Here is a 72089-nt window from a genome sequence, read left to right on the forward strand (position 1 = left end):
GCCCAACAAGATTGGGTTCAGCTTCGCGAGTGCCATCGGCACGAGGAGCAGAGGGACCTGGATTGAAGTCTAATCCCCGCGACTTCTTGTTTTCTTTGGCCGAGTTCTTGGCAAACTGGAAGTTGCACTTGAACAGATTATTGTCACGGCACCATAGTAATGAAGATGGGTCTGCATCTGCAGGCTGTGGTCCATGGACCATGCAAGGATAGAAGCCTTGTTCAATGGCTTCAGATCTGGACCTCGATTGAAGATTTCTGTACAAGATGTCTCCCCACGGTCGCTTGATGGCATTCTTCTCAGCATATTCTTGGGTCACGAACCTGTACTTGTACCATTGTTCTGCCCAATATCTTCGAATCCATTGGATTCGGGTTTTCCGCTGATTGTAGTCCTCCTCTGGATCTGTCTTGTACAGCTCATAGAGGTCAGGAGGAAAATCTCTTGAGGTGTTTCCACGGCGTTGTCTGCCACCTTCCTTGCAGATTTCTCTGGTGCCATGAAGTTTAGACTGAAAGGCTTCAAAACTGTCAAAGTCTTCCGTCTACTGGTCAGACAAGAACTGGCTTCAGGAGAATTTATATGATGCTGTAAGAACTCTACAAATGAATGCAGACTATGAGAACCAAGGGATTCTCCCATGGACATGTACCTGTGACAGCATTAAAGGTGCGAGGGAAGGGGAAGAGGTCATATGCATTCTCAGAAGATTTTGAAGATAAATCAGTTTAGAAGACATTGACCTCATAGTGCGAAGACATTCACTCATAGGTAGAGAGTTGGTTCCAGATTTGTACGAATCCATGAATAAGTACAAGTGAGGAATCTAACTACTTTGTGAAGCATAAGTGAACATACTATGCATGTTATGAGATGCAGTATGAGATAGATCCAACTTGTGTGAACAGAAACTACTTGTGGTGGAAAAGGATGAATCTATCGGATCAAAAAGACTGTAAAAAGGAGGTTTTATTTACCACACGAGGAACTTCTAGACGGAGTGGGAGAGGAGGCCGAGCAGTTCGATCTTCTGTGCCCTAACTTGGCGATGGAGGACACCTACAGTGACGACGGAGAAGACGATGTCCGCGGCCGGCGTGAGGACGGCGTCAGTGAGGTCGCGGCAGCTAAGGGCTTCGTCGCCAGCGTCGTCAAGGGCTAGCGGTGGCGCTAGGGTTTGTGCGGGAGTGGAAGAAGAGATAATGACTGGGGTGAGGCTTGTATTTATAGGGACAGGGACGACACAGTGTTATTACACAGGTACCCCTGGCAATTCGCATCTGAAGGACACGTGGCGATCATGCAACACGTGAGAGGTTGTTCCACATTCCCACGCACGCCTGGATTGTCGGGTGGTCGTTCCCACTTCTCCGGGATTCAGGCAGAAGGGATTTAGCATTGAAAACAGATTAATGTTTGTCTCCATGTCTTCTACTGACAAGGATGCAGAGAAGACGTTTTGACAGTTTCAATAGAATGCATATGATTTGGATAGATAGACTTAAGACAGGAGCATAGAAAGGTTAGGGTCCGATCACATTCACTTAGTTCAAAATATTCAACAAGAAGACATAGCTATAAGTGAATGCTGTAGAGGACAGAAACAAAATCAGTACACTGAAGATAAACAAGAAGCCATGTTGACATTGAAGAAAAACGAAATGCGAAGACTTTGCAATGTAATACCAACAGAGAGTATTCCAAACAGGAGTTTGGTGGTGGCGTTACCCACCGTATAGGAAATATTAGACCCAGACACGGCGCACAATTATCGTGGCGCTCCGAAGTCAAATTCCATGTTAATGTATTCACACTCAGAATGTAAGTCTTCATTGATTGAAGACATACTTTACTTCGTGCGTTGCTCATCTAAGTCATCATCATGCATAAGTGTTAGGATGTGTGCCTGATCACATGACATTTGAGGATTCCAAGATATTTAGGTCACACCGTAACTTGCAAAACCTCTTCTCATCCAAGGGCTTTGTGAAGATATCTGCCAGTTGCTCTTCAGTGTTGACGTGTATGATATCAATATCTTCCTTCATGACATGATCTCTGAGAAAGTGATGACGAATTTCAATGTGCTTTGTCTTTGAGTGCTGAACTGGGTTATTAGCAATCTTGATGGCGCTTTCGTTGTCGCAGTAGAGTGGCACTTGCTTCAAATGAATGCCATAGTCTTGAGTGTTTGCTTCATCCATAGAAGCTGAGCGCAGTAAGATCCAGCAGCAATGTATTCAGATTCAGCAGTGGAGAGAGATACACAGTTCTGCTTCTTTGAAGACCAACATACAAGTGATCGTCCCAGAAAGTGACATGTGCCTGATGTAGACTTGCGATCCACCTTTTCACCAGCATAATCAGCATCCGAGAATCCAACTAGATCAAACTCTGAGCCCTTTGGATACCATAATCTTAGTGTTCGGGTGTGAGCCAAATATCGAAGAATTCGCTTCACAGCTAAGTGATGCGATTCCTTTGGTGCCGCTTGGAATCGGGCACACATGCAAACACTAAGCATGATATCTGGCCTAGATGCACATAAATAAAGCAAATAACCAATCATGGAGCGGTATACCTTTTGATCGAACTCTTTACCATTGTTGCCAGGACCCAAATGGTGTTTAGCTGGCATTGGTGTAGTGTAACCTTTGCAGTCTTGCATTCCAAACTTCTTCAGGCAATCTTTGAGGTATTTCTCTTGAGATATGAAGATGTCGTTGCATTGCTGTCGTATTTGAAGACCAAGGAAGAACTTCAGTTCACCCATCATGGACATCTGATATTGCTCTTGCATCATATATCCAAACTCATCACTGTATTTCTGGTTGGTGCAGCCGAAAATAATGTCATCCACATATATTTAGCACACAAACAGTTCACCATCTTATGTCTTCGTGAAGAGTGTGGGATCCAAAGAACCAGGTTTGAAGCCTTTGCTCTCCAGGAAGTCCTTGAGTGTGTCATACCAAGCACGAGGGGCTTGTTTGAGTCCATATAGTGCCTTGTTGAGCTTATAAACCATGTCAGGATGTTTTGGATCTTCAAAGCCAGGCGGTTGTGCAACATACACTTCTTCTTCAATCTTTCCATTGAGAAAAGCGCTCTTCACATCCATTTGATACAGAAGAATGTTATGATGATTTGCATAGGCCAATAGTATGCGTATAGCTTCAAGCCTAGCCACAGGAGCAAATGTTTCATCGAAGTCAATTCCTTCAACTTGAGTGTATCCTTGAGCAACGAGACGAGCTTTGTTTCTGACAACTTAACCATGCTCATCTTGCTTGTTGCGATATATCCATTTAGTGCCTATGATATTGTGCTTACAAAGATCGGGACACTTGACCAGTTCCCATACATTATTTAGTTCAAATTGTTGAAGCTCTTCTTGAATAGCTTGAATCCATTCAGGTTCCATGAAGGCTTCATCAACTTTCTTGGGTTCAGATATTGAGAGGAATGCGAAGTGCCCATAGAAATTTGCTAGTTGTGTTGCCCTTGAACGAGTGAGTGGGCCAGGTGCATTAATGTTGTCAATTATTCTCTCAATCTGTACTTCATTTGCAACACGAGGATGAACTGGACGAAGATTTTGCTCTTGCTGATCATTGTCATAGTTGGAATGATTGTCTTCAGGCTGAGCATTGTCTTCAGGATGATTAGGTGCAGAGATGATGAGTTCCTCTTCAGGCTGAGCTTCAGATGGTATGATTTCTCCGGTTCCCATAAGCTTGATGGTTTCACTGGATGGAACTTCATCTAGCACATTTGGCAGGTGCTCTCTTTGCGAGCCGTTAGTCTCATCGAACCGTGCATCCACAGTTTCAACCACTTTATAGTGAAAGAGGTTGAAGACTCTGTAGGAGTGCGAATCCTTTCCGTATCCAAGCATAAAACCTTCATGTGCTTTCGGTGCAAATTTTGAAGTGTGATGTGGATCCTTGATCCAGCACCTGGCACCAAATACTCTGAAGTAGATGACATTTGGCTTCTTACCAGTGAGGAGCTCATAGGATGTTTTGTTCAGAAGCTTGTGAAGATAAACACGGTTGATAATATGGCATGCAGTATCAATGGCTTCAGGCCAGAACTTTCTTGGAGTCTTGTATTCATCGAGCATCGTCCGAGCCATCTCAATAAGTGTTCTGTTCTTGCGTTCCACGACGCCATTCTGCTACGGCGTGTACGGAGCTGAGAACTCATGAGTGATGCCCAAAGTATCAAGATAAGTGTCGAGGCCAGTGTTCTTGAATTCAGTGCCATTGTCACTTCTGATGTGCTTGATCTTGACGCCATAGTTGTTCATGGCTCGATTGTCGAAGCGTCTGAAGACATCCTGCACTTCAGTCTTCACAGGCACCGCATAGGTGATCCTTCTTGAACTTGATGCCCTCGATGCCTATAACATGCTTCTTCTTTGCAAGAGTGTGCAAATTCCTCATGCCAGCATGCCCTAGCCTCCGATGCCAGAGCCAGCATTCTGAAGCTTTTGCTAGAAGGCATACGGCAAGTTGTGGTCCTGCTGAGAAATCTACCACGTACAAATCATCTTTCCGATACCCTTCAAAGACTAGAGACTTGTCAGATTCCATTAGAACAAGGCAACGATATTTTCCAAATATCACAATCATGTTCAAATCACAAAGCATTGAGACAGACATTAAGTTGAAACCAAGGGATTCAACAAGCATCACTTTATTCATGTGTTGATCCCTTGAGATTGCAACTCTGCCTAGACCCAATACCTTGCTTTTACCCGTATCAGCAAATGTGATGTGACTCTTGTCATATGGATGTAAAGTTGAGTCCATGAGAAGACTTCGCTTGCCAGTCATGTGATTAGTACACCCACTATCAATAATCCATTCTAAAGCAGCTGGCGTCATACCCTACAGTGCAGTTAGGGGGATAGGCTTCACGAAGAGAATTGTGAAGCATAAACATTTGACGAGCAAGTGGATTCTGAAAGCTTAGATCGAGGTTAGGACTGATAGGGCAGGTAGCAAGCGACTCAGGAACAATATACATAATAAGACCATTTGGGCATTTGATCTTGCACCCTACAAGATGTTTAAGGTCCCCAGCAATAGCTTCAGACGAATTTGATTTTCGGCAGGAGACCCTTCCCTGCAAAAGAGAGTTAAGATTTCTTAGCCACCCACATCTTCAAGGGTGGCTTCGAAGCAATGAGTCTAAGTGTAGCATCTGAGAACTTTGGCTTTGAAGCCCTAGCAAATAGTCTTGCATGAGGGCAATAGTACTCATAAGAATAAGCAGAGTAGTTCTTGGTCTTATGAACATGGAGATTTGATGAAACGTGCTCATATTCATAGGCCTGAGTATGGTTTCCCTGCAAAACATTTGCGTTAGTGCGACTCAGGTGAGCCCTCTGTCTGTATGAAGCCTTTGGACCATATGAAGCATGTGGTCTCGGGTTTGTCTTCTTCACTTGTGGTGTCATGATTACATTCACAGGAAGTTTCTCCAGACACCTTTTCGGCACCCAGACTTTCTTCAAGGTGGCCCATTCCTGCAGTTAGTACCAATATACCTGGCAAACACTTCACCATTCTGATTCTTAAATAGTTTATAGTTTGCACCAAAGGATTCATCAATAACAATGGGATTAGCACAAGTGAAGCCAGATAGGGTGGATGGATCCACTGAAGATTCCTTTGCACCAACCCATGTGGTTTTGGGGTACTGCTCAGGTTTCCAGTAAGAGCCATCAGCATTCATTTTCCTTTCGAACCCAACACCCTCTTTCCTAGGGTTTCGGTTCAGGGTCTGCCTTTTGAGGACATCACATAGTGTCTGATGTCCTTTGAGACTTTTGTACATCCCTGTTTCAAGCAATGTCTTCAACCTAGCATTTTCATCAGCAATAGCAGTGGCATCCTCAGCAGAGGGGTTAGTTACCACATCAACAGTTGAAGATATTGCAACAGTAGCAGCAGTAGAACATCCAGCAACAGAAGTAGCGTTATCACGCTTAATGCATTTAAGACATGGTGGTTCAAATCCTTCCTGAGCGGGACTGATCTGTTTGGCGTGAAGTGACTCGTTTTCCTTTTGAAGATCTTCATGAGCCGCTCTCAATTTCTCAAGATCTTGCTTCCTTTGAAGATAATCATAGGAGAGCTTTTCATGAGTTGTTGAGAGCGTTTCATGACGACTTTCAAGTTCCTCATACTTAACATGAAGATTTTTTATGTCTTCAATTAAGGACTGAGATCGAGTCATTTCAGCATCTAACAGGCCATCGCTTTTGTCTAACAGTTTTTGAATATGTTCCATAGCTTTCTGTTGTTCAGTTGCAATTTTAGCAAGTGTTTTGTAGCTGGGTTTGGAACCACAATCAGACTCATCTTCACTAGATGTTTGATAGTGAGTAGTGCGTGAGTTTACCTTGGCACCGCGTGCCATGAAGCAGTAGGTGGGAGCGGAGTCATCCTGGTCATCAGCATCGGCGTCGGTGATGTGGTCATTGTCTTCAATGTTGAAGATGGACTTGGCAACGTAGGTTGTAGCCAGACTCGCAATGCCAGAATCGGACTCCTCCTCAGACTCCACTTCCGCCTCCTCAGAAGCAGACTCCTCCTCTGAATCCATTTCCTTGCCAACAAATGCACGAGCCTTGCCAGATGAGCTCTTCTTGTGTGATGAAGACTTGGAAGATGACTTTGAGTATTTCTTCTTCTTCTTGTCGTCAGAATCATATTCCTTGCTTTTCTTCTTCTTGTTGTTCTCATTGTCCCACTAAGGACACTCAGAGATGTAGTGGCCAGATTTCTTGCACTTGTGGCATGTTCTCTTCTTGTAGTCATGAGCAGAAGCTTCATCATTCCTTGAGCTAGATCGCGAGGACTTTCTGAAGCCTTTCTTATTGGTGAATTTTTGGAAGTTCTTCACAAGCATAGCAAGCTCCTTTCCAATGTCTTCAGGATCATCAGAACTGCAATCAGATTCTTCTTCAGATGAGGAAATAGCTTTTCCCTTCAAAGCATGAGTTCGCCCATAGTTGGGACCATAGATGTCTCTTTTCTCAGAAAGCTGAAACTCATGTGTGTTAAGCCTTTCCAGTATGTCAGACGGATCGAGTGTCTTGAAGTCAGGGCGTTCTTGAATCATCAGGGCTAGGGTGTCAAACGAGCTGTCAAGTGATCTCAGGAGTGTCTTGACGACTTCATGCTTGGTGATCTCAGTAGCGCTGAGGGCTTGAAGCTCATTTGTGATGTCAGTGAGTCGATCAAACATAAGCTGAACATTCTCATTGTCGTTTCTCTTGAAGCGGTTGCGAAGGACACTAATTCTTTGACCTCTCTGGGTTGATACGCCTTCGTTGACCTTGGAGAGCCAGTCCCAGACTAGCTTGGATGTTTCCACAGCACTCACACGGCCATATTGTCCTTTGGTCAGATGACCACAGATGATGTTCTTGGCAGTGGAATCCAGTTGAACGAACTTCTTGACATCAGCAGTGATGACACCTTCACCAGCCTTGGGGACGCCATTCTTGATGACATACCAGAGGTCGACATCGATGGCTTCAAGATGCATGCGCATCTTATTCTTCCAGTAGGGATATTTAGTTCCATCAAAGACTGGGCATGCAGCAGAGACTTTGATTATCCCTGCAATCGACATAGCTAAAACTCCAGGTGGTTAAACCGAATCACACAGAACAAGGGAGTACCTTGCTCTGATACCAATTGAAAGTGCTAGTTATCGACTAGAGGGGGGTGAATAGGCGATTTTTATGAAAGTCTTCAAAACATGGAAGTTTCGAAGACAACCGATAGAAACAAACCTATTACCATGCAGCGGAAGGTAGACTACACTAAGAAAACCATAGTCAAGTATTCAATGAGGAGACAACACAAAGACTAATAGCAGCTAGGCAGTATAGATCAGGATGGAAGATAGTATGAAGCCAATCAAAACAGCAGTCACATAGTGAAGATAAATAGATAATGCAGACAGGCAATGACTTCACAAGGACCAATCTGAAAGTAAAGAGATAGGAAGGATGGAACCGTAGCTCGTTGAAGACAATGATTTGTTGGACCAGTTCCAGTTGCTGTGACAACTGTACATCTGGTTAGGGAGGCTGAGATTCAACTCAGAAGACCACGTCTTCACCTTATTCTCCTTGAGCTAAGGACACACAGTCCTCGCCCAATCACTCTGGTAAGTCTTCAAGGTAGACTTCCAAACCTTCACAGACTTCGTTCACCGGTGATCCACAATGACTCTTGGATGCTCAGAACGCGATGCCTAACCGGCTGGAGGATTCACAGTCCTCAAGTGTAATAAGTCTTCAGATCACACAGACAAGAAGACTTAAGTGATGCCTAACACTCTTTGGCTCTGGGTGTTTAGGGCTTTATCCTCGCAAGGAATTCTCTCTCAAAGGCTTCGAGGTGGGTTGCTCTCAAACGACAAAAGCCATACACTAACTCTGAGCAGCCAACCGTTTATGGTTGTAGGGGGTGCGCTATTTATAGCCACCAGGCAACCCGACCTGATTTGTCCGAAATGACCCTGGGTCACTAAGGAACTGACACGTGTTCCAACGGTCAGATTTCAAACACACACGGCAACTTTACTTGGGCTACAACCAAAGCTGACTTATCCAGCTCTGGATAAGATTTGCTCTCATTGTCTTCGCTCGAAGACATAGGATTTTGGTTAAGCATCACTTCAGTCATTCTGACCGGTTCACTTGGACCCCACTTAACAGTACGGTGGTTCCTATGACTCAAGAAAGAAGAAAAAGAACGACGAAACAACTAAGTCTTCGTGCTCCATAGTCTTCACGCAATGTCTTCTCTTGTCATAGTCTTCAATGTGAATGTCTTCACATACCACCTTTGACTTCAATGTCTTCATACATTTTTAGGGGTCATCTCTGGTAGGAAAACCGATTCAATGAGGGACTTCTACCTGTGTTATCCTGCAATTCTCACAAACACATTAGTCCCTCAACCAGGTTTGTCGTCAATACTCCAAAACCAACTAGGGGTGGCACTAGATGCACTTACATTGGTGATGATGGCGGTGAAGTTGTTGGTGTAGATTGCGGTGATGATGACGGCCCCAACGGCGTTCCGGCGCCACCGAGAGAGAGGGGGAGAGAGCCCCCCTTCTTATTCTTCTTCCTTGACCTTCACCCTAGATGGGAGAAGGGTTTCCCCTCTGGTCCATGATCTCCATGACGTGGGAGGGGCGAGAGCCCCTCCGAGATTGAATCAGTCTCTCTGTCTCTCTCTGTTTCTGCGTTCCATATTCTGCCCCTTCACCGTTTCTTAAATTCCCGGAGATCCGTAACTCCGACTGGGCTGAAATTTGGACACTGTTTTGATCTAGATATTAGCTTTCTTGGGGCGAAAGAAGGGCACCAACCGCCTTACAGGCTGGCCACAAGGGCCCGGGGCGCGCCTGACCCCCTGGGGCACACCCCCTGCCTCGTGGCCCCTCGGGCATCGTCTCGCGTTGATTCTACTTCCCAAAAATCACATATATTCCAAAAAAAATCTCCATCAGTTTTTATCCTGTTTGGACTCCGTTTGATATGGATTTTCTGTGAAAAAAACATGCAACAAACAGAAACTGGCACTAGGCACTGGATCTATATGTTAGTCCAAAAAATAGTATAAAAAGTTTCCAAAAGTATATGAAAGTTGTATAATATTGGCATGGAACAATAAAAAATTATAGATATGACGGAGATGTATCAGCATCCCCAAGCTTAATTCCTGCTCGTCCTCGAGTAGGTAAATGATAAAAAGATAATTTTTGATGTGGAATGCTACCTAGAATAATCTTGACCATATGTCTAATCATGGCATGAATATTAAGACACGAGTGATTCAAAGCAATAGTCTATCATTTGACATTAAGACAATAATACTTCAAGCATACTAATAAAGCAATCATGTTTTTTCAAAATAACATGGCCAAAGAAAGTTATCCCTACAAAATTATATGGTCTGGCTATGCTCCATCTTCACCACACAAAATATTCAAATCATGCACAACCCCGATGATAAGCCAAGCAATTGTTTCATACTTTTGACGTTCTCAAACCTTTTCAACTTTCACGCAATACATGAGCGTGAGCCATGGATATAGCACTATGGGTGGAATAGAATATTATGGTGGAGGTTGTGTGGAGAAGACAAAAAGGAGAAAGTCTCAAATCGACGCGGCTAATCAACGGGCTATGGAGATGCCCATCAATTGATGTCCATGTGAGGAGTAGGGATTGCCATGCAACGGACGCACTAAGAGCTATAAGTGTATGAAAGCTCAAACTGAAACTAAGTGGGTGTGCATCCAACTTGCTTGCTCATGAAGACCTAGGGCATTTGAGGAAGCCCGTCGTTGGAATATACAAGCCAAGTTCTATAATGAAAATTCCCACTAGTATATGAAAGTGATAACTCAAGAGACTCTCTATATGAAGAACATGGCGCTACTCTAAAGCACAAGTGTGGTAAAAGGATAGTAACATTGTCCCTTCTCTCTTTTCTCTCATTTTTTTATTTTTTTCTCTTTTTTTCTTTTTTTTCTTTTTTTGTAGGCTTCTTTGGCCTCTCTCTTTTTTTTGGGGGGGGGGCTTCTTTGGCCACTTTTATATTGATAACCTCACATGGGACAATGTTCTAATAATGATGATCATCACACTTTTATTTACTTACAACTCAATATTACAACTCGATACTAGAACAAAGATATGACTCAATATGAATGCCTCCAGCGGTGTACCGGGATGTGCAATGATCTAGCGTAGCAATGACATCAAAAAACGGACAAGCCATGAAAACATCATGCTAGCTATCTTACGATCATGCAAAGCAATATGACAATAAATGCTCAAGTCATGTATATGATGATGATGGAATTTGCATGGCAATATATCTCGTAATGGCTATGGAAATGCCATGATAGGTAGGTACGGTGGCTGTTTTGAGGAAGATATAAGGAGGCTTATGTGTGATAGAGCGTATCGTATCACGGGGTTTGGATGCACTGGTGAAGTTTGCACCAACTCTCGAGGTGATAAAGGGCAATGCACGGTACCGAAGAGGCTAGCAATGATGGAAGGGTGAGAGTACGTATAATCCATGGACTCAACATTAGTCATAAAGAACTCACATAATTATTACAAAAATCTATTAGTCATCGAAACAAAGTACTACGCGCATGCTCCTAGGGGGAGAGATTGGTAGGACAAGACCATCGCTTGTCCCCGACCGCCACTCATAAGGAAGACTATCATAAATACCTCATGCTCCAACTTCGTTACATAACGGTTCACCATACGTGCACGCTAAGGGAATCACAAACTTCAACACAAGTATTTCTAAAATCCACAACTACCCACTAGCATGACTCTAATATCACCATCTTTATATCTCAAAACTATTGCTAGGAATCAAACATATCATATTCAATGATCTACAAGTTTTATGTAGGATTTTATGACTAACCATGTGAATGACCAATTCCTATCATCTCTCTGAATAGATATAAGTGAAGCAAGAGAGTTTAATTCTTTCTACAAAAGATATTCCCACGCTCTAACAAATATAAGTGAAGCAAAAAGAGCATTCTACAAATGGCGGTTTTCTATTGAAGAGAAACAGGCAATCCAAACTTCAAATGATATAAGTGAAGAACATCAAGCATTCTATAAAGCCATACTCAAAAGATATAAGTGAAGTGCAATGAGCATTCTATAAATCAACCAAGGACTATCTCATACCAGCATGGTGCATCAAAGAAAAGTGAAAACTAAATGCAAAAGATGCTCGAAGATTTACGCATATCATGTGACGAATAAAAATATAGCTCCAAGTAAAATTACCGATGATTGTTAGAAGAAAGAGGGGATGCCTTCTGGGGCATCCCCAAGCTTGGTTGCTTGGGAGTCCTTGAATATTTCCTTGGGGTGCATTGGGCATCCCCAAGCTTTGGCTCTTGCCACTCCTTATTCCTTCATCCATCGTGATCTCTCCCAAAACTTGAAAACTTCAATCACACAAAACTCAACAGAAAGCTCGGTAAGATCCGTTAGTATAATAAAGCAAATCACTGCTCTAAGTACTCTTGCAAACCAATTCATATTTTGTTTTTGCATTGTAGCTACTGTAATATAACTTTTCCATGGCTTTTGCATTGTAGCTACTATAACAAACAAGTATACGGGATCAATTGTAGCCTATTTCGATAAGTAAGAGTGTCGAACCCAACAAGGAGCTAAAGGTAGAACAAATATTCCCTGAAGTTCTATCGACCATCGATACAACTCTACGCATGCTTAACATTCGCTTTACCTAGAACAAGTATGAAACGAGAAGTATTATGTAGGTGTTGTTGGATAGGTTTGCAAGATAATAAAGAGCGCGTAAATAAAAAGTAGGGGCTGTTTAGATGAAGACACAGCTAAGTTAGTTTTATTAGAGAGCTTGTTGTCACACAAGAAAGTTATTTGTCCCTAGGAAATCGATAACTAGACCGGTAATCATTATTGCAATTTTATTTGAGGGAGAGGCATAAGCTAACATACTTTCTCTTCTTGGATCATATGCACTTATGATTGGAACTCTAGCAAGCATCCGCAACTACTAAAGATCATTAAGGTAAAGCCCAACCATAGCATTATAAGGCATCAAGTCCTCTTTATTCCCATACGCAAACAACCTACTTACTCGGGTATGTGTTTCTATCACTCACGCCACCCACCATAAGCAAATCATGAACATATTGCAAACCCTACAGCGGGGATCCCTCATGCTTGCGCAACACGGAGAGCACCATAGGACAACACCAATAATAAAACATACAACTCAAACCAATCACGATCATCAATTAACCCATAGGACAAAATGGATCTACTCAAACATCATAGGATAGCCATACATCATTGGGAAATAATATATAACGTTGAGCACCATGTTTAAGTAGAGATTACAGCGGGTAAAAGAAGGGTTACACCGCTGGATAGAGGGGGGAAGAGTTGGTGATGATGGCGGTGATGATGATGGCCCCGGCGGCGTTCCGGCGCCACCGGGAGAGAGGGGGGAGAGTCCTTCTTCTTCTTCCTTGACCTTCTCCCTAGATGGGAGAAGGGTTTCCCCTCTGGTCCATGGTCTCCATGGCATGCGAGGGGCGAGAGCCCCTCCGAGATTGGATATGTCTCTCTGTCTCTCTCTGTTTCCGCGTTCCAGATTCTGTCCCTTCACCGTTTCTTAAGTTCCCAGAGATCCGTAACTTCGATTGGGCTGAAATTTGGAGGTGCCGTACGTTCGGTGCTTGGATCGGTTGGATCGCGAAGACGTTCAACTACATCAACTGTGTTACTAAAGGCTTCTGCTTTAGGTCTATGAGGGTACATGGACACACTCTCCCCTCTCGTTGCTATGCATCTCCTAGATAGATCTTGCGTGATCGTAGGTAATTTTTTTGAAATATTGTGTTCCCCAACAGTGGCATCCGAGCCAGGTCTATGCATATATGTTATATGCATGAGTAGAACACAAAGAGTTGTGGACGATAATAGTCATACTGCTTACCACCAACGTTTTACTTTGATTCAGCAGTATTGTTGGATGAAGCAGTGATGTCTACTACACAACCTTCTTCTTGTAGACGTTATTGGGCCTCAAAGTGCAGAGGTTTGTTGGACAGTAGCAAATTTCCCTCAAGTGGATGACCTAAGGTTTATCAATCTGTGGGAGGCGTAGGATGAAGATGGTCTCTCTCAAACAACCCTACAACCAAATAACAAAGAGTCTCTTGTGTCCCCAACACACCCAATACAATGGTAAATTGTATAGGTGCACTAGTTCGGCGAAGAGATGGTGATACAAGTGCAATATGGATGGTAGATATAGGTTTTTGTAATCTGAAAATATAAAAACAGCAAGGTAGCAAGTGGTAAAAGTGAGCGTAAATGGTATTGCAATGCTAGGAAACAAGGCCTAGGGTTCATACTTTCACTAGTGCAAGTTCTCTCAACAATAATAACATGATTGGATCATATAACTATCCCTCAACATGCAACAAAGGGCCACTCCAAAGTCACTAATGCGGAGAACAAACGAAGAGATTATGGTAGGGTACGAAACCACCTCAAAGTTATCCTTTCTGATAGATCTATTCAAGAGTCCGTAGTAAAATAACACGAAGCTATTCTTTCCGTTCAATCTAACCTAGAGTTCGTACTAGAATAACACCTTAAGACACAAATCAACCAAAACCCTAATGTCACCTAGATACTCCAATGTCACCTCAAGTATCTGTGGGTATGATTATACGATATGCATTACACAATCTCAGATTCATCTATTCAACCAACACAAAGAACTTCAAAGAGTGCCCCAAAGTTTCTACCGGAGAGTCAAGACGAAAACGTGTGCCAACCCGTATGCATAAGTTCACAAGGTCACTGAACCCGCAAGTTGATCACCAAAACATACATCAAGTAGATCACGTGATATCCCATTGTCACCACAGATAAGCACATGCAAGACATACATCAAGTGTTCTCAAATCCTTAAAGACTCAATCCGATAAGACAACTTCAAAGGGAAAACTCAATTCATCACAAGAAAGTAGAGGGGGAGAAACATCATAAGATCCAACTATAATAGCAAAGCTCGCGATACATCAAGATCATTCCGAATCAAGAACACCAGAGAGAGAGAGAGAGAAAGAGAGAGACCAAACACATAGCTACTGGTACATACCCTCAGCGCCGAGGGTAAACTACTCCCTCCTTGTCATGGAAAGCATCGGGATGATGAAGATGGCCATCGGAGAGGGATTCCCCCCTCCGGCAGGGTGTCGGAACAGGTCTAGATTGGTTTTCGGTGGCTACAGAGGCTTCTGGCGGTAGAACTCCCGATCTAGGTTATTCTCTGGAGGTTTTTGTATTTATAGGAATTTTTGGCGCCGGTCTCACGTCGGGGGGGGGGGGGGTCTCCGAGTCATCCACGAGGGTGGAGGGCGCGCCCTCCTATCTCGTGGATGGCTCGAGACTCTTCTGGCCCAACTATTTTACTCTGGGGGCTTCTTTTGGTCCAAAAAAATCATCAAAAATTCGCACGTCAATTGGACTCCGTTTGGTATTCCTTTTCTGTAAAACTCAAAAACAAGGAAAAAACAGAAATTGGCACTGGGCTCTAGGTTAATAGGTTAGTCCCAAAAATCATATAAAATAGCATATAAAACATCCAAGGTTGATAATATAATAGCATGGAACAATAAAAAATTATAGATACGTTGGAGACGTATCAAGCGGCCCGGACCGCCATTACATGACCGCGTTCATGAGACTGGTTCCACCGATGTGCTTCGCACACAGGTGGCTGGCGGGTGTCTGTTTCTCCAACTTTAGTTGAATCGAGTTTGACTACGACCGGTCCTTGTTGAAGGTTAAAACAGCACAATTGATGAAAAATTGTTGTGGTTTTGATGCGTAGGTAAGAACGGTTCTTACTAGAAGCCCGTAGCAGCCACGTAAAACTTGCAACAACAAAGTAGAGGGCGTCTAACTTGTTTTTGCAGGGCATGTTGTGATGTGATATGGTCAAGACATGATGTGATATAATTTGTTGTATGAGATGATCACAAATGGCAGGAGCCTGATGGTTGTCTCTTTATTGCATAAGATGCAAGCACCATATAATTGCTTTACTTTATTGCTATGCGATAGCAATAGTTGGAAAGGCAATAATTGGCGAGACAACCATGTGACGACACGTTGATAGAGATCAAGATGATGGAGATCATGGTGTCATGCCGGTGACGATGGAGGTCATGACGGTACTTTGGAGATGGAAATCAAAGGCACAAGATGATGATGGCCATATCATGTCACATATTTTTTGATTGCATGTGATGTTTATCTTTTAACATCTTATTTTGCTTAGTTCGACGGTACCTTTATAAGATGATCCCTTACTAAAATTTCAAGGTATAAGTGTTCTCCCTGAGTATGCACCATTGCGATAGTTCGTCGTGCCGAGACACCACGTGATGATCGGGTGTGATAAGCTCTACGTTCACATACAATGGGTGCAAGCCAATTTTGCACATGCAGAATACTTGGGTTAAACTTGACGAGCCTAGCATATGCAGATATGGCCTCGGAACACTGAGACCGAAAGGTCGAACGTGAATCATATAGTAGATATGATCAACATAGTGATGTTCATCATTGAAAACTACTCCATCTCACGTGATGATCGGACATGGTTTAGTTGATATGGATCACGTGATCATTTAGATGACTAGAGAGATTTATATCTAGGTGGAAGTTCTTAAGTAATATGATTAATTGAACTTTAATTTATCATGAACTTGGTCCTGATAGTATTTGCAAATTATGTTGTAGATCAATAGCTCGCGTTATAGCTCCCCGTTTATTTTTGATATGTTCCTAGAGAAAAATAAGTTGAAAGATGATAGTAGCAATGATGTGAACTGGATCCGTGATCTGAGGATTATCCTCATTGCTGCACAGATTAATTATGTCCTTGATGCACCGCTAGGTGACAGACCTATTGCAGGAGCAGATGCAGACGTTATGAACGTTTGGCAACCTCGATGATGACTACTTGATAGTTTAGTGCGCCATGCTTTACGGCTTAGAACCGGGACTCCAAAAATGTTTTGAACGCCATAGAGCTTATAAGATGTTCCAAGAGCTAAAACTGGTATTTCAGACTCATGTGTCGGCGTCCTGGGAACGGGGGTACCCAGACTTGCCTGCCTGCGGCCCACGGCGTGGCTCTACCGGTGGCCCGGTACAGCCCATCTTCATCGGCAACCACTCAAGACCCTCGCGAGGGGCCAAGCCTCACGAGGCGGCTGACGCAAGACCTCCTCAGGGGCAGTCTCACTAGGCTGGCTCCCAAGGAGCGGAGATATCAAGGCGGGGGGGAGGCACCTCACGAGGTTCGGTGACGTGAGTCATGACGACCGAAGCCAGGCGGGCGCTAGTGGGCGCAGAGTGCCAGTTTCCTCTTCGGTGTTAAAGAGGCAGGAGCAGGTGAGGAGTCCCGAGGCATCAGGCAAAGGTTTCCATATCGGTGCAACAAGACCAAGACCAGCAGGACGGAGGTCACCGCGGAGCCCATAGGTGCATCACCACCAGAACCTTTGGCAGGCGAAGACCACCTTTTGTCAGGATAACTTGTACTAGTTGTCTCCCTTCGAAATTGGTCGTTGTGGGATCCCTTCCCGCCTAACATTTGGGAAGAGGACCAGGGCCTCTATAAATAGGACTAGCCACCACTGTAGTCATGATCGACTCATCTTGGATTGGATCCACTCCACCAAGGCCATCTCACCAGCTCAATGAGCGCAAGAACACCTCTCCTCAGGAGGCTGTTCATCCACTGTAGTGGTTCATCCTTAGCCCACGAGGCAATCCACCACACCACACTTGAGTAGGGTATTACACCACAATGGTGGCCCGAACCAGTATAAACCCTCGTGTCTCTTGTTCCTTGGGTTCGGTGAGCTAGGCCTTGAGAATCGTTGCGAGAGTGAGCAAAGATGATAGAGGCGGGTGTCCCGATGTTTCGATGAGATGGTGGTTATTGTTTTCTGTGGGAGTCGACCTTGATGATCCGACTATGAACGTGCGAGACGTCGCGCCTTAGCAATCACTAAACCAACTTCCGAGGGGTTATTGACCACACGGGAGCACGATCAACCTGACCACGAGGGCCGGTTTCCTGTGAGCAAACGAAGAACAATCAAGAAACTAAGATTGCAATCTGGATATTGCGAATATAAGAGGAAAGCTTTATTAATGAAGGTGGGGTTCTGTGACGCCTTTGTCTGGTCGTTGAACACAAAAGAAGTACACGAAGTTGCAGCTATGGCGAACTTTTAATCTAAACAAAACCCAAAGTCTAAACGATGCCCTAAGGGCTGTATATATGGAGGAAGAGGGGGAATTTCGTGTCCCATGGAGGAGGGGTCCGAAACCAACCCTAACTCTTGTTTCCCCACACATACGAACTCTAAAAACATCCTATACTTGACTATTTCCAAATTACATGGGCCTGGCCCAAAAATAAGGTGACGCGGCACCTATAATAGCCTCTGGACAAAATTTATGAAGTGGCATCTTGTATATTCCGTCCAAGTCTTCATGCACTCATTATGATGGCTTCAAAGTCCTGAAATCATCACTTGTAACTTCGTTCTTGTTCCCCTTGTGCATGCTATCATCTCCACGCTTAATCTTGCTCCAATGTTCATCCCTCTTGTCCAAGCTAGGCCCTTCATTTGTAAGCAAGAAAAATGTATCCAATTTAGGCAGCATCATATTCTCATGAACATTAGAATCATTACCAAGAAACAAAAGTACCTGATAATTTAATTGGCGTGCACAAGCTCTAGTAATTGGTCCAGTATGTATAGCAACAGGGGCTGTGGGTGTAACAATGGTATTGATGTCCTCATCATCCTCCCCTTCTAGAAATGAAGTCGTCCTCAACGGAAGCTCATCTTCCTCACCCAAATAAGGCTTAAAATTTGCAATGTTAAAAGTGGGACTAACCCCAAAATCTGTAGGTAGCTCAAGTTTATATGCATTATTATTTATTTTCTCTAACGCCTTAAAAGGACCATTAGCACGTGGCATTAGCTTTGATTTGTGCAAATCAGGAAATCTATCCTTACGCAAATGTAACCAAAAAAGATCTCCAGGTGCAAACACAACATGTTTTCTACCCTTATCTCCGGCAAGTTTATATTTAGCATTCATACACTCAATGTTTTCCTTAGTTAACTCATGCATTTTTAAAATCAATTCAGCACGTTTTTTAGCATCAAAATTAACCTTCTCCGAAGATGGAAGAGGCAACAAATCAATAGGTGCACGAGGTTGGAAACCATACACAACTTCAAAAGGGCACATCTTATTAGTAGAATGCAATGAACGATTATAAGCAAATTCAATTTTTGGCAAGCATTCTTCCCACATTTTCTTATTATTCTTCAAAACAGCCCTAAGCATAGTAGACAATGTTTTATTTACTACTTCAATTTGACCATCAGTTTGGGGGTGACAAGTAGTACTAAAAAGCAGTTTAGTCCCCAACTTAGCCCATAAACATCTCCAAAAGTGGCTAAGAAATTTAGTATCACGATCTGAAACAATAGTATTTGGCACACCATGCAAGCGAATAATTTCATGAAAGAACAAATCAGCAACATTAACAACATCATCGCTTTTATGACATGGCAGAAATTGTGCCATTTTTGAGAACCTATCCACGACAACAAATATGCTATCCCTCACCTTCTTTGTTCGAGGTAAACCTAAAACAAAGTCCATAGATATATCCTCCCAAGGAACACTAGGTACAGGCAAAGGCATATATAAACCATGAGGATTGAGTCGTGACTTAGCTTTTTGACATGTAGTGCAGCGAGCAACAAAACGCTCAACATCCCGTCTCATCTTTGGCCAAAAGAAATGTGTAGCAAGTATATCCTCTGTCTTCTTCGCGCCAAAGTGTCCCATTAGTCCTCCTCCATGCGCCTCCTGCAACAACAAAAGAAGAACGGAACTAGCTGGAATGCATAGCTTGTTAGCACGAAACACAAATCCATCGTTAACGATGAACTTGTTCCATGTTCTACCTTCTTTACAATTCTGCAATACATCTTTAAATTCAGCATCATGCACGTATTGGTCTTTGATGGTCTCCAAACCAAATATTTTGAAGTCAAGTTGTGAAAGCATAGTATAACGACGAGACAATGCATCAGCAATAACATTTTCTTTACCCTTCTTGTGTTTAATGACATAAGGGAAAGTCTCAATGAATTCAACCCATTTAGCATGTCTACGGTTCAGTTTTGCTTGACTTTTAATATGTTTCAAAGATTGATGAGCAGAATGTATAACAAATTCCTTGGGCCATAAATAATGTTGCCATGTTTCTAAGGTCCGAACAAGAGCATATAATTCTTTATCATAAGTAGAATAGTTCAGACTGGGCCCACTCAATTTTTCAGAAAAGTATGAAACAAGCTTGCCATCTTGTATTAACACACCTCCTAATCCAATTCCACTAGCATCACATTCAAGCTCAAAAGTCTTATTAAAATAAGGAAGTTGGAGTAAAGAGCATGTGTCAACTTATCTTTCAATACCATGACGGCTTCTTCCTGTGCGGTACCCCAAACAAAAGGCACATCCTTCTTTGTAAGCTCATTGAGAGGTGCAACAATGGTGCTAAAATCTCTCACAAAACGGCTATAGAAACCAGCAAGGCCAAGGAAACTCCTTGCTTGTGTGACCATTTTGGGCCGTGGCCAACTCTCAATAGCTTCAATCTTGGCTTTATCAACTTCAATTCCCTGTGGAGTAACAACATAACCAAGAAAAGATACTCGGTTGGTGCAAAAGGTGCACTTCCCAAGGTTACCAAACAAATGTGCATCACGTAGAGCAATAAAAACATCACATAAATGTTCCAAATGTTCCTCCAAAGATTTGCTATAAATCAGTATATCATTGAAATAGACTACCACAAATCGTCCAATGAAAGCACGTAAAACTTCGTTCATTAATCTCATGAAAGTACTAGGTGCATTAGTTAACCCAAAAGGCATGACTAACCACTCATATAAACCAAACTTAGTTTTAAATGTTTTTTTCCATTCATCTCCCAATTTCATACGAATTTGATGGTATCCACTATGCAAATCAACTTTGGAGAATATTGTAGAGCCACTCAATTCATCAAGCATATCATATAGCCTAGGAATAGGATGGCGATAACGAATAGTAATATTATTAATGCCTCTACAATCAACACACATACGCGACGTACCATCCTTTTTAGGCACTAGTATAATAGGAACAACACAAGGACTAAGAGATTCGCGTATATAACCTTTGTCGGTCAGCTCCTATACTTGACGCATAATCTCCTTCATCTCCTCTGGATTGGTACGGTATGGTGCACGGTTGGGTAGCGATGCACCGGGAATTAAGTCAATTTGATGCTCAATCCCTCGAATAGGTGGTAATCCCGGTGGCACCTCTTATGGGAAGACGTCAGCGAACTCCTGCAAAATGTTAGTGACAGCAGGGGGCAAAGAGGAAGGCATGTCCTCGAATGAAAATAATGCCTCTTTGCACACAAAAGCATAGCAAACATATTTGCTAAAATCTATCTCATCAATATCAGATTTGGTGGCAAGTAAACATGCACTTTTCAATTTAATTTCAGAAACAACACTAGATGGTTTAGTATTAGGCTTCATTTGTTACTCAAATTCTTTTGCCACAATCTGATTTTCACTCTTATTTTTCTCCTGTTTTGCTTTATTAGCTCTATTAATATCATCTTTCAAAATGGAATTAGGAGTCATAGGAAGCAAAGTAATATTTTTATCCTTACGAACAAGAGTATACTGATTGTTTCTACCATGGTGTACATAATTTTTATCAAATTGCCATGGTCTACCAAGTAATAAGGAACATGTTTGCATAGGTCAAACATCACAATCAACACATGCAGCATATGTAGAGATACTAAAATGCACACGAACAGTACATGTAACCTTAACCATTGGATGTAGTAAGGATGTGGATGTGGTCTTATGGTGAGAGATAGCTTCTCCACCATCTCCATGCTAGCCAAGTTGTTGCAGCTCCCTCCATCTATGATGACGCGAACAGAATGTTCCTTCACAAATCCCTTTGTATGGAACAAATTATGCGTCTGATTTTTTTCAGCTTGCATGACCAGATGTAGGTCTATAAGTCTATGATGAGTTTGATATTTACAGAGAAAGTCGACCCCTAAAAATGAATGTCTTCAATTGAAAACTTTGGTTTTCTGAAGACTTTGAAAGTGAAGAAATTGGTCTGATCCTAAAGACTTGGTATTTATGCGAGGAACATGAAGCGTGAAGACTTTTGTTTTTGTAGTTTCATTTTCTCCTTCTTGAGTCATAGGAAACACCGTACTGTTAAAGGGGGTCGAGGAAAAACTAAGGAAAAAATTCCACGTGATGCTCAACTCAAAATCCTACACCTACCAATCCCTTCGAGTGAAGCCGTTGGAAATCTCATACAGTTCAGTCAAGTTCTTCAGTGACAGAGACGAAGCTCTTCTGGTCTCTGAGGAATTTGTCTTGCCTGAGGAGTTAGGAATTCGCTAGTGCGGATTGCCTACAAGTGAGGAACATGATAGCCCTGAGGAATTTGAACCTCAAATTTCCGACCGTTGTTGTGCTATGCGCCAGCTGTCCCAAAATATCTTATCCACCTAACGGTCATATCATTGAAGGGCATTTATGTCTTATCATGTCGGGCTGCTCCTTAGGCTATAAATAGCCGCCCCCTACAACCACTAGCTAGTTGGCTACTCCAATAGAAACCGACACTTGTCACTGAGAGCATCCCATCTTCCGAGGACTTTGAGCGAAAATCATCAAGTGAGGAAAGCCCAAACCCAAACACCTACAAACCCAAAGTGATCAAGCATCACTGAAGAGATTGTTCCTGTGTGGAACTGACCCTTGTTACCTTTGAGGACTGTGCATCCTCCATACAGTTAGGCATCATGGTCTAGAGCATCGAAGAGGAAATTGTGGATCACCGAGTGACCGAGTCTGTGAAGGTTTGGAAGTCACCTGAAGACTTACCACGAGTGATTGGACGGGGTCTGTGTGACCTTAGTTCAAGGAGAATATGGTGAGGACTGTGTGTCCTCAGGTTTAAATACCTAGCCGCTCCAACCAGACGTACGATTGTCACAACAGTTGGAACTACTCTACCAAATCATTGTCTTCACCGAGCTAACTGGTTCTATTTCCTCAACCCTTTCATTTTATCATTACTGTGTTGTGTGCTTGTTCATATCTGTTTGAAGGCTTTGATTGAAGACTTTCTCAATTTCCTCAGTTCAATTTCTTCAGTCTATTCATCTTCACCCTGTTTTATCCTATGCTTACGCTTTTCGTACTCTATGTTTGTTTTCATTTCATCATGATGTCCATGCTTATGTTATGTCATGTCTGCATCTGAGTACTTATTTCGCTGCAAGTAGTTCTTCGCTTAGGAATTTCCTCACCCTGAAATTCCTCAGTGAAGAATTCATAAAAATCGCCTATTCACCCCCCCCCCTCTTGTTGACTTAACGCACTTTCAATTGGTATCAGAGCAATGTACTCCCTTGTTCTGTGTGATTTTGGTTTAACCGCCTGGAGTTTTAGTTATGTTGACCACAGGAATGAAGACAGTGACATGCCCCATCTTTGACGGTCATGATTATTCCAAGTGAAGGCCATGATGAAGAAGCGCCTCATGATGATGAACAACGAACTGTGGACCGTCACTGATATTGGTCTTATCGATCTCTGCAAGATGGCGAAGGTTGATGATATTCGTAAGTACACTCTACTTAACCTCGCGGCGAAGGACATCATCTGCTCCGTCTTGTCTCAAAATCAATTCAAGAACATTATGCATCTCATTCATGCGAAGCTCATCTAGGACCATCTATCTGAGGTCTATGAAGGTCATTGAACTCATCATGATCCCTGGTTTGGGGATTGCATGGAATCACGCAAGGCTATGACTTCTAATCCGGAATCATCATCTTCTTCACCATGCCTTATGGCAAAAGGTGCCAAGGTAACTGAATGCTACCTAGATGAGTCTAGTGATGATGAATCTGGTGATGAATTTATACCCAGCTATACCAAACTTGCTTCCCTTGCCACTAAACAACAAAGAGCTTTGGAAAAAGTTCAAAACATGCTAGATGAGAGCGATGATATGTTGGGTGAAGAAATGGACCGTTCAAAAGCTTTGGCTGAAAGTCTTCAGAGACTTCAGACTAAGTTTGATAATCTTCAGAGTCATCATAACACTCTATTATCTGATCATGAGAAGCTTTCTTATGAATTTCTTCAAAGAAATCAAGACCTTGAGCAGCTAAGGGGGAGTTATGAAGATCTTCAGAAGGAGCGTGATTCATTACTTGCTCAACAAATCAGTGCTACTCAGGAAGAATTTAATCCTCAATGTTTGAAGTGCATTGAACATGAATCTGCTAATTCTTCACCTGAAAGTTCAAGTGCTTCTATTGCTGCAAATTCTTCAACTATCTCTGCTATCACTAATTCCTCATCTGAGGATGCTGCTAGTATCACTGACCATGCAGGGCTAAAGGAATTGTATGTGATAGGCATGTACAAAAGGCTCAAAGGACATCAGGCTCTTTGTGATGTGCTTGAGAAGCAGATCCTCAACAGGAACCCTAGGACAGAGGGTATTGCCTTTGAGAGGAAACTCAATGCTGATGGAACCCACTAGAAGCCTGAGAAGTATCCCAAAACCTCATGGGTTGCTGCAAAGGGACCTTAAGTGGATCCATCTACTTTATCTGGCTTTACCTGTGAATCTTCCTATTCTTCTGATGAGTCATTTGACTCCAATTATAAGCTGTTCAAAAATCAGAATGGTGAAGTATTTGCTAGATATATTGGCACTAACTGCAGGAACGGTCCTCCTATGAAGAAAATCTGGGTTCCCAAAAGGTGCCTTCACTACAAAAAAAACACTTCCGTGATGATACGTGTTTGTCACAGTAGGTCACGTTTTCTGTCATGCATGTACATCCATGACAATTTTATGACAGAATCAAGATAGTCATACCTGTGATGTCGTAGAAGTGTTACATGACATTACCAAAATTATCATCACGGAAGTGTCCACTTCCATGCCGTTAAATCGCGCATCACAGAAGTGCTTTCGTCAAGGGTGACCGACACGTGGCATCCACCGTAACGGAACCTCGTTAAGCTATCAGGTCTGGTTTTGGATCCGATAACCCGTTAACAACCAGGACCAATGGGGATTTTCCACGTGTAAAATTCTGATTGGCTGACGGAAACACGTGTCAGCTCCGCGTTGGCACAGGTGTCACTCATCCAATGGGCGAGATGTGCCTATGATACGTTGACACGTGGACCGGCCCAAAAGTGGCCCATAAAGGTTAAATGGGCCAACCCAACTAAAGGCCCGCAAGATTTTGCGGACCATAATGGGCCAGCCCAGCTAAATGCCCACGAGATTTTGCGAGCCATAATGGGCTGGCCCAGCTAAAGGCCCACAAGATTTTGCGGGCCATAATGGGCCGACCTAGGTAAAGGCCCACAAGATTTTGCGGGCCATAATGGGCCGGCCCAGGTGAAGGCCCACAAGATTTTTGCGGGCCATAATGGGCCGGCCCAGCTAAAGGCCCATGAGATTTCGCCGACATTAATGGGCCGGCCTTGGTTGTACAACTGAAAACTTAAATTGAGAAGGACAAACTTTTGTTTATGAACTACATAATAAACTTTAAACATGCAATTTAATGCAAACACCAAAAATAAATAGCTGTTGCAGTCATGCCTAACCAAATATACACAACAAAGTTTGAAGGCTTGAGAAGGACAAACTTACATTATTGGTGAAGGCAGGCTCTATAAAGCCCTTGTCCAGCTGATGGGGGGGGGCAATTCAAGAAGTTTACCACCGAATCTTCTTCATAAGCATTGCCTTTATTCTACATTTTGTTAAGAGTAAATATAGATGTGACAATATAAGAAAAATGGAGAATATTTAAGATAAGATGAAGAGTGATGCTACATAACCAAGTAGCTATAAATGTAAGTACGACGATACAGGCAAAACGTACAGCCAAGAGCAATGCAGAGCTAAACTTCTTCAGTGCCATTCGTGTTATCCAACCTTATGGTAAGAGTAAATATAGATCTTATGTGTAGAAAATGGAGGGCAAAGGAAAATAAGCTGCAGAGTGATGGTACATAAACAACTACCCGTCAATATAAGTACACTGATAAAGGACAACAGGTGCTTACAAGAACAATGCAGAGCTAAAAAAATTCATTGGCATTGGATATATTCTACATTAATGTAACCATTCATACAGATAAGATAATTTGGAGCGAACAATTGATAAGCAAGCTATCATGCATACTGTTGTCACATAATGAACCAGGTATGTATGCAAGTACAGTGATACAGGACAATGGGTACTAACAAGAGCAAAGCAGCGGGCAACATATTTGCGATATCCTGTCGTTCTTTTCAAACCGAAATTCTTTTTCGAGCATATTTCCTGCAAAAAAGATCCGTAAGGCACATGCAGAAAAGTAGAAGTTCAAATTGTCATGTGATATCATAGACAATACCTCATCCTCGGAACGAGACCAGTGCATAACAAGGTTTTTCCATTCAATGTCTTCTAAATTTAGCACATGAGACTTCACCAGAAATTCGTTTATAGACTTGCCATCAAAGTGTGATTTCCTCAGGTAACACCAATGCTGCTGCAATGCTTCCTTGAAAAGCACAAGCAAGCTTTGCTCATCATGACTATCCAGATTGACCCTTGCCTACTTACAACAATGTAATGTAAATCATTGATGTGTTCAATCAGCAGAAAACAGGAAAATAATCACCATGAATAATAGCACTTACACGTAAGTGGGACAGGAAGATGTGAAAATGGTGTTTGTCTTCACTATAATATTCCCATGATGGGAATATATGCACGTAGTCCCTAACAACATTGAAAGCATTGTCTTTTAAATTGGGAATAACTGGAATGGGGTTCCAATCTGCAGGAATTGGCCGTGTCTGCAGTTGGGATAGGTCTTCGGCCGGTGGACTTGCTATACTTTTTGCTGGAGTGAGATTTTTTTGTGGTACGGCTGGTGCTATGGCAACTGAAATCGACATACTTTTTGCTGGAGTGCAGGTCCTGTGTGGCGCGGTTAGTGGTGTGGCCAGTGAAGTATGGGTACAGTCTGCTGGAGTCGGTCCTACGTTTTGTGTCACTGGTTGTACAACCAATATAAGTGGGGTGTTGTCTGATTTCTCCGGCACAACCACGTTTTTCAACGACTTTGCTGGTGGTCCTTCAGGTTCGGCAATCACCCTCTTCCTTTTTGATGTCCGATGCACAAGAACAACATTTGAGTGGAAAAACATGGTATGATGACAGATGGAAAATGTATTGATAATGGATGGGCATGGCATCTCGACATATATGATGAGTAAACTAAGCAGATGGCGGTGCAACAAAGTAGAGGAAATGCAAGACAACATATGCAAGATACACGAAATCAATAAAACCTTGCCAAATTAGAACATGCACCTTGATGGGTGAATAGGACAGGCCATCTGCCTTTGACTCCTCGAGGTTAGAATAGTCATTAGGATCATATTCTGAACAAGAATCAACAGGTGGGTAGCGTATGAGTTTCACTGCATCCAGAATGGCATTCAATGCCTTGGTGCCAATTTTGTAAGTCATTGCGGTGTTTAGCTTCAAGAGTGGACTGCTGCTAGTGCGACACAAAGCAGCGACACAGATCATAGTGTAGATATAACGGGAAAACCGTAAGCATAAGAGTAAAATCAGCAAAGTGGAACTTGCTGGAATATATGTGCTAGTATTGTCGGTACGGCTAGAAAGGCTTCAGATACCAACTCTCTTCAACTGAAGGTGCGGTACTGTTAATCTCAGTGTAACTCTCAAAGGCGACACAGCTCCCCACATTTCCATGCTATTCTTATAGGATTCAAGTGGGCAGGCCACTACAAATCCTATTCCCATGTTTACAAAATCCTACGAATCAAAGAGGCCCGAAGACTTCAAATTGTCCATACCAACCGACTGTATAGACCTCTACACTACAAATGTCCCTGCTCATCTTCACTACAAGGAACATACTGTACTACTATCATACTCCCTCCATTCCAAAATATAAGTCTTGGTAGAGATTTCCACTATGGATCACATACAGATGTATCCAGATACATTTTAGAGTCTAGATTCACTCATTTTGCTCCATATGTAGTCCATGGTGGAATCTATACAAAGACTTGTATTTAGGAACGGACAGAGTACTTATTAGAGAAGAACGGAAGAGGAACATGCTAAAGAAGAGCAAGTAGATTTTGGATAATAAAATGTTCGTTGCCCAGTGCCCACAGATGATGAACCAGAGCGCATTAAGAAAGCAACTCCCTGCTGTCTCTCTATATGTGGTGCACGTGCTTTTTCGAAAGTAAATTAGGAACATTAGCTGACCAATTAAATGTTATCTGTTTTAGTAATATCAACATCATATCAGATTCGTACTTGAGCAACAAGTTTGGAATTATGAGTGGCACGTTGTTTAGTTTGATGGATTCAGGAGCAGTGCTAAGCAGGTACGATGATGGTACTAAATATAGAGGCATGTCTGCATGCAAGTCGCGTGAGTTTTGTCATTTGGGTCAGTCGACCATTTCAGGCGGTTGGATGAAGATCCTACGTCTCCTAACCCTTCTTCTTCCTTGTCTCTGATTCTTCCCATACAGAACACCGCACAGGCCGCCGGCCGGACCACCGGCCCCCACCGCCTGTGTTCCTTCGCCACCCCCACCCCCACCCCCACCTGTGTGGAGTTTTCTTTGTTCGGCGAGGCCCCACCATCGCCCCCAACCAAAATCCCCACCCGAGCCCCTTCGTTCGCACCAGCGAACTCCGGCGAGCTCTAAAAAATCGACTGACCCAATTTTGAAATTTAGTCTACTATGATTTAACTAGTGTGGAATATAAAAGGGGAAAACCATAAGCATTGGGAGTATAGTGTTGAGCGTGCCATGGAGGATCTGAAGGTGCAAATCGGACAAAGGCAACTTCGCAACCAATGTTTGCTTTCAACTAGCAAGTAAGTGATGGACAAGAAATCAGAGTAAAGAAGTGGCGATCTATTTTCTTGCTGTGATAAATAAGTTGAGCAGATACGAAAGAGTACTGCCTCTGGTGCGGCGCCGTGTATGCATCTGCTGAGAATTTGACGGTGCTGTGGTAGCGATGGCTGTCGGCGGCGTGGAAGCAGATCTAGGGGGTAGACAGTGGCGGCGGGGCGCGGTGGACGAGACGGTCGTAGGAGCGGCGCCGGCAAGGTGGACGACGGCGGGGATGAAGCGAGAGGACGGGATGCAAGGATCCTGGTCTGAAGCCGTGGATGAGAGAGGTCAATCTCTTGTAATGGACGGCGACGTCGGGGTATCAGCTCCGGCATGGTGGAGGAGGACGGCGGTGGATGGGGTGGCGGACGGAGGAGGCTGGGGTAGAGAGGGTGTTTTGGTGCCCACGGAGTACGATGGGGAAATGGAGGTGGAGAGGAAGGGGGAACCATGTCTTCAGGGTGCGCTTGTCTCAAATGCGAGGAAATTTACAAACTTAGCCCCCGTTTCAAATTTCCTACATCACAGCAATATTAGTCGGTTGGGGATAGGACGGCAATCTCACATACATTGAATATTTGCCGAAGAGAGTTTGTTTTTGGGGCCCATCGTGTATGAATCGGGGAGGGAGTCGATTTCGGCCGAGGACACACTGTGTTTTGGCGCCCACCGTGTATGAATCTGGGTGAGAGGCGGTTATGTCACGTTTGAGTGAAATTACAAACCTACCCCTATCAAAACCTATAGAAATCGAGCAGATAGGCTTTCAATGGCAGGGATAGGTAGTAGTAATTTCCATCTCGCATATTTTGGTTTCGGGCGGTTACTGCGACTTTCCCCGCTTCGTTCAAATTTTGTAGAGTGCATGTTTATCGTGCCAACTCAATTCGAATCCCGTTTGTATTCTATTTTTTTGGGGCGGGATCCATTTTCGATTGGAATAAAATTATATATACATCATTTATATATATATATACTTTCAAAAGCACAACAAAGAATTCTGCTCCTTTATATGTATAATATGATTTACAAATACAATTATCTCAAAATCATAAGGTTGAATTCAAAAAATTAAACCAAATTATGTTCTACAAAAATGTATGGATCAGTAATATCTACATATTAAATAACATAGATGCGCGTGAATTCATATGAGTATGCATGTTTGATAGATCAATTTTGGTTCGACTATGGATTACATGTATCATCATCTCGAATTGAAATATTTGAATCCCTTTTATGTTCACTCCTTTCACGCACATCTCTCTCGCATGCATGCTCCCTCATGTAGCTGTAATATCCCAAATTTTCAATTTGGAATGTTATACACTAGATCATCATTGCATATCATATTTATTGCATTTTGGTTGATCCTAGAAATTTCACACAACTCAAGGACCCTCGGAGAGAGTTGGGGATTTCGTTATTTTCATATTTGAGTTGTCTCAAATTTTGAAAATAGGATCTTTTGATTTTATTTATTTTATCTTCAATTATTTATATTACAAAAATATGAGAGAGGGAATAAAATGACTTTCCCAAAATAAAGAAATATTGAGGATTTAATAAAAAATCAAATAAGAATTATTTTGGTTTTATTTGTTATTTTATTTGAATTTAGGAAAAATGCGTGTTTTTCAAAATTGCATTTAGGCCCCAAATAAATGTTCATCCTGTGCGGCTTGATTTTAGAAGCCGGGGAAAATTTATTTCGGGATTTTTGGAGTCCGTTTAGTATTCCTTTTGTTTTTTTTTCTGAGCGTAACTATTTATATAAAAAACACAACCGACTTAACGGCCCGTGTCCGACCCGGACACTAGGCCCGTCCGGCTTTATAAGCCGGGGAGCCCAGCCCGAGACCTCCCAAACCCTAGCGCCACAGCCCCGCCGCCCTAGCGCCGCCGCCGCCGCCGCGCTGCGCCGCCGCCTCGCCGCCGCTGACCGCCGCCCCCGCCGGAGCACCGCCGCCGCCCGCCGGATCCGTGGCCGGAGGTAGACCTCGCCGCCGACGGTTTTTCCCGAAAAACCGTTCAGTTTTTCCGACGGTTTTGTTCATTTTTTTGTTTCGCTTTTTTTAAATAGATCGGTTTTTCTGGTTTATTTAAATAGCGAGCGTTCGTCCGTTCGTTCGTTTTAACGAACATTCATCGTTTTTCTTTTTCTCGGATTAAATCCGTGTTTTTTTTAGATTGCGATTTCTGATCCGATTTTCGTTTTAGTCTAACTTTTCGCTCGTTTATCGGAATCAGGCGATTCAAGCGCGTGGAGTTTCGTCTCGAAACCCTATTTCCGTTTAACCAACTCAAACAAGTTTTTGTCACTGTAAAAAATTTCGTAGATCCAGAATAGTAAACAAAGCTTGTTTCTTTTGCCGTTTGTCTTTCGTTGCTTCATTCGATTTGATTCTTTTTGCCAACCAGAGTTTTTAAATTGAACTTTCTGGTTAGATCTCTTATTTGAGGTTTACCTGTGCATTACTTGAGTACTTATTGTATGCTTGTTTGTTTGCGATAGAGTACCCGGAGTGCGCCGCTTGCTACTTCGAATCGCTAGGTTTCCCAGATCACCAGCAAGGCAAGTAACACTTTGATCATGTTTTCCCACTACCCAGTTTTATTGCATTAGATCAATCCTCACACATTGAATGATTAGGATCTAATTAAATTGTGGGTTTGGGAAGTAGTTGAGGTAGTACCTATTACCTGTTTATTATCAAACCTTTGGGAGTTACTTCTATGTTTGCTTATTATGCCATGCTATGCTAGTAGACGTGGATGGGGTGAGTGTATCCATGATAGATGTGAGATTGTTAATTAATGGTTTTAAGGTGGCAACTTAAACACACATCTGGGTGGATTGAGGTACCTGGGTATTCCAGGATTGCCTGTTTTCTTTATGGACCGCCACCCAGGCTCAAAGGGATCATGAGATTATTCATGCTAGAAACTTCCGTGTGGAGCCAAAAGCTATTATGGGATCTAGCATAGTTGATTAAGTTGTGCGAACTCTTACAGTGGTAGACTAGCAGATGTAGGGGAAAGTAGGTGTAACGGTCTACCCGATCGTAAGGTGCTAGCACTTCTGAAAGACTATGTCTCGGCCATCCGTCTTCTCAAACACCATGCAATGCGAGAAACCAAACGGAGGCGATCGAGTCTTGTGGGGAAAAGTGCGCAAACCTCTGCAGAGTGTATAAACTAATCATGATTAGCCGTGTCCCCGGTTATGGACATCTTGAGTATCTAGTACTTGGATTATCATGTGAATCTCAACATGTTACTCTAAAATTTAATTTGTTGGGTTTTGTTTAATGATGATGCTTAATTGGGATTGAGAATGCTGTCAACCATTCTCAATGTTTAACAACTACCATTATAGTTAAATAAAATTTATTCCTTTGCAGTATGGAAAAATTGGCTTTACGCAAAACTGTAACCATAGAGCTTTCCACCAGCCGAATATGCATATAGAATAGCTGTTTCATTCCATTACTCTCTATATGTTACTTTGCCAGCATATTCCATGTGCTGACCCGTTTCGGGCTGCAACGTTCATGTTGCAGACTTTTCAGACGATGATTAAGGAGTTTTTAGGTCGTGGTTCTATACTCAGTGATGCCGTTGGAGTTGATGGACTCACTTATCTTCCAAGCCTTCCGCTGTTATCATTATTAGATGGCCTTAAGCCATATTTATTGTAATAAGTTCTCTTTTGAGACACTCGATGTAATAAGTGTGTGATTGCTACTCTGTTATAAATCCTTCAAGTACTGTGTGGTGTCAGCATTACTGATCCAGGGATGACACCTGAGCACAGAGATTGGACCGTTTGAGGTCTGGTCGCTACAAGATGGTATCAGAGCACACGCTGACTGTAGGACACGACCACTAAGCTAAAGACCTAGATCACTAATCACTCTCTTCTCTTTCTGTCTTCTCATCTTCTCTACTCTTTTAGGATGGCGGGTGCAAGGAACAAGTTCACTCAACCGGATGAAGATACACCCTTTGGACATCATTTGAAGGAAGTCACTAGATATATGAACATAGGAGTACCAAGCTTCACCGGAACCTACAACGCCAATTTACCTGAAGAAGGGCGCTGGATGATTCAAGTTCAAGTTCCAGGAAGGACGTTCATGCCAGTCACTGAGCCCATAGAGTTTTCTTTTGATGCACCAACTTGGAGTCTAGGAAAGAGCATGGCAGCTCACATCGCCATGGGACGCATTGGAGAAGTCTACCGCAGTGATCCCAAGGATACTATCTACCAGATTTGTGGGTGTTAAGATGAGCACTGGGAGATGATCAGCACCAGAAAGGATAGATCAATTGCAGCTTTTATCCAGGAGTTAAACCAGCACATTCGACGTCAGGAGAACCAGATGTGCGCCGACATGATAGATCTGAAGAAGGCAAGGACAAGAATAAAGGAACTAGAGGAAGAACTCAAGGCTACATGTGAAGATTATGAAGAGGAAATTGGAGTATTAGTGGATAAGAATGCCGACCTAACAATGAAGATTGGAATATTTATGGGAGGCCCTACACCAGTAGAAGAAGACGAAGAACCCAAGGAGATTCGCCCGGAAGACTACATCATCATCGACGACACCGACTCGGATCCAGATGATAGCGATGATGACTATGTTGATGAAGCCGGAGCAGATATAATGGAGTCTCCAACCGAAGAATATTTCTAGTAGACCACCTCATCAGTAGTAGTAGTCCACCATGTAAATATAGTAGCCCGAGCACTTTTGCGATAGTTAGACCGATTGTATGCCCTTGTTTGATTGATTGAATGAAGTGAATTGTTTGCTTTTGCCTCATGTGCATATGGGTAGTGTTTTCTCTTTAGACCCCCTCTATTTTTAAATCTCATCTTTTCTAAAACCCACAGATGCCTCCGAGACGTGACCTCGGATTTACCTTCCCACCGGAGCTCACCCTGTTGATCCAGCAGCAGAACACATTGATGCAGTTGCTAGTCCAGAATCAGAATCAAGGGAACAACAACAACAACCCACCACCACCACCACCACCTGTTGATAACTTAGCCCATTTTCTTAGGCTGAATCCGCCGGTGTTTTCCAGTAGCACTGAGCCGATAGTAGCAGATGATTGGCTCCGCAAGACAGCTAGAGAGTTGACCACAGCAGGATGCATGGATGCGGAAAAGGTGAAGTTTGCCACGCATCAGCTTGAAGGACCCGCAGCATCATGGTGGGAGAATTTCACAGCCACTTTCCCTGTCGACACTGTCACGTGGGACCAGTTTCAGCAGGCTTTTCGAACTGCCCATATTTCAACAGGAGCTATGGCCATGAAGAAGCGAGAGTTTCGCAACTTGCGCCAAGGAGGACGGACAGTTGACCAGTATGTGGAGGACTTTAGTAAATTAGCACGTTACGCCCCAGATGACGTTGCTACGGATGCAGCTAAGCAGGAGAAGTTTCTGGAAGGGCTGAATGATGAGTTGAGCATGCAGTTGATGGTAGCCACCTTCAACAACTACCAGGAGTTGGTAGACCGTGCTCTCATGATTGAAGGGAAGCAGCAGCAGATTGAGAACCGCAAGAGGAAGTATGGACAAGGGAAGCACACTTCAGGAGCTCAGCAGAAGCCACGTTTTACCCCTAGACCGGGAGGACATTTTCAGCATACCCATGGAGGAGGTAGCTCGCACAATCACAATGGCACCAAGAATGGTAATGGGAATGGAGGAAGTAACGGCCAGAACCGCACCAACCCATCGACCCCAGCCAAGAGAGACCTGAGCCAAGTCACTTGCTTTAAGTGCCAGAAGACCGGACATTATGCCAATGAATGTCCAGAATCATAGAATGGAAATGGCAATGGAAGCTCTGGGAAGAAGTCGAACCCTTTCAATAGGGGACAGGTGAACCACATTAACGTGGAGGAGGTTGAAGAGCAGTCGGATGTAGTAATCGGTAAGTTTTTGGTTAAGTCATTTACTGCACTTGTTCTTTTCGATACCGGTGCATCGCATTCATACATATCAAGGGGATTTGTGGATAAGTATAACCTGCCCACCAAAGTACTTAGAACACCTATGTTAGTAAGCTCACCAGGAGCGGAATATATGGCTAGCCAAGGATGTTTTCAGGTGCCATTAAGTATAGGTAGGCATGTGTTCCCCTCAGATTTGATAATATTGGAATCACAAGGTTTGGATGTAATTCTGGGTATGGATTGGTTGTCGATGTATGGAGGAAACATCGATTGCGCCGGTAAGTCGATCTTGCTTACCACCCCAGTAGGGAGAAGGATCAAGTATGTATCCCAGCATGTGTCGAAGAGGACTCAAGTAAATTGTTTAACAGGAGTTGTGTAGGAGGAAGTACCAGTAGTGAAGGATTTCCCTGATGTATTTCTAGAAGAATTGCCAGGCATGCCACCGGATAGAGATATTGAGTTTTTGATTGAGCTTTTGCCAGGCACCGGGCCAATATCAAAGAGACCATATAGGATGCCCGCAAAGGATTTGGTGGAAATTAAGAAGCAAATTAAGGAGTTACTGGATAAAGGATACATTCGCCCAAGTTCATCACCTTGGGGATCACCAGTACTTCTAGTGGAGAAGAAGGATGGATCGTAAAGGATGGTTGTTGATTATCGAGGATTGAATGAAGTAACCATCAAGAACAAGTATCCACTACCGATGATCAATGATCTATTTGATCGATTGCAAGGATATAAGGTGTTTTCCAAGATTGATCTGCGATCAGGATACCACCAGTTGAAGATTCGAGAACAGGATATACCCAAGACGGCTTTTACCACCAGGTATGGGCTGTACGAGTATACCGTTATGTCATTTGGTCTGACTAACGCACTTGAATATTTTATGAACATGATGAACAAAGTGTTTATGGAGTTCTTGGATAAGTTCGTCGTAGTGTTCATTGATGATATCCTGATTTACTCGAAGAATGAAGAGGAACATAAGGAGCATTTGCGTTTGGTTCTTGGAAAGCTCAAAGAACATCAATTATATGACAAATTTAGCATATGTGAGTTTTGGTTGAAAGAAGTTGGATTTCTCGGACACGTTATATTCGGAGAAGGTATAGCAGTAGATCCCACTAAAGTTGATATTGTGACCAAGTGGGAAGCGCCAACCACAGTTGGAGAGATCCGGAGTTTTCTTGGACTCGCAGGATACTACCAGAGGTTTATTGAGAATTTCTCAAAGATTGCGAAGCCTATGATGGAGTTGTTGAAGAAGGATACCAAGTTCATATGGACTGAGGAATGTCAGGCTAGTTTTCAGGAGTTGAAGAAACGTTTGGTTACCTCACCAGTGTTGATTTTGCCAGACCAGACCAAGGATTATGAGGTGTATTGTGACGCTTCACGTCGAGGACTTGGAGCAGTACTTATGCAGGAAGGAAGAGTTGTTTCATATGCCTCACGACAACTTAAGCCTCATGAGTTGAATTATGCTGTGCATGATTTGGAGTTAGCAGCCGTAGTGCATGCACTGAAGACTTGGAGACATTTTCTGATTGGAAACCATTGTGAGGTGTACACGGATCATAAGAGTTTGAAGTATATTTTCACACAAAAGGAGTTGAATCTCAGACAAAGGAGATGGTTGGAGCTCATCAAGGATTATGATATGAAATTGCATTATCACCCCAGAAAGGCTAACGTAGTAGCTGACGCGTTGAGCCATAAGAGCCACGTCAACACCTTGATGATGGGAGATTTACCAAGGGAGTTAGCCGAAAATCTTCAAGAGCTTTGTTTGGAAATAGTTCCGAGAGGCTATGTAGCAGCATTGGAGATTCAGTCTACGTTGATGGATAGGATCAGAGAAGCCCAAAAGACTGATAAGGAGATTGCCGAGATAAAGGAGAAAATGAGCAAAGGAAAAGCTAAGGGATTTCGTGAGGATGAGCACGATACCTTATGGTTTGAAGACCGTGTTTATGTGCCGAATGATCCGGAGATCAGGAAGTTAATTTTTCAAGAGGCCCATGATTCACCATATTCGATTCACCCAGGGAATACCAAGATGTATTTGGATTTGAAGGATATTTTCTGGTGGACTAGAATGAAGAAGGATATTGCGAAATATGTAGCAGTTTGTGATGTATGTCAGAGAGTAAAGGCAGAACATCAGAAGCCAGCCGGATTGCTACAGCCATTGCCCATACCCGAATGGAAGTGGGATAAGTTAGGCATGGATTTTATTACAGGATTGCCCAGAACACGTTCAGGCTATGACTCGATATGGGTTGTAGTCGGTCGCTTGACAAAGGTAGCTCATTTCATTCCAGTGAAGACTACCTATACCAGTGCAAAGTTGGCAAAGATATACATGACTAGAATCATTTGTCTGCATGGAGTTCCAAGGAGTATAGTATCAGATAGAGGAACCCAGTTTACCTCAAAGTTCTGGAATCAGTTGCATGAAACTTTGGGAACCAGACTGGAGTTTAGCACAGCTTTCCACCCGCAGACAGATGGACAGACTGAGAGAGTCAATCAGATTTTGGAGGATATGCTAAGAGCTTGTGCACTAGATTACAGATCTAGTTGAGACGAGAATTTGCCGTATGCAGAGTTCTCTTACAACAACAGCTATCAATCCAGTTTGAAGATGGCCCCTTTCGAAGCCTTGTACAGAAGGAGGTGCAGGACCCCATTGTCCTGGGATGAAGTTGGAGACCGCCAGTTGTTTGGACCGGATCTGATAAAGGAATCTGAACAGAAAGTGAAATTAATTCGCGATAGGCTGAAGGTAGCTCAATCCAGGCAGAAGAGTTACGCAGATTCTAAACGCAAGGAGACAGTTTACAAAGCCGGAGACCGAGTTTATCTTCGAGTATCACCACTTCGAGGAGTTAAGCGCTTTGGAGTTAAGGGAAAATTAGCGCCACGTTTTGTAGGCCCATACATAGTTTTGGAGCGTATGGGAGAAGTAGCCTACAAGTTGGAATTGCCCAAAGGATTGTCGGGAGTTCACGACGTGTTCCATGTATCCCAGTTGAAGAAGTGCCACACAGAGATGGCTGACATACCGCTGAGAGATACGGTACCACTAGAAGCAATTCAGTTGGACAGTGATTTGACCTATGAGGAGAAACCAGTTAAGATTCTAGAGTATGCTAGTCGAGTCACCCGCAGCAAGCTTATCAAGTTTTGCAAGGTTCAGTGGAGCCACCACACGGAGGATGAAGCCACCTGGGAACGAGAGGAAGATTTGCTGAAAGACCACCCTCACCTATTTTCTAGCCAACTCGAATCTCGAGGGCGAGATTCATCTTAAGGGGGGTAGGTTTGTAACATCCCAAATTTTCAATTTGGAATGTTATACACTAGATCATCATTGCATATCATATTTATTCCATTTTGGTTGATCCTAGAAATTTCACGCAACTCAAGGACCCTCGGAGAGAGTTGGGGATTTCGTTATTTTCATATTTGAGTTGTCTCAAATTTTGAAAATAGGATCTTTTGATTTTATTTATTTTATCTTCAATTATTTCTATTACAAAAATATGAGAGAGGGAATAAAATGACCTTCCCAAAATAAAGAAATATTGAGGATTTAATAAAAAAATCAAATAAGATTTATTTTGGTTTCATTTGTTATTTTATTTGAATTTAGGAAAAATGTGTGTTTTTCAAAATTGCATTTAGGCCCCAAATAAATGTTCATCCTGTGCGGCTTGATTTTAGAAGCCGGGGAAAATTTATTTCGGGATTTTTGGAGTCTGTTTAGTATTTCTTTTGTTTTTTTCTGAGCGTAATTATTTATAAAAAAACGCAACCGACCTAACAGGCCGTGTCCGACCCGGACACTAGGCCCGTCCGGCTTTATAAGCCGGGGAGCCGAGCCCGGGACCTCCCAAACCCTAGCGCCCCAGCCCCGCCGCCCTAGCGCCGCCGCCGCCGCTGCCTTCGCCGCCGCCTAGCGCCGCCGCCGCCTAGCGTCGCCGCCGCGCTGCGCCGCCGCCGCCGCTGCCCGCCGGATCCGTTGCCGGAGGTAGACCTCGCCGCCGCCGGTTTTTCCAATGGTTTTGTTTGTTTTTTTGTTTCAGTTTCTTTAAATAGATCAGTTTTTCCGGTTTATTTAAATAGAGAGCGTTCGTCCGTTCGTTCGTTTTAACGAATGTTTGTCGTTTTTCTTTTTCTCGGATTAAATCCGCGTTTTTTTCAGATTGCGATTTCTGATCCAATTTTCGTTTTAGTCTAAATTTTCGCTCGTTTATCGGAATCAGGCGATTCAAGCGCCTGGAGTTTCGTCTCGAAACCATCTTTCCGTTTAACCAACTCCAACAAGTTTTTGTCACTGTAAAAATAGCCCTAGATCCAGAATAGTAAACGAAGCTTGTTTCTTTTGCCGTTTGTCTTTCGTTGCTTCGTTCGATTTGATTCTTTTTGCCAACCAGAGTTCTTAAGTTGAACTTTCTGGTTAGATCTCTTATTTGAGTTTTACCTGTGCATTAGTTGAGTACTTATTGTATGCTTGTTTGTTTGCGATAGAGTACCCGGAGTGCGCCGCTTGCTACTTCGAATCGCTAGGTTTCCCAGATCACCAGCAAGGCAAGTAACACTTTGATCATGTTTTCCCACTACCTAGTTTTATTGCATTAGATCAATCCTCACACATTGCAAGATTAGGATCTAATTAAATTGTGGGTTTGGGAAGTAGTTGAGGTAGTACCTATTACCTGTTTATTATCAAACCTTTGGGAGTTACTTCTACGTTTGCTTATTATGCCATGCTATGCTAGTAGACGTGGATTGGGTGAGTGTATCCATGACAGATGTGAGATTGTTAATTAATGGTTTATTTAAGGTGGCAACTTAAACACACATCTGGGTGGATTGAGGTACCTGGGTATTCCAGGATTGCCTGTTTTCTTTATGGACCGCCACCCAGGCTCAAAGGGATCATGAGATTATTCATGCTAGAAACTTCCGTGTGCAGCCACAAGCTATTATGGGCTCTAGCGTAGTTGATTAAGTTGTGAGAACTCTTACAGTGGTAGACTAGCAGATGTAGGGGAAAGTAGGTGTAATGGTCTACCCGATCGTAAGGTGCTAGCGCTTCTGAAAGACTATGTCTCGGTCATCCGTCTTCTCAAACACCACGCAGTGCGAGAAACCAAACGGAGGCGATCGAGTCTTGTGGGGAAAAGTGCGCAAACCTCTGTAGAGTGTATAAAGTAATCATGATTAGCCGTGTCCCCGGTTATGGACATCTCGAGTATCTAGTACTTGGATTATCATGTGAATCTCAACATGTTACTCTAAAATTTAATTTGTTGGGTTTTGTTTAATGATGATGCTTAATTGGGATTGAGAATGCTGGCAACCATTCTCAATGTTTAACAACTACCATGATAGTTAAATAAAATTTATTCCTTTGCAGTAGGGAAAAATTGGCTTTACGCAAAACTGTAACCATGGAGCTTTCCACCAGCCAAATATGCATATAGAATAGCTGTTTCATTGCATTACTCTCTATGTGTTACTTTGCCAGCATATTCCATGTGCTAACCCGTTTCGGGCTGCAACGTTCATGTTGCAGACTTTTCAGACGATGATTAAGGAGTTTTTAGGTCGTGGTTCTATACTCAGTGATGCCGTTGGAGTTGATGGACTCACTTATCTTCCAAGCCTTCCGATGTTATCGTTATTAGATGGCCTTAAGCCATATTTATTGTAATAAGTTCTCTTTTGAGACACTCGATGTAATAAGTGTGTGATTGCTAATCTGTTATAAATCCTTCAAGTACTGTGTGGTGTCAGCATTACTGATCCAGCGATGACACCTGAGCACAGAGATTGGACCATTTGAGGTCTGGTCGCTACAGTAGCTATCACTCTCTTTTTTTCCAGCTCACCCGCACGCTCACATCATGTTTCTCCTATCCTCACAAACATGGTCTCTCGACATCTCCCTTGAGAAGTGTCACACTCTCCCTATCATTATACATTACACGGTTTTCATTATCTCTCACGTCTCTACCATTCTCTCGTATCACTAGGTACCTAAGCTTTCTTTTTCACCACCACACACACAGTCTCCACTCATCTTTCACTTTGTCTTTCTCTCTATGGGATTATCTCACACACCCTATATGTCTCTAGATATGAATCATACCACTAAAATTACTCTATATCTCTCTTCTGTAGACACAACATTTGTTGCGGTCTCCTTTTCGTCTCCATCCCAGACTGACATTATTCATTTGTTTACCGATCAGACAAACTCCCCCCTCTCTCTCTCACACACACACACAACTCCTGCTTCCACTCCCCTTCCCAACTACCGTCTCTCTCTCTCTCACACACACACAACTCCTGCTTCCACTCCCCTTCCCAACTACCATCTCTCTCTCTCTCACACAAAACTCTCGCTTTCGCACCCCCGACTCATATTTCTCTCACAAACATTTGTCGACTAGCCTACACCTGCACACTCATGCTTCCACTATCGCATACATGTCTCTGTCCCTCTCCTTGTATCTGTGTAGATTTTTATTACCTTCTTGAGACACGCCCTCTCAATCATGCACACACACACTATCGCCTCATTTTAAGCTGATACCTCTCGCACACACACTCTTTGTGTCTTTGTCGCACATGCACTCTATCCTCCTCCTCTCTCCCTCTCTCTCTCACACACATGGGCTTTTTGCAACAACTAGCAAGATGCCCATGCGTTGCACGGAACATGAAGATGCATTTGTATGAGTAGTTTATCTTGTGGGAGAAAAGGATGAACAAGGGAAGGCCTCATTTGCAAGTGTGGAGCGGGGTGTGGGTATCTTTTTGCAAAATTGCCATAGTTTCCTTCCTATCCGTCAGATATAGATCGGACGGCCTATATTGCAGGATGGCAGGCACATGATCATCACCGACTATGCTTTTTATAAGAGTAGGGATAAAAAACAGAGTTGGTGATGATGGTGGGCCTGCCATCCTGCAATATAGGCCGTCCGATTTATATCTGACGGATAAGAATGAAACTATGGCAATTTACCCGCACTCCTCTCCACATTTGCAGATAAGGCCTTCCCTCGTTCATCCTTTTCTCCCACAAGATCTTGATGTTCCGTGCAACGCACGGGCATCTTGCTAGTAAGAGTAGAAATTAGACATATACTACTTCTCGAATCTTGAAACCAACAACATTCCTCCCTTATCTCATCAAAACTGCCAAAGGAATATATTTTGAGTGAAACATAACATTTTCTTAGTGATATACGTATTTCAAAACACACACAACTCCTGCTTCCACTCCCCTTCCCAACTACTGTCTCTCTCTCTCACACAAAACTCTCGCTTTCGCACCCCCGACTCGTATTTCTCTCACAAACATTTGTCGACTAGCCTACACCCGCACACTCGTGCTTCCACTATCGCATACATGTCTCTCTCCCTCTCCTTGTATCTATGTAGATTTTTCTTACCTTCTTGAGACACGCCCTCTCAATCGTGCACACACACACTATCGCCTCATTTTAAGCTGATACCTCTCGCACACACACTCTTTGTGTCTTTGTCGCACATGCACTCTATCCTCCTCCTCTATCCCTCTCTCTCTCACACACATGGGCTTTTTGCAACAACTAGCAAGATTCCCATGTGTTGCACGGAACATGAAGATGCATTTGTATGAGTAGTTTATCTTGTGGGAGAAAAGGATGAACAAGGGAAGGCCTCATTTGCAAGTGTGGAGCGGGGTGTGGGTATCTTTTTGCAAAATTGCCATAGTTTCCTTCCTATCCGTCAGATATAGATCGGACGGCCTATATTGCAGGATGGCAGGTACACGATCATCACCGACTATGCTTTTTATAAGAGTAGGGATAAAAGCAGAGTTGGTGATGATGGTGGGCCTGCCATCCTGCAATATAGGCCGTCTGATTTATATCTGACGGATAAGAACGAAACTATGGCAATTTACCCGCACTCCTCTCCACATTTGCAGATAAGGCCTTCCCTCGTTCATCCTTTTCTCCCACAAGATCTTGATGTTCCATGCAACGCACGGGCATCTTGCTAGTAAGAGTAGAAATTAGACATATACTACTTTTCAAATCTTGAAACCAACAACATTCCTCCCTTATCTCATCAAAACCGCCAAAGGAATATATTTTGAGTGAAACATAACATTTTTTTAGTGATATACGTATTTCAAAACACACACAACTCCTGCTTCCACTCCCCTTCCCAACTACCGTCTCTCTCTCACACACAAAACTCTCGCTTTCGCACCCCCGACTCGTATTTCTCTCACAAACATTTGTCAACTAGCCTACACCCGCACACTCGTGCTTCCACTATCGCATACATGTCTCTCTCCCTCTCCTTGTATCTATGTAGATTTTTCTTACCTTCTTGAGACACGCCCTCTCAATCGTGCACACACACACACACTATCGCCTCATTTTAAGCTGATACCTCTCGCACACACACTCTTTGTGTCTTTGTCGCACATGCACTCTATCCTCCTCTCTCCCTCTCTCTCTCACACATGGGCTTTTTGCAACAACTAGCAAGATGCCCATGCGTTGCACGGAACATGAAGATGCATTTGTATGAGTAGTTTATCTTGTGGGAGAAAAGGATGAACAAGGGAAGGCCTCATTTGCAAGTGTGGAGCGGGGTGTGGGTATCTTTTTGCAAATTTCCATAGTTTCCTTCCTATCCGTCAGATATAGATCGGACGGCCTATATTGCAGGATGGCAGGCACACGATCATCACCGACTATGCTTTTTATAAGAGTAGGGATAAAAAACAGAGTTGGTGATGATGGTGGGCCTGCCATCCTGCAATATAGGCCGTCCGTTTTATATCTGATGGATAAGAACGAAACTATGGCAATTTACCCGCACTCCTCTCCACATTTGCAGATAAGGCCTTCCCTCGTTCATCCTTTTCTCCCACAAGATCTTGATGTTCCGTGCAACGCACGGGCATCTTGCTAGTAAGAGTAGAAATTAGACATATACTACTTCCCGAATCTTGAAACCAACAACATTCCTCCCTTATCTCATCAAAACCGCCAAAGGAATATATTTTGAGTGAAACATAACATTTTTTTTAGTGATATAGGTATTTCAAAACTAGACCTTTTTTCTATCAAATTGGTGAATATGTATTAATCTACTCTGATCGTGTGGTAGCGCATTGGCACATTGCTAGTAGTTATTATAATTTTTTGGACACCAGACAAATGGTGGAGTACATATACAAAGAGAAGAGGTGCACGCACATAGTCGGTCTCTCGCTGTCTCGCACACATGAGTGTTACGTAAAGGCAATGTTAAAAAATAAACCCTAAAACCCTAGGTGCATGATTGCTGCATTCGCGGGTACCGGGTACGTGGTGGAGTGCACCTTTGTAGGAATAGTCAGCTCGCGTGATAATTTGATCCATAGGAGTTGATGGTCGGGACCACAAGTGAATGACTTGGAGGCGGTGGCTCGCCAGTTGCCACAAATCGAGTAGCCACGTTTAAAATATCATTTTTAGCGGGGTTAAGAGTTCTGATTTTCAATGGCGCGTTATAAGTACTAAGTAGTTTTTAGAACGATTGGTATGGAGCGAAACTGGAATTCATAGTACTACGTACCTCCTTGGCGTATGGTTGTATGGGTTTATGTTGCGAGATGTTGAACCTGGTAGTTCTAGGGCAAATACTATGGTTTAGATTTAGATGTTGGTTTTCAGTAATGAAAATCGGAAGGGGGAAACCCTTCTTTGATTAAAAAAACTACTATCTCCATTCTAGTTTACTAGTCCCCATTGTATTTTGGGTCAAAGTTTGTCCACGAATTTTACTTGTAAAATGTGAATGGAAAACGAGATTTTGTTATACGCAAACAAAAAAGGACTGGAGGGAGTGATTGCTCTGACACGGATGCGACCTCTCATAGCGCAGGCATTGAACCGGCGCGCCGGCCAAGAGGGCCCCACTCGCTGCAGGCCCGGCTGAACACGCCTCCTCGCCGCATGCAACTGGCTTCAGACTGCCCCGCCTGCCTTCATTGAATCCGCGTGTGTGCCAGCAACACGTCCTTCCGCGAGCCGGCCGGCATTTTTGAACACAAAAAATGACCAAAATATAATTAATTATGCATGGTCTTGACTTATTGTGCTTGCACTGGTAGCAGGAACTAGAGGTTTTTCTTTATTCATAACTCTCCTCAATTTTTTTGGCTTTGAAGTGAATCATGGTTGTGGACATTATGTATGAATGTGGAGATATCTGTGAACATGAGTTTGATGTGGAAGTTGAACTTGGAATGCCGGGCTTGCGCGTGAACTATACCATGTCCAATGCTTCGTTTATTATTGTTTGGAAAGTAATTGTTGTTATTACATGACCCGAAAAAATTGTGCCACGTCAGTAGATGCACGGACATCACAACAGGCATGTTGATTGGATAAACATTTGGACCTAGTTACTATGAAGGAAATTTTGTATTGACAATAGTTTTAGATAGCAAGAGATGCCTAGCCTGCTCTGCCTCTGCTAGCTTATTTCTGGCTTCTTCCATCTTTTCTTTGGCATGGGTGAAGATAGCATCTAATTGCTCTTTTCGCTTCTTCAGGAACTCAGCTACATTCTCAAGGGCTGCTGCATGCTTTCTTTCAGCCTTTACTAGAGCCATGAGGACACGAACAGTTGACGACTCCACCTGGCTTGTGTGTAATCCAGCATCATCTGGGAATTTGCACCTTGTGTCTAATCCAGCATCATTAGGGAACTGGCACCTTGTGTGTAATCCAGACTCATTCTGGAAACATGATCTCGAGGTTGACCATACTTCCCTCCTCGCAGGAACTACATCCTGACATGAAGTTACTTCTTTTTTAGATCAATACTCAGAGCAACCCAGATCCATTTAGTAGAAGCCAGATAAACAGAACTGGTAGAAGTGAATTCAAAAGGAAAAAAAATTATAAAAATAGACTACAAGGTGAGAAAACCCACTTCCTACATCAAGCTAAAAACGAAAGCATTAGGATGATTAAGACTCTTCTTATGAAACATAGAAGAACACGAGGCTTAAGAGAAACATAAACTACAACATATACACATCGAAGAACACGAGGCTAAACGAAAGTAATTGAAAGGGTGTTACTTACCAAAGCTCGTTTTACAGGTTCGGTGCAACTCCTCTTTAACTTGCCACGTTCCTTGAAGATGTCCCCAATATCCCGTGTTTGGTCTTCATTGCTCATCTGCATGTTCGCACTCGTGGTTTTAAAATCTCAACATGGCAATAAAAATGGAGGCTATAACCAATTACTTTTACGGGAACAATAGCACCCAGGAAATTTGAAGGGTAGGTATGAACAAAATTGGAACTGCACATGTACTGCTAAGTGATTCAATACACACATTACCAATCAAGGAGGAGAACGATGGTCGCGGCGGCCTCTGTGAGTCATGGTCGGCAACGGGAGTCAGTTCATTGTCCACGACGGTGGTGCTTCTGCGCTTGGCGTCAGCTTCCGGGAAGCAGATCCGAGACCATGGAAGACGGTGCCGGGGGAGAGGCTCCATGTACGATGACGATGGTGGACCGGCTCCAGTGCGGCGTATGAGGTCGTCGATGAGGCAGATGCGCTGTGGTGGACGAGTGCACCAATGTAGAAGGGGAGGAGCACGAAGGCTGCGGTGCCGTGGAGAAGTCTATTTTGCGGTGGGGATAGAAAATGGGGAGTATTCAGGTGTACTACTCTGGGTGCCGGGGTGGGGTTGGCTGGGTAGGGTGAACCTGAAGTTACGAAAACAGCCCCCTACCAACCGTCATCCGTAGGTCTGTTCCGAAGGCTATGATGGTAACTTCCCACTGCTCGAATCAGGGTCACGGGAGATTTTCCCGCCGACCTCAAAATTTTGTGACACTGAACTCCCCGTGTGGCATGTTGGGTGATTCAGCTAAGCAACTAGCGAGTAGTACTAGTAAACTCTGCATATTTGGTTTGACCGAAGTTAAACTTCCTAAAGTTTGACCAAGTTTATAGAAAAATATAAACATTTACCATAATAGATATGTATGGTGTGAAAGTACATTCAATAATGAATCTAATGGTATTTATTTGTTATTGTATATGTTAATATTTTTTGTTATAAACTTTCTGAGAGTTTACAAAACTTGACTTTGACCAATGCTAATACGCGGACTTAAATAAAAACGGAGGGTGTACACATTTATTTTCTTAGTATGTAGTGAATTAATCATTTGTTGAAACTGTGAAATAAATATATTAGGCTACTGACTTCGAATGTAATGGTCAATACAATTCAATAGTTACAATCATTCTCGAATTCCAAGATGTATACAAGGTCTATAGTACTTCACAACATGCTCAAACTCGCATAATCCCAGTCAAATGACAATCAAAATGCATTTCATAGTTATTATTTTGTAGGATGCAACAAAACCAACAATAACTCTACATCAGCCATTATAGAAGCAACATTTTGAACATATCCCAATGTGTGAATGAAACATGCAGAGAGTGAAAGTGCGTTATATCGACTAGAGGGGGGTGAATAGGCGATTTTTATGACATTCTTCACTGAGGAATTTGCTGGTGAGGAAATTCCTTAGCGAAGAACTACTAGCAGCGGAATGAGTACTCAAAAGTAAACATAACAGAATACAAGCATAGTCATCATGATGAAATGAAGACAGACTCAGAGTACAGGAAGCGTAAGCACAGGATAACACAGGATGAAGACAAACAGACTGAAGAAATTGAGCTGAGGAAATTGAGAAAGTTTTCAGTCAAAGTCTTTAAACACAGATATGAACAAGCACACAACACAGTTATGAGGAAATGAAAGAGTTGAGGGAATAGAACCAGTAAGCTTGGTGAAGACAATGATTTGGTAGACCAGTTCCAACTGCTGTCTCAGTTGTACGTCTGGTTGGAGCGGCTGAGTATTTAAACTCGAGGACACACAGTCCCAGACACCCAGTCCTGAGCACGCAGCTCAGGACACCATGTGCTCACCGTATTCTCCTTGAGCTAAGGTCACACAGACCTCGCCCAATCACTCGTGGTAAGTCTTCAGGTGACTTCCGGACCTTCACAAACTTGGTCACTCGGCGATCCACAATTCATCTTGGATGCTCTAGACCATGACGCCTAACCGTCTGGAAGAAGCACATTCTTTAAAGGTAGCAAGCGTCGGATCCACGCAGGATCAATCTCTTCAGTGATGCTCAATCACTTAGGGTTTGTAGGTGTTTGGGTTTTGGGTTTTTCCTCACATTCTTCAAAGGTAACAAGCGTCGGATCCACGCAGGATCAATCTCTTCAGTGATGCTTAAAGTCCTCAGAGGATGGGTTGCTCTCAAATGACAAGTGTCAGTTTCTCTTGGAGTAGCCAACCAGCTAGTGGTTGTAGGGGGCGGCTATTTATAGCCTAGGGAGCAGCCCAACATGATAAGACATAAATGCCCTTCAATGATATGACCGTTAGGTGGATAGATATTTTGGGACAGCTGGTGCATAGCACAGCAACGGTCAGAATTTTGAGTAGCAAAATCCTCAGGGCTATCATGTTCCTCAGTATGTAGGTAATCCGCACTGGCGAATTCCTAACTCCTCAGTCAGAACAAATTCCTCAGAGACCAGAAGAACTTCGTCTCTGTCACTGAAGAATATGACTGGATTGTATGAGATTTCCAATGGCTTCACTCAAAGGGATTGGTAGGTGTAGGATTTTGAGTTGAGCATCACATGGAAATTTTTTCTTAGTATTTCCTCGACCCCCTTTAATAGTATGGTGTTTCCTATGACTCAAGAAAGAGAAAATGAAACTACGAAAACAAAAGTCTTCACGCTTCATGTTCCTCGAATGAATACCAAGTCTTCAAGGTCACACCAATTTCTTCACTTTCAAAGTCTTCAGAAAGTCTTCAGAGATTTAAAGTCTTCAGTCGAAGAACTTCATTTTTAGGGGTCGACTTTCTCTATAAATATCAAACTCCTCATAGACTTATAGATCTGTGTACACTCACAAACGCATTAGTCCCTTAACCTATAAGTCTTCAATACACTAAAATCACTAAGGGGCACTAGATGCACTTACAACCTCCCCCTTTTTGGTGATTGATGACAATATAGGTTAAGTTTTCAACGGGGATAAACATATGAAGTGTAAATACTGATATTGAGGAATTTGATTGCAATATATAGAAGAACTCCCCCTGAAGATGTGCATAGTGAGGAATTTGCTTTTGAAGCAATGCACACTTGAATAGTTGAATCATGGAGATCCCCCCTATATCTTGTAATTCATACACGCATTTTACATATAATAGTGAAGAATTTGAAATGCATGATGAAATATGGTGACTGATGTAATTCAGCATGCGTGCAATAACATATATGAGGAATAAGCATGCAGAAAAACATATCAAAAGTATCAGAGCACCATCGGGTTTAAGTTTACAACTCGATCCAATAAAGTCTCAGAAGAACGAGAGTTGTAACTTGCAAAAAAAACGCCCATATAGAAGGACCCGCTTGAAGACTAACTCAAAATTCTCCCCCTTTATCATCAAAGGACCAAAAGGATCGAATATGAGGACTAACGCCCCTGAAGAATATCAAGTTGATGAAGGAGCGCCAGCGTTGTTGGGGTCATTTGTTGTAGTAGGGCATGCCGCAGTGTCGTCCAAGTCTTCATTTTCATCAGTGTCGCGTGATGAAGAATATGAGCTGGCCACCAGAGAACGAACCTTGACCTTCTTGAATTTCTTCGGTGGAGGTGCAGACCAGTCAAAATCTTCCTTGAGACCCATTTTCTTCAGATCGTCTTCACCATACATGTAACGCCCCGAGACCGATGTGCCAGGTGTCGTCCAGTTATTCGCTGTTGTTTACCTTGTCATTTCTTGCGTGTCATGCATTGCATATCATGTCATCATGTGCTTTTCATTTGCATACGTGTTCGTCTCATGCATCCGAGCATTTTCCCCGTTGTCCGTTTCGCATTCCGGCGCTCCGTCCTCCTCCGGTGGTCATTTCTATCTTCTTCTCGTGTGTGGGGATTAAACATTTCCGGATTGGACCGAGACTTGTCATGCGGCCTTGGTTTACTACCGGTAGACCGCCTATCATGTTTCGTGCCATTTCGACTTCGTTTGATATTCCAACGGTTAACCGAGGGACCGAAAAGGCCTCGTGTGTGTTGCAGCCCAACACCCTTCCATTTTGGCCCAAAACCCACCTAAACCTGCTCCATCATCTCGGTCGTTCGATCACGATCGCGTGGCCGAAAATCGCACCTCATTTGGAGCTTCCTAGCTCTCTCTACCTCTATAAATAGACCCCTTCATTTTCGATTGCGGATCTTTTCCCCGAAACCCTAGATCTTCCTCCTCCGCGCGCCGGACACGTCCACTCCGCCGCCGGACATGTCCGCCGGCCAGCTCACCCCGGCCAATCGCGTTGTGCCACGTCATCGCCTCCTCCGCCTCAGCCACTCAGCGCACGCCACCTCATCCCTCCGCCGCCCTCTCTCTCCTCAGCCCCGCCGCCGGCCCGCGCGGCCCGGATCGGGCCCGCGGGGCCCGTCTAGCCAGCGCCGCTGTTCAACCGCCGCCGCCGCCCCTGTCTCCCCGAATCCAGGCGGGATCGGGACGACGACCTCGCGCCGGCCATGTGGGCCGCGGCCCAGCTCCGCCCCCGCCGGCCCATTTTCCCTCCGGCCCGGTGTATTTTTTTCCTCTCGCAAGGGTATATTTCTACTAAGTCACTGAATTTCCCAGATCCATTTGCTCCTGTTCATCGCCTCGTAACTTTGCATCCATAGCTCCGATTCATGCATATAGCATATCAAAATGTTCGTCTCAGAGAGTACATCATTTCATATCATTGCATCATTTTCATTTGAGCTCATCTTGATGCCCGAAATGCTGTTAGAAGAATGCTACTTGAGATAATTGTCAGATCTGCTGCTCCATTTAGATATTTGTCATTTTTGCCATGATTATTGTGTGCATGGTATGCCCATGAGCTCTACATGTGTTTTGTTATATGTTTTTCCATCTATCCAGAGGTGCAACCCATGTATTTTTGTGATGTGTGTGGTGATTAGCACAAGCTTGCAAAGTGGTGCACTTGTTAATGCTGATTTCAGGGACTTAGCTTTCCACCAAGTCCTTGGTCTGTTTATCTCATTATGCCATATGTTCATGTTGTTTCCTAGTGATCTGTGCCTCTTTTGAGGATCATCAGTAAGGATGTTTTGTTAATCTTGTAGTTCTCTATCCATCCATGTCTTTGTTTGCAATTATGGAGCACCCTAGCTTGAGTCAATCGAGCTCTACTTTTGCTATTTCGTGAATCTGGGCAGATTGTCTACTTGTTAGCGATTTTGCCAAGGATGTTGTAGGTGATCCGTGCATGCTATGTTATTGTTCTTGCCATTTCTAGCTTGAATAATGTGTATTATTGATGGGTGTATGCTTAGATTGTCCTGACTTGCTCTGTAGTGAGTGCATCGAGCTCGTAAACATGCCTACTTGATATCTGTTTCAGCATGCTCCAGTTTTCACTAAGTCTGTGAGCTGATTATGTTTTTGCCATGTTCACATGCTTGCAATTGTATTTTCTGATCCCTTTTGGCTCAAGGGCACTAAGGGACTTTTGTTAAGCTCTTTGAGTAGCTCCATGCCATGCTTTACTTTGCCATGTTCAGGTCCTGTAGCATATAGTTTTCATGCTCCAAAGAGTGCTATCTGATCTGAAATTCCAGACAAGTGTTAATTTCACTAAGTCTGAAATCTGTTTACCAAATGCATTTTTGCCATGCTTGTTTGAACCTGTTAATGGATGAATTAGCCGTAGCTCAGTGCTAGACTTTTGTTAAGCATCATGAATGCATCCCTTCCATGTATTTCGTTACCATGTTTGGGTGCTGTAGCTTGTTCATATCATTGCATTTAGATGGCTACTTGCTGTAAATCGCAGATCATAGTCATATTTGAATTGCTTGCCATTTCCAAACCGTAACTCCAATTCCAGTGATCTTTATATTGTTTTCAAGCGATTTCATCTCACCTTTCCAGTGGAACACTTGGATTTCCATGTTGAGGCCAGGTTCATTCATTCCTTGTCAAATTATGCATATGCATCGCATACCGCATCCCGCATATCATACCATGTTCATGTGTTGGTTGTTTACTATGTTGTGTGCTTCTTTTCCGGTGTTTGCTTCTTCGGGTTGGTTCCGATGAAGCCGCGTTGTGAGGACCCGTTCATCTACGTCCGTTTGTCTTCTTCATGGACTTGTTCTTCTTCCTTGCGGGATTTCAGGCAAGATGACCATACCCTCGAAATCACTTCTATCTTTGCTTGCTAGTTGCTCACTCTTTTGCTATGCCTATGCCGCGATACCTACCGCTTGCTTATCATGCCTCCCATATTGTTAAACCAAGCCTCTAACCCACCTTGTCCTAGCAAACTGTTGATTGGCTATGTTACCGCTTTGCTCAGCCCCTCTTATAGCGTTGTTAGTTGCAGGTGAAGATTGAAGTTTGTTCCTCGTTGGAACATGGAGATGTTGTTCCTTGTTGGAACATGTTTACTTGTTGGGATATCACTATATATCTTATTTAATTAATGCATCTATATACTTGGTAAAGGGTGGAAGGCTCGGCCTTATGCCTGGTGTTTTGTTCCACTCTTGCCGCCCTAGTTTCCGTCATATCGGTGTTATGTTCCCGGATTTTGCGTTCCTTACGCGGTTGGGCTATTATGGGAACCCCTTGACAGTTCGCTTTGAATAAAACTCCTCCAGCAATGCCCAACATTGGTTTTACCATTTGCCACCAGCCTTTTCTTTTCCCATGGGAGTCGCGCTCCTGAGGGTCATCATTATTTTACCCCCTCCCCCGGGCTAGTGCTCCTCTGAGTGTTGGTCCAAACTAGAGTCCTGTGCAGCGTCCCCTCGGGGAAACTCGAGGTTTGGTTTTAGTTGTATGGAGAGCTCATCTGAGTGTGCCCTGAGAACGAGATATGTGCAGCTCCTATCGGGATTTTTCGGCACATTCGGGCGGTGTTGCTGGATTTGTTTTACCATTGTCGAAATGTCTTGTAACCGGGATTCCGAGTCTGATCGGGTCTTCGCGCTAGAAGGAATATCCTTCGTTGACCGTGAGAGCTTGTGATGGGCTAAGTTGGGACACCCCTGCAGGGATTTGAACTTTTGAAAGCCGTGCCCGCGGTTATGGGCAGATGGGAATTTGTTAACGTCCAGTTGTAGAAAACCTGAAGTTAACCTTAATTAAAATGCGTCAACCGCGTGTGTAACCGTGATGGTCTCTTTCTGGCAGAGTCCGGGAAGTGAACACGGTTGTTGGAGTTATGCTTGACGTAGGTTGTTTTAGGATCACTTCTTGATCATACTTTTATCGACCGTGCTTTGCCTTCTCTTCTCACTCTCATTTGCGTATGTTAGCCACCATATATGCTAGTCGCTTGCTGCAGCTCCACCTCATACCTTTACCTTACCCATAAGCTTAAATAGTCTTGATCGCGAGGGTGCGAGATTGCTGAGTCCCCGTGACTCACAGATACTTCCAAACCAGTTTGCAGGTGCCGATGAGTCCTTGCAGATGACGCAACCAAGCTCAGGAGGAGCTCGATGAAGATCTTGTCCTTTGTGTTGTTTTGTTCTAGTTGATCAGTAGTGGAGCCCAGTTGGGGTCGATCGGGGACCTTGTCGCATTTGGGGTTCTTCTTTTATTTTGGTTCCGTAGTCGGACCTTGTGTGTATCTGGTTGATGTAATGCTTTATTCATGTATTTGTGTGAAGTGGCGATTGTAAGCCAACTATGTATCTTTTCCCTTATTGTATTACATGGGTTGTTTGCGAAGATTACCCCACTTGCGACATTGCTATCAATGCGGTTATGCCTCTAAGTCGTGCTTCGACACGTGGGAGATATAGCCGCATCGAGGGTGTTTCAATACAGATGTGACAGTATTGCCCAGGTGCGACCGAAGACTTCATGGAGGTAGTAATGGTTTTTCTTCACTACATTGTGGGTAGCAGTCATGTTGTGAAGAAATGAACCAAACTGACACTTAAACCATTTATGATTCCGATCCACCTTCTGGTGAAGACTAAGCAGAAGCTCACGATCAGTCATCACACGAGGAGCAGTGGCTTGAGGAGTAGACTTGGGTGCATTGGCAGAGTCATGTGTGGCAGAGTCATCATTGGTGGAATAAGAGGCAGGTTTGCGAAACTGGCATCCAATGGACGAATGCCTTCATCTATAACAGTTGGTGCCTTGCCCTTTCCATCAACTAAGATATAAGTCTGCTTGAGGACTTCAATCGGGGGCAAGTATCTGAGGTGATTCTGAAAATCAGCTTTGTAGTTGAGTGAAGACCTTGTCCTGACGAATCTCATAATCCAAGGTGCGTAAGGCTTCAGCTCAAATGGAGACAGTGCAACATTTGCCAGAGTCCTCATGAAGAAATCGTGATAATTGACAGGAATGCCATGAACGATATTGAATACCAGATTCTTCATGATGCCAACAATTTCCTCATCAGATGAGTCGTGGCCTTTGATAGGACTCATTGTCCTCGTAAGAATACGATAGACAGTTCTGGGCACATAAAGCAATTCCTTCACGAGGAATTTGGTTCTTGGTGCCTGACCTGACTTCAAAGGTTTCATCAGAACCTGCATGTAGTGATTTGTAAGCTCAGGTTCATTGTAGATGCAACCAGCTTCTTCAAGTGGAGGACTGAGTGGTAAGGCACGAAGCAATTCAGAAGCTGGTGCAGTGTAGTGAGTGTTTTTAGACATCCAGTCCAGCACCCATGAATTCACATCTTCAGAATCTCCTGTGATGTGCAGTGTTGCATAGAATTGAAGAATCAGTTCTTCATTGCAATCCCAGATGTCAGAACAAAAGTTTAACAGTCCAGCGTCATGAAGAACACTAAGGACTGGTGTGAAGCACGGCAGAGATTCCATATCCACGTGAGGAATATGCTCATGGTAGAAGATTTTCTCTTTGTTGAACAACACTGAGGAATAGAAATTTGCTTGACTAGCAGTCCAGAAACGCCTCTTCCTAATGCGAGCAGAGTTATAAGGGTTGTAGTCTTCGAAGAATACATGCTCGCCGAAGAAATCATCAGCCTTGAACTTTTGCTTTCGTGAGAATGGATCCTTTGGCTTGGGCAGAGGAGTGTCAGTGAGTTGCATCACGACCTCAGGAATCACAATCTCAGGTTCTTCAGGCTGAGGAATTTCTGGTTCCTCTTTAGTGGCAATTTGTGTCTTCAGATGTTCAGCAGCAGCAGTTTCTTCAGCACTAGTGGCTGGAATTTCTTCATGCACAGATGACGTGGGGTGCGTTTCTTCAGAGCCCATTTGAACAGTTGGTGCAGGCGACTGAGGTATTTGCTGCAACGGTGTGAACATTGGAGAGTTTGGATGCTGACTTTCCCAGAATTCATCACTGATTACAGGTGTGGAGCACCCAACGTCCACATCTTCATCTTCCATTTCTTCAACGCCAGCCTCTTCAGCTGTGAACTGAGGCATAGGCGAGGAGATGATCGGTGTTGAAGGGATCGCATCCACTTCAATTTCTTCATCAATCTTCTCTGACGAAGCAGCAGAATGATTTTCTTCATCAGATCCGCTAGGGATCTCATATTCTTCACCAAAAGGAACAAGGTCCTTTGATGGCCTGGTTGAGATGGGAAGAGCATCAATGGGATTAGCAAATGAACTTGACATGGGCTTCATCTTCTTTGGAGCTGAAGAATCTGAAGCACCTGATGCTTTCCTTTTCTTCACTGCTGCATGCTCCGCAGGCTTGGTCTTCTTCACATCTGATGCAGATGGAAGGATTGGAGTTGGTGTAGGCACAGGAGGAGCAGAGGAATTTGGTTGATTTTCTTCAAGCACAACTGATGTAGTTGCCCTGATTTCTTCAGTTTCTTCAGGCGCACCACTAGTGGATGCCCTGGCAATTTCTTCAGCGGCTGGAATGCATTCATCAGCCCTAGAAATCACATTTTCTTCAGCAGCCGGATTGTCATCAGCGGTGCTGGCATTTTTATTCAGTAGCCTGAGCAGATGCTTCAGCCTGAGGAATTTCCTATTGCGTTGGGGCTGCAACACTGGAGGTGAACTGTTCTGTGATCTTTACAAATCTGATTTTGGCTCCCAGCTAGTCAGCATAATAGCAATCAAATTCATCACTCAGTTTCTTGATTTCAGATTGGAGAGCAACAAGTTCTTCAGGTGAAAGCTTCAGAACGTTTTGCTTCAGAAAGCGCTCTTTCTTGTACTGCGCTTTCTTCACTCTCCTCCCCTGTTCAAATTTCCACTTCTCTTCTTGTATGAAGTGAGTCAGCATGTGACTTTGACCAGGAGTCAGCTTGAAATCGGGCATGGGAGTGTTGGGGTCCTTGTGCCAAACATCAATGTATTCGAGGATCAACTTGGGATCCAAAAGCAGTGGCACATTTGTTCCCTTGGCTCTAGCGGCCCTGACTTGCCTATCTCTGATGATTTCTGGAAGTTCATCATCATCCGCTTTGTCTTCATTGGATGACACTTGGAAGGCGACTTGCTTCTTCTGAGGAATAGGGCAAGGACCTTGTCCAGCAGTGGCCTTAGTCTTCAGTAGAGAGGGTCACGTTGAGGAAGTTGGTGCAGCTGAGGAACTAGCTGAAGCTCCTGAGGCAATGGACATGCATGTAGTCCTTTGGCACGAGGCAAGATGCACAGGTGCTGGGGACTTTGTTGGAACAACTGAGGACTTTGGAGGAGCTGAGTATTTTGAGGGAGCAGGAGCAGCATGAGGAATTTGCCGTGAGGGCTTTGAGGATTCTGGCCGTGAGGGCATTGCTGAGGAGCTTGGCCTTGAGGGCATTGTTGGTGAAGCACTTGGCTTGCGTGTAGGCTTCTTTGACATAGCCTTCTTTGGCTTGACAGCAGAGGCAGCAGCAGCAGAGTCTTCATTGAATTTCCTCATTGCTTCTCTGGCTTGCTTAGCCAACTTGGCTTGGTGCTTGGCCCATTCGTCAGGATAGTCCTCACCGCGCTTGAGGCTGGTGGGATCAGCTATTTGTCCAGGTGCCAATGGAGGTCTTGGGCATGGAGGATTGAGTGAGAATTTCTTCATATACTTGGGAGTGACATATCTGTACTCCCTCCACTCTCTAGCCCATCTCCTCTCTATCTTCTGAATGCGCACTTTGCGCTCATTCTTGGTTTCCTCAGTAGGTGTGCAGTACCCAACATATATTTCATTAGGGATCTCAAACGTTGTATTGACCTCAGGCCTCTTTCCTCCTTTCTGTGGCTTCTTACCATCAGCCATTTTCTTCAGTTGAGGAATTTGGACAATTGAATTCTCTGAAGAAGTATGTAACTTTTCTTCGAGGAACGCTGCAAATGAGTTAAGTTGATGAGAACCTAGTGATTCAGCAGCTGACATGAGTACCTGTGAACATAGTATAGTTGCGAGGAATTTGGAGAGGTCATATGCGTTCTCAGAAGGTTTTTCAAAAAGAACAAGTTTGAGGAACTTGACCAGATGAGTCTTGAAGAATTTCACTAAGCGTTCTTTGTCTTAGGTTCCAGAGTTGTATAGATCGAAGATCCACACAATTGAGGAATCTTGGGGGCATTGTTGGTGAAGCACTTGGCTTGCGTGTAGGCTTCTTTGACATAGCCTTCTTTGGCTTGACAGCAGAGGCAGCAGCAGCAGAGTCTTCATTGAATTTCCTCATTGCTTCTCTGGCTTGCTTAGCCAACTTGGCTTGGTGCTTGGCCCATTCGTCAGGATAGTCCTCACCGCGCTTGAGGCTGGTGGGATCAGCTATTTGTCCAGGTGCCAATGGAGGTCTTGGGCATGGAGGATTGAGTGAGAATTTCTTCATATACTTGGGAGTGACATATCTGTACTCCCTCCACTCTCTAGCCCATCTCCTCTCTATCTTCTGAATGCGCACTTTGCGCTCATTCTTGGTTTCCTCAGTAGGTGTGCAGTACCCAACATATATTTCATTAGGGATCTCAAACGTTGTATTGACCTCAGGCCTCTTTCCTCCTTTCTGTGGCTTCTTACCATCAGCCATTTTCTTCAGTTGAGGAATTTGGACAATTGAATTCTCTGAAGAAGTATGTAACTTTTCTTCGAGGAACGCTGCAAATGAGTTAAGTTGATGAGAACCTAGTGATTCAGCAGCTGACATGAGTACCTGTGAACATAGTATAGTTAAAATGATGCTTAGAGAAACGAATCAAGAACAGATGACTTGTGAGGTGTTTAGTGTGTGAAGATATGAATAAAAACACCTTTAAAGATTTTGTAGATAATCATTCGAATCAACGAGGGCAGTAAAAGTAACTTTTAATTACCCTGGATAAAGAACACGACGAACAGTGAAGAGGAGAGGTGAAGTTCGTTTGTGTAGATCTTCCACGCCCTAACTCGGCGGAGGAAAATGGCTACGGCGGCGGCGGAGTGAAGATTTCCGCGATCGGCACGAGTACGTCGGCGACAAGGTCGAGGCAGTGAAGCTCTTCCTCACCGGCGACGATGAAGTAGCGGCGGCGCTAGGGTTTGAGAAGCTCGAGCTGGAGAGAGATCGAGCGGAGTAAAAGAAGTGAGGAAGGGAAGGAGGGGTATTTATAGCCACGGTGAAAAACTGCTCGCCCGAAGAAATTGGACGAACGTGCCCCTGACCCTTCTCATTCGCATGACATGTGTCACCCACGTACTGAGAGGTGGAGATCGTGTGCGATCGTGGGTGAATGGATAAGTGTATCGTGGGATGCGGAATGGTTTGAGCGGCAAAGCCGAAAATTTAGATAAGATAGGATTTAAAGTTTCGTTCGCAATTTCTTCAGCTGACAAGGACACGGTGAAGATTTTGAACGAGTTTCAAATAGAACGCACATGAAGAATTTGTGAACAGATTGGGTTGAGTATAGCATAGATGGGGAAGCGTCCGATCACATTCACTTAGCAGAAAAAAACCAACTTGAAGAATTAGCAATAAGTGAATGCTGTAGAGGACATAAACTTATATATATATAGCCAATGAAGAAAAACGACGGAAACAATGAAGACAATGCAAAGTTGAAGAATATGATTAATTGAGGAATTTCAACTTTTGGTGGTGGCGTGACCCACCGTATAAAAATGATGATTTCAGACACCGCGTACAATTATCGTAGGGTTCTGAGAATCAAATTCTTCGTTAATTTCTTCACACTAAGAGTGTTATTCTTCATTGATTGAAGAAAAACGTTTTCTTCATGTGTTGCACATCTAAGTCATCAATTTTGCATAAGTGTTAGGATGAGTGTCTTTTTCAAAGAACATTCGAAGGTTCTAGGATATTTAGCTCACACCGCAACTTGCTAAATCTCTTCTCATCCAAGGGCTTTGCGAAGATATCGGCTAGTTGTTCTTCAGTCTTCACATGCTCAATAGAAATGTCGCCCTTCAACACATGATCACGAAGAAAATGATGACGAATCTGAATGTGCTTTGTCTTCGAGTGCTAAACTGGGTTGTGAGCAATCTTGATGGCACTCTCATTGTCACAAAAGAGAGGCACATTCTTCATGTTGACGCCGTAGTCCTTGAGAGTTTGCTTCATCCATAGCAATTGAGCACAGCAAGAACCAGCGGCAATGTACTCAGCTTCAGCAGTAGATAGTGATACGCAGTTCTGTTTCTTCGAGGACCAACAAACCAAAGATCGTCCAAGGAAATGACATGTATCAGATGTTGACTTGTGGTCCACACGATCACCAGCATAGTCAGAGTCAGAATATCCAATGAGATCAAAAGCCGAGCCCTTGGGGTACCATAATCCAAGTGTTGGTGTGTGAGCTAGATATCGAAGAATATGCTTCATAGCCTTATGGTGTGATTCCTTCGGTGTAGCTTGAAATCGGGCACACATGCAAACACTAAGCATTATATCTGGCCTAGCTGCACATAAGTACAATAAAGAGCCAATCATGGAGCGGTATACCTTATGATCAAAGTCGATACCATTTTCATCAGTGCACAGATGGCCATTTGTGGGCATAGGAATTTTGACGCCTTTGCAATCTTGCATGCCGGATTTCCTCAGTACATCCTTGAGGTATTTCTCCTGAGATATGAATATGCCATTGTGTTGTTGGCGAATTTGAAGACCTAAGAAGAATTTCAACTCTCCCATCATAGACATTTGATATTCTTCACTCATCATATAGGCAAATTCATCGCTATAACGTTGGTCAGTACAACCAAAGATAATATCATCAACATATATTTGGCACACAAACAATTCACCATCATAGGATTTAGTGAAAAGAGTAGGGTGGAGTGAACCGGGTTTGAAGCCTTTCTTCATGAGGAATTCCTTCAAGGTATCATACCACGCCTGTGGGGCCTGCTTGAGGCCATAGAGGGCCTTGTTGAGTCTGAAGACTTTGTCAGGATTCTTTGAATCTTCAAAACCTGGGGGTTGAGCAACATATACTTCTTCCTCAAGCTTACCATTGAGGAATGCACTTTTCACATCCATTTGATATAAAGTGATATCAGGATGGTTAGCATAAGCAAGTAATATGTGAATAGCCTCAAGTCTAGCAACAGGTGCAAAAGTTTCATCGAAATCAATTCCTTCAACCTGTGTGTAGCCTTGAGCTACAAGCCGTGCCTTATTCCTCACCACAAGGCCATTTTCATCTTGCTTGTTGCGGTAGATCCACTTTGTGCCAATGATATTGTGCTTGCGAGGATCTGGACGTTTGACCAGTTCCCAGACATTGTTGAGCTCAAACTGATGTAATTCTTCTTGCATGGCTTGAATCCACTCAGGCTCCAGAAATGCTTCATCTACCTTAGTGGGCTCTGTGATAGAGACAAAAGCATAGTGCCCACAAAAGTTAGATAAACATGAAGCTTTTGAGCATGTGAGAGGACCTGGTGCTTTGATGTCATTGATGATCTTTTCAACTTGCACTTCTTTTGCAATGCGAGGATGAGCTGGTTGTCATTGAGAAATTTGATCAGCATTCTCTTCAGCACCATTTTCTTCAGTATTTTCTTCAGGTGCATTAGCTCGACGTTCTTCATGTTCTGGAACGAATGCTTCAGCAGATTCTTCAGTGGGAATGACATCCTCAGTAGCCTTGAACTTGATAGTTTCCTCGGGTGCTGGTTCATCTATCACAGTAGGTAGGTGCTCTCTTTGCGAGACATTAGTTTCATCGAACCGCACATCTACAGTTTCAACAACCTTGTGAAGAACGTTGTTGAAGACTCTGTAGGTGTGCGAGTCCTTTCCATAACCAAGCATAAAACCTTCATGTGCTTTTGGTGCAAATTTTGAGTTGTGATGAGGATCTCTTATCCAACATTTAGCACCGAAGACTTTGAAATAACTTACATTGTGTTTCTTATCAGTGAGGAGTTCATAGGCAGTCTTCTTGAAGAATTTGTGAAGATATACTCTTTTGATGATGTGGCACACAGTATCAATTGCCTCAGTCCAGAAACGATGAGGCGTTTTGTATTCATCAAGCATAGTGCGAGCCATCTCAGCAAGAGTCCTGTTCTTGCGCTCCACGACGCCGTTCTGCTGAGGAGTATAAGGAGCAGATAACTCATGAGTAATACCAAGTTCATCAAGATAGTCATCGAGACCAGAATTCTTGAACTCAGTGCCATTGTCACTTATGATGTGCTTGATCTTCACACCAAAGTTGGTTGAAGCCCTTGAGGAAAATCATTTGAAGACTTCCTGCACTTCATGTTTGTAAGTAACAAGGTGTACCCATGTGTAACGAGAGTAATCATCAAAAATAACAAAGCCATATTGAGATGCTTCATTTGAAATAGCAGAATAATGATTAGGACCAAAGAGATCCATGTGAAGCAATTCAAATGGGCGAGTGGTGGTCATGACAGTCTTCGCTGGATGCTTGGCCTTCGTCATCTTCACAGCTTCACAGGCTCCGCATAGGTGATCCTTGAGGAATTTGACATTCTCGATGCCACTGACATGCTTCTTCTTCGCAAGCATGTGCAAATTCCTCATGCCTGCATGACCAAGTCATTGATGCCAGAGCCAGCCTTCTAAAGCTTTTGCAAGTAGACACACGGCTGGTTGTGGTCCTGTAGAGAAATCAACAATATACATGTCTCCTCTCCTAAAGCCTTCGAAGACTTTGGAATTGTCAGCTTCCATAACCACAACACAACGGTACTTGTCAAAGACAACAACCATATCAAGATCACAAAGCATTGAGACAGACATAAGGTTGTATCCTAGGGACTCAACAAGCATGACTTTGTCCATGTGTCGATCCTTTGTGATCGTAACCTTACCTAGACCCAATACCTGACTTTTGCCTTTGTCAGCAAAGATGATATGCTTCAGATGCGACGGAGATAATGGAGCATCCATCAATAGTTTCTTGTCACCAGTCATGTGATTTGTACATACACTATCGAGGACCCACTCAGTGGCTTTGGGTTGATCATCCTGCAGATGAATTAGTGCAGCTTACAAACTCATATACTTCATCAGTGAAGAATATGACATCAATTCATTAGATCAATTTCATCAAGCAAGAGAACAGATAAAGCAATATGAGGACGTGAGAAATGAAAGTTCATTTCTTCATGATTAGCCTGCATCCTATCACGCATGCTCAGGTCTCCAGCAAATTCTAGACGATTACGTACGTCTGGAGACCTGACCCTGCAGAAGAGATTAGTTCTTTTTCTTCACCACCCACATCTGAAGGGGTGGCAAAGAGTTCATCATTCTGCGAGCTCCATACGAGAAGGATGGCATAGAAGCCAGTCCATTTCGTTTCACATAAGAGGGGTTAGAATAAGCATAAGAGTAAGCAGAGAAATTCTTCGAGGACTTATGGACATAATAATTTGAAGAATAATGCACATATCCATAATCCTTAGATCTTCCCTGCGAAACAGATGGGTTAGCACGATGATGTTCATATGAGGACTTTGATCCTTTTGAGGAATTTGATCCATGTGAGGAGTTTGGTCCGTATGAGGACTTGGATCCATATGAAGAATTTGGTCCATATGAATAATTTGAACTGGGGTTCCTATTCTTCACAGGTGGTGTCATGATGACATTCACCTGAAGATTTTCAAGGCATCTTTTGGGAACCCAGATTTTCTTCATAGGGGGACCGTTCCTGCAGTTAGTGCCAACATATCTAGCAAATACTTCACCATTCTGATTTTTGAACAGTTTGTAGTTGGAGTCAAATGACTCATCATCAGAATGAGGAGATTCACATGCATATCCAGATAGGTTAGATGGATCAACTGGAGGTCCCTTTGCAGCAACCCATGTAGTTTTGGGGTACTGCTTAGGCTTCCAATATGTACCATCAGCATTGAGTTTCCTCTCAAAAGCAATACCCTCTTTCCTAGGGTTCCTATTGAGGATCTGCTTTTTAAGCACATCACAAAGAGTCTGATGCCCTTTGAGGCTTTTGTACATGCCTGTCATGTACAATTCCTTCAACCCTGCATCATCAGTGATACTAGCAATGTCCTCAGATGAGGAATTAGTGATACCAGAGGAATGTGAAGAATTTGAAACATTAGCAGCATTTGAACATTCAGGTGAAGAAATAGCAGATTCACGTTCAATGCATTTCAAACAAGGAGGAACAAATTCTTCCTGAGATGCGCTGATTTGTTGAGCAAGTAATGAATCGCGCTCCTTCTGGAGATCTTCATAGCTCACTCTTAGCTTCTCAAGGTCTTGCTTTCTTTGAAGTAATTCATAAGAAAGCTTCTCATGATCGGATAAGAGAGTTTTATGATGACCTTGAAGATTGTCAAACCTAGTCTGAAGTCTCTGAAGATTTTCAGTCAAGGCTTTAGTATTTAAACTCGAGGACACACAGTAGGTGTTTGGGTTTTGGGTTTTTCCTCACTCGATGATTTTTGCTCAAAGTCCTCACAGGATGGGTTGAGTATTTAAACTCGAGGATACACAGTCTCTGGAGATTGTCAACCCATTCCTCTTGGATGCTCTAGACCATGGCGCCTAACCGTCTGGAAGAAGCATAGTCTTCAAAGGTAACAAGCGTCGGATCCACGCAGGATCAATCTCTTCAGTGATGCTCAATCACTTGGGGTTTGTAGGTGTTTGGGTTTTGGGTTTTTCCTCACTCGATGATTTTCGCTCAAAGTCCTCAGAGGATGGGTTGCTCTCAAATGACAAGTGTCAGTTTCTCTCGGAGCAGCCAACCAGCTAGTGGTTGTAGGGGGCGGCTATTTATATCCTAGGGAGTAGCCCGACATGATAAGACATAAATGCCCTCCAATGATATGACCGTTAGGTGGATAGATATTTTGAGACAGCTGGCGCATAGCACAACAACGGTCGGAATTTTTAGTAGCAAAATCCTCAGGGCTATCATGTTCCTCACTGTGTAGGTAATCCGCACTGGCGAATTCCTAACCCCTCAGTCAGAACAAATTCCTCAGAGACCAGAAGAACTTTGTCTCTGTCACTGAAGAATATGACTGGATTGTATGAGATTTCCAATGGCTTCACTCGAAGGGATTGGTAGGTGTAGGATTTTGAGTTGAGCATCACATGGAAATTTTTCCTTAGTATTTCCTCGACCCCCTTTAACAGTATGGTGTTTCCTATGACTCAAGAAAGAGAAAATGAAACTATGAAAACAAAAGTCTTCACGCTTCATGTTCCTCAAATGAATACCGGGTCTTCAAGGTCACACCAATTTCTTCACTTTCAAAGTCTTCAGAAAGTTTTCAGAGATTTAAAGTCTTCAGTCGAAGAACTTCATTTTTAGGGGTCGACTTTCTCTGTAAATATCAAACTCCTCATAGACTTATAGATCTGTGTACACTCACAAACGCATTAGTCCCTTAACCTATAAGTCTTCAATACACCAAAATCACTAAGGGGCACTAGATGCACTTACAGAGAGAGCTTGCGAAGATGGAGCAGATAGGGCAGGAAAGACTGTATGTATGTGGACAAGAGAGTAGGAGACAAACCTAAGAAACAGAGAGAGGGAGATTGAGAGAGAAAGAGAAAGGAAGAGAGAGGAAGAAGTTCGGTCTGTGAGAAAGATGGAGACATGTAATATACGTGAGATGCGTGTGCATCCGGATTCTGTACACGTGGAAGGAGAAGAGACAACAGGTTTGATGAGAGAGCTAGAAAACATGGACGAGAGGGGAAGGATCTCGTGGGTTGAGGGATTGATAAATTTGTGCGGGGGAGAGAGGGATTGGTAATTTTGTGCGAAAGAGAGAGGGTGGGGGGAGGAGTCAGTCAGCCATCGTCACATCATCCTGCTTCCAAATGGCCCCGCATTCTCTAGCGCAGTGTGGTCGTCGTCTTCGATCTCCTCGATGCCCTCTTTGAAGATTGAGGTGTTGTGCATGCTCGGGTGCAGAGAAGCACAAGCAAGAGTGGTCGCCATATAACCTTGGATGGGGATGAATTGTGTGCTCGGGGGAGTGGGTGTGTGTGTGCTGTGTGCTGTGTGCTGTGTGTGTGTCAGATATTGAGAGAAAACAAACCTAAGGAGAGAAATGTGTGTGTGTGTGATGGAAAGCTACATGCTAAGCAGGGTATTCATGAAGAGATTGTGCGTGCGAGATAGAGAGTGATGTGTGGGCCTTGAGGTGGGCAGGGGCGGGTGAGGGTGTCAAAATGTGCGCGTTGATGCATGTGTTACGTGCGATCGTGCAAGGGACGAACTCGAGAGAGATGGTTGTTGTGTTACGGATGCTTCTCTCTCTCACACACACACACAAAAGTAAAATAGAAGACCGTTCTCTCATGTATACACAAGTACACAACGTATAGGCATCTGTCTATGTCTCACTCATGCATGATCATTTTCGCATTCACACCTCTCTATGCCTCTATCACACGCACACCGTCTCCACATTGCCCTTCCGCCACAACACACATATGGAGACATACACATGTTCTCTCTCAGTCACACACACAAAATCAGTATTAAAAAAACTAGGGCGCACCTAAAACGTCCAAATCCAAATAAACACGAACTGGAGCTAAATTCAAATATATGGAAATATTGTAGCGTCAAGAACTTTTCTAGGAAAAAAAGTTGAGTAATATTTGGGGATTGTTTTCACACACACAAAAAGGTTCGGTGGATGTCCTGCGAGCGCGACACGGTGACGCACCGGTCGATCGCCCGCGCAGTCGCGGTTCACGCGCTTGCACAGGCTTCCGTATCGTGGCTCTGGTAACTAATAAAAGCGTGCTTAAGTCTAATGTTTACATGTACTAGTACTATTTTATTTTAAGTTTGACCAACCCTATATAAAACTAAACAAAGCTCCCATACACGCACTCATCAATATGCCGCCGACGCTGTTGCGCATGCCAGCGCCCGCCTGCTCTGGCCAACAATTTCTCGCCCATCACCGCCGTGTCGCCGCCAATCGAAGGCTTGCCCGCTCATGTCGTTTGCAGTCCCTCCTCACGATGCCGCCGCGCTGCCAAGCACGCGAGCAGCTGGTGGAGCCGCGTCTATGCACGCAGTGTACGAAGAGGAGGACGAGCGCGTGCTTCAGCACGCCGGCGAGGAGGAACTAACGTGTCATTGTCGTCTCCACCCGGGCGGAGGAGGCGCGCATGGTGGCTATCGCGGCGGAAGCCGGTCGCGCGCGCGTCGAGCCTGCAAACCGGGTGCGGACACGGAATCTACCTTCGAGACCTTGAATGCCACGTGGATCCTGCAATCTGAAGGAGCAATTTGGGTCAGTCGACTCTTGTGAGCCGTTTGATGCAACATGGATGGCTAGAAGGGCTTCTTCAACCTCCGAAATTGATGCACGGTTCATCTTCTCAGCCCGCCACACGCCTAACCGCCTGCCGCCGCCGCGCCCTCCCCTGAACTGCCATGCTCCCCCCACCCCCGCCATCTGTTTAATCCCGGGCACGATCCATTTTTTTCGGCGAACTGCATTCCACACCCAACACTCATAAGATAGATCATGGGCACCCTGCCACCCTAATATAGATACTAGGGTAGCTTCTTTGCCATCTTCTTCCTTCGCTCCGTCGAACTTCTTTCACAAATCGACTGACCCAAATTATACTACTAGTACGAATGTATTAAGTATAGTAGGAACACGAAGATACGAGCAGTAGTACCAACTGCAAGAAGAACAGTAGTAAGACATGGTACTAGTACTATTGTACGTACTAAAGAGTTCAAATAATGAGAAAGAACATAAACATAGTTCTCCTGGGGCCTTAGCACAACACACCCTTGGAAATAAACTAAGCAACTAGTCCGCTTGACACTGCAGTAGAACCAGCATGAGCGACGACACTGCCACCTACTCGGAGTCCGAGTCCACATCCTCGACTTCGTCCTCGTCCCTCTTCCTCTTCCTCTTCACCGACGCTTCTTTGCTTGAACCGGACACTGGGTTCTGCTTCTTCATCCAACCCTTATAGATATTTAAACAAAGGTAGGCATCCATTCCTGTGTACAGGATGTGATGTTCATCTAATGTCTTCGACTCCCATGCATGATGAAACTCGTGGTGAGGTTTCTTCAGTTTAGCGTACGAAGGATCAATCATGGCTGCTGCCAGGGTCAGCATTGAAGGCTGAGAGGAGGACACCAGGCTTGCCCTCTAGAGATCGAAGGGCTGGCCTACAACGAGGCATGTCCGACCCAGGACATCCCTGTCGTTCCTAAAGTCTACAGTAACGAATTTCACTCTCCCATCCTTGAGGAAGTTCTTAAAATCCTGGCACTCAACGTCGGCATGGCATATGTGGTAGACCAAGCACACATTATGTACGCAAACCTGGATCATGGCGGGCTTCTTCTTCTCTGCCTCCTTTAGTTTCTTCTCTCTTTGCAGGAATATGGTGTACTCAACATCTAGCCCAGCGACCCACTCATCCGTTGAACTGTTGAACATGCGTAGGAAGCGAGCAAGGCATGCTTTCACTGTCGCAGATCCACGTGTGTAGATGACGAAGAACTCATCGCGCAGCCCCGCGGCATGACACGCCACGCCGGGCGCCCGCGCGCGAAGAAGGAAGCTGCCAAGTAGTCCCAAGGCCGCCAGAAAATGCTCCTACGCTCCCAGCACCACTACGTCAAGACCGGGTGCCGCCTGCGGCGGCGGCGCGTGGATATCAGGATCAGGCTCCGCCTCCGCGACGGGCTACGGTGACCACAGCAGGCCGTCGTGCCTTCACTCCCGAGCTGCGCAGCGTCGTCTAGCCCGACAAGTTCAAGCCAGAGCTGCCTCCGCGCTACGACGGCACCCCCGACCTCGCAGAGTTCTTGCAACTCTAGGAGCTGAGCATCGAGGCAGCCAACGGTGACGAGAAGGTCATGGTGAACTGGTTTCCCATGGCCCTCAAAGATGGCGCGCGCTCGTGCCTCCTGAACTTGCCCGCGGGATCGATCTTCTCCTGGGCGAAATGCGCGAGCGTTTTGTCGCCAACTTCCAGGGCACTCGCGACCGCCCGCCGGCCGCGGGTGACCTGCGACGCATCAAGCAGCAGTCAGGGGAAACCTTGCAGAAGTACATCCAGCACTTCAACAGCGTTCGCCTCAAGATCCCCAAGGTGACGGACGAGGCCATCATCTCCGCGTTCTCCGACGGCATCCGCGACGTCAAGATGAAGGAGGAGCTCGCCATCCACGAGGAACTATGCACGACCCTGGAGATGTTCAACATGGCGACCAAGAGCGCAAGAGCTGAGGGAGGGCGCCTCTCCCTCCTCGAGCTTCGAGCCGCTGACCCGGAAGACAAGAAGGCCAAGGCCAAAGACGTGAAGCGTAAGGGGGTAGTCATGCTCGCGGCTGAGCCAGAGACAAAGCGCGACCAAGACCACCCTGAGTCGTCCAAGAGCAGCCGTCCGTTCTGTGCCTTCCACAACATACACAACCACAACACCAATGACTGTCAAGAGCTCAGGGCCATCCGCGACGGGCGCTTCGGTCGACGCCCTGAGCACAGTGACCGAGGCTACGACCGAGGAGGAGGATGAAGTGGAGGACGTTGGGATGATAGCGGCCCCCACTAGGAGTGGCGCGACTGACATCGTGAGGATCGCTGGCAGGACCAACCTCGCGAGGGTGCCTGGAGGGAGCATCCTCGTGAGGACCGACCTCAGGGCAACACCGGCCTCCCTCCGCTGCCACCGCTGCCAAGGAGAAACGATGACCACCATCAAGATGAGGGGGTTGGGGGCTTTCAGGAGCCCCGTGCCATCGCCTGCATCTTGGGTGGTGCTCAGGCCCCAGCCTCCCAGTGCATCTTCAAGCAGCTCGCCCGTGAGGTGAACGCGGCTCTCCCTTGGCTCAAGGCCACGCGCTTGCTCAGGTGGTCCAAGTGCGCCATCACCTTCAGCTCATTCGACCAGCTCAAGTGTGCGGCAACTACCGACGCCCTCCTGATGCTCTGCTCCCCCATCATCAGCAACGTCCAAGTCACCAAGACCCTCATCGACGGCGGCGCAGGGCTCAATATCCTGTCCGTCGAGACGTTTGATCGCCTCTAGGTGCCATATGATCAGCTGCAGCCTACCAAGCCCTTCTCAGGAGTGATAGATGGCTCCACCACCCCAATAGGGCAGGTCCGCCTCCCTGTCATCTTCGGCAAGCGCGATAACTACCGCACCGAGCTCATCTACTTCGACATCGCCCACATCCGCTTGCCGTACAACGCCATCCTCGGGTATCTAGCCCTGGCCAAGTTTATGGCAGTGACCCATCATGGCTACAATGTCCTTAAGATGCCAGGGACCAGCGGCGTCATCACGGTCGCCTATGAAGAGAAGGATGCAGTGTGCTCCCTCGAGCGTGCTTACCAAGCTGCAGCAGCTAAAGACCCAGATAACGAAGGCGCCATCTACCCTCCCGAGGCCATCCCCAAGAAGAAGAAGCAGCTGCTCCACCAGGGGCCTCAAGAAAGCAGAATTTCTAGCGGCACCACCTCAGGATCTGCGCCCACAGCTGGGGTGCCTCCTTCCCTCCTCGGGCTGGGCTCGGGGGCTCTCTTCTCGAGGGCCTCAGACCTAGCCAACGTCACGAGGGAGGCGCTCGGGCACCACATGGAGGCGTGCTTCGCCGCACGTTTCCCTCAAGAGGGCACAAGGCGTGGAGTGCCTAGTGCCCAAGATTCCATCACCAAGGCGACTAAGGAGCACCAAGAAGCAAGGGCCATGTGTGGCGGCCGCTGCCTACCCTTGGCGCAGCTCCGTGTCCTGGCAAGAACGACGAGCTGCGCATCTGCGTCGACATCCTAGGGCTACATCTCAGGAGCATTTCTGGCCTTCGTGTGTTGGCCGGTGCGAGGGTCCACCTCAAAACTACGTTCACATGCCATTCGGCTTGCCGAACGCGGCTGTCACCTTCCAACGCCACTTACGGAGCGTTCTGGCAGCTCAGGAGGCCAGGCACCATGCAGTCCTGGTGGAGATGGTGACGGTTCTTCAAGAACCACTCGAGCCCCCAGAGCCTCCTGAGGCTCAGGGCCCTGGCGGCTCGTGAGGAGCGACCTCCCCAGCATACATCTTCAGCTGCTTCAACACCTCTTCAGCAATGGTACCAGGTGACTTTTTCTGGTTCGTTCAGCTGGGGGCGCCCCTCGGGCTACATCATCCCCATGTCGCATGGGCCTGTCCCTGCGACGTGTATCCTTTTGCATCTTTAGCTTACTCTGTTGGGAGCGACTCACGGGCTGCATCATCCCCAGGCTGCTCGGTTCTGTCCCAGTGGCAAGTATCATTCTTGCATCTATCTGAACTAGCTTGCTCTCTTGCATGGATTACCTTCTAATCACCACATGTTTACTTGTCGCCCCTCGCGGCCACCGCATTGCTGACCAGCTTCCTGCTCATCCCGCAATGGGGGCTACACATGCTGGCACGGCGCTTGTGCTCAGGTCCGTCCCTGCAATGCTGACAAACCTGAGTGGTCAAGCTCTAGCTCGCGGCACGCCCGCGCACGTCACCTGAAAGTGCAATATTGCACTAAAGTGTTTTTTTGACATTGATGACAACTTCATTTGTGTTTCTAACCACATGCTCTAAGTGTTAACAGCCCCGATTAAGCTAAAAGTGAAGCATGGATGGTTATTTCCTCTCTTATTGAAAAAAAGGAAAAGCGGTGCACTCAAGAAAAGAAGAGTACCTTAAAGTGTTCTTATTTCTTGAGTCCTTAGGGCAGCCGCACTATTAAGAGGGGGTGCATCATAAAAAAATCCGGGGAATCAACTTACCTTCTCACATTGATCTGAAAATCCTAATGCCAAGTTTCTGTTCAAGCCGGAACTTCCGAGACGGCCGGAACTTTCGGGGACCGGAATGTCCGGGCGGGGTTCGGGAAGCTTCCGGGTACCCAGAGAAACTGCACTTTTTCGTGCAATCTTTCAGTGTAGCCCGGAACCTCGCCGGAACCTGGTCGGAACTTCCGTCGGCCGGAACTTCCGGGCACCGGAATTTCCGTCTCCTGTTTCAGTAGCTTTCGGGGTACTACTGAGTGGTGCAAACTCTCTGTGTAGCCCGGAACATGTCCTTAACTTGCCCGGAACTTCCGGGGTCCAGAACTTCCGTCTGTAGCCGGAACTTCCGGGCTACGCAGAAATCTGCCTCCAACGGCCAGATTTCATCCTCACCTATAAATAGTCCTCTTCTTCCTCATGAAGGAGTCGACAACTCCATTTCTCTCACCTCCATTTTCAGACCTCAATTTCTTGGAGATCTCCCTCCTTAGCCAACCAAAGCTCTTGATCTTTTGAGAAGTGAAGGAGAAGTGCTTGATCTACACATTCACCAAAGAGAAAGTTGATTCCCCCTTGTTTTTGTGGTGCTTCTTGTTACTCTTGGAGGTTGGAGACTCCTAGGCGGTAGGAGTGCTCTGGCGAGGAATAGACCATTGTGATTTCCCCCGGAAAGTTTGTGAGGGTTTGGAGACCACCCCAAGGTCTACCACTAGTGGTTGAGAAATGCCTTCGTGTTGTTGTCTCAAGGAGAGAATAGGGTGAGCCTTCATGGCTTTGGTGTGCCTTCGTGGTAACATCCACCTCTCTAAACGGTGATGTAGCTTCCCTCCAAGGAAGTGAACATCGGCATACATCCTCGTCTCTCGGAGTTGTGGTTATTCCTAACCCTAACTCTCTACTTGTGGTTAC

Source organism: Triticum urartu, chromosome 6A (genome assembly GCF_056163025.1).
Source record: "Triticum urartu cultivar PI428250 chromosome 6A, HENAU_Tu73, whole genome shotgun sequence".
NCBI lineage: Eukaryota > Viridiplantae > Streptophyta > Magnoliopsida > Poales > Poaceae > Triticum > Triticum urartu.